General features: G+C 47.4%; 1 long non-coding RNA gene across 1 annotated transcript; it reads left to right on the top strand.

The window, feature by feature from the left end:
* Nucleotides 1-4,818: 4,818 nt before the first annotated feature.
* LOC139239103 (uncharacterized) lies at nucleotides 4,819-60,707 on the top strand. The gene is made up of 3 exons (XR_011588601.1): nucleotides 4,819-5,074; nucleotides 60,161-60,320; nucleotides 60,595-60,707. It is a non-coding gene; the product is annotated as an uncharacterized lncRNA (long non-coding RNA).
* Nucleotides 60,708-60,948: the final 241 nt, after the last annotated feature.

Raw genomic sequence — 60,948 nt, forward strand, 5'->3', positions numbered from 1 at the left:
TACCAATCTGGCAGAGCTTATGCAAGAAGAGGTTACATAAGAACATAAGAATTAGGAACAGGAGTAGGCCATCTAGCCCCTCAAGCCTGCTCCGCCATTCAACAAGATCATGGCTGATCTGGCCGTGGACTCAGCTCCACTTACCCGCCCGCTCCCCATAACCCTTAATTCCCTTATTGTTTAAAAATCTATCTATCTGTGATTTGAATACATTCAATGAGCCAGCCTCAACTGCTTCCTTGGGCAGAGAATTCCACAGATTCACAACCCTCTGGGAGAAGAAATTCCTTCTCAACTCGGTTTTAAATTGGCTCCCCCGTATTTTGAGGCTGTGCCCCCTAGTTCTAGTGGAAACAACCCCGACCAGTGGAAACAACCTCTCTGCCTCTATCATGTCTATCCCTTTCATTATTTTAAATGTTTCTATAAGATCACCCCTCATCCTTCTGAACTCCAATGAGTAAAGACCCAGTCTACTCAATCTATCATCATAAAGTAACCCCCTCATCTTCGGAATCAGCCTAGTGAATCGTCTCTGTACCCCCTCCAAAGCTAGTATATCCTTCCTTAAGAAAGGTGACCAAAACTGCACACAGTACTCCAGGTGCGGCCTTACCAATACCCTGTACAGTTGCAGCAGGACCTCCCTGCTTTTGTACTCCATCCCTCTCGCAATGAAGGCCAACATTCCATTCGCCTTCCTGATTACCTGCTGCACCTGCAAACTAACTTTTTGGGATTCATGCACAAGGACCCCCAGGTCCCTCTGCACCGCAGCATGTTGTAATTTCTCCCCATTCAAATAATATTCCCTTTTACTGTTTTTTTTTCCAAGGTGGATGACCTCACATTTTCCAACATTGTATTCCATCTGCCAAACCTTAGCCCATTTGCTTAACCTATCTAAATCTCTTGGCAGCCTCTCTGTGTCCTCTACACAACCCGCTTTCCCACAAATCTTTGTGTCTTTCCCTCTAATCTTTGTGTTAAAAAACTTAAGCAACCACAGCCTCCACGTTGTGGGACTGGTTCTCAGGGTGGTTAGGATCTATGGGAATGTCACTAATCCAAGGTCTGGTTACCTTTGTGGTGGTGGTAATGATGCTGTGTTGCCTATGTATGTTACTTAAATGTTGTATAAGCAAAGCACTGTCATCTTTACTATCGAGCAGACCTGTAACCCAACCGCCCTCAAACTACGAGAACCTAGCGATGTCTCAGAAGGTGGCGTACACATGCCCAAAACACCTATATGTTGAGGTTTTACAAGCAGCAGAATGAGGTGCGACAGGAGATGGGAACCTGGACCCCAGAGTGGAGACTCCGGGGCTCAGGAACCGGCACATCACATCACATCACATCACCAATTTCTGCATGAAGACTGGGTATACATTGGCCTAGAATTATGTATTTGAAAAATTTTGGCCAAATGAGGGACTGAAGGGTTAATAGCGTTAGTGCGGAATTGCTGTGCTTTAGAAAATGTACTATATGACAGAATGAGATAAGCAATTGTGAAAAGGTCACAAGACGCTGAGCAAGAAAGAAACCAATCACACCAGACGCTGGCCGAAAATAAGATAGTAAGCCGGCCAAAGACGAAAAAAAATTCATTGTGTAGACACTTTTTGCAATGCCAGATGTAGAAGCAGTGACATGTGACCTTTGCGGTTTACGACTTTAAATACTCATTTTTGTCAACCCAAATTGAGTTGCTGCCTGGTTGAGGGACCTACATACAACTCCCCTGGTACCTTGTATTAATAAACTGTGTATGTTTTCAACACTCTAACGTAGTCTCGGAGTAGATTTATTTCTATCTCGGGGTCTTCCCCTAACAGCGTTAAAAAATGATTAGAACCACTGCATGTCTTACTACGAAAAGGGGATGAATGGGTTTGGGGCAAAAGCCAAGAAAATGCCTTTGTAAAAGCGAGAAAATTGTTATGCTCAAACAAATTGCTTGTGTTGTATGATCCATGTAAGCGTTTGGTACCAGCATAGTGATGCGTCGTCATATGGCGTCAGGTGATATTGGAACAAGCTAATGATTTGGGGAAACTGCAACCGGTTGTTTATGCATCCAACAATCTGTCTAAGGCTGAGAGAGCCTACAGCATGATTGTGAAAGAAGCGTTAGCGTGTGTCAATGGGGTAAAGAAAATGTATCAATACCTGTTTGGGCTCAAATTCGATTTCGAAACTGACCATAAGCCACTTATATCCCTGTTCTCCGAGATTAAAGGGATAAGTACCAACGCATCGGCCCACATCCAGAAATGGGCGCTAACGTTGTCAGCATACAACTACTCCATCCGCCACAGGCCAGGCACAGAAAAATGCTCCGATGCTCTCAGGAGGCTGTCATTGCCCATCACGGGGGTGGAAATGGCGCAGCCCACAGATCTAGCAATGGTTATGGAAGCATTTGAGAGTGAGCAATCACCCGTCACTGCCCGGCAGATCAAAACCTGGACAAGCCAGGACACCATATTATCTCTAGTCAAAAGCTGTGTGCTTCATGGGAGCTGGTCCAGTGTCCCACTGGAAATGCAGGAAGAGATAAAGCCGTTACAGCGGCGCAAAGATGAAATGTCTATACAGGCAGACTGCCTTCTCTGGGGCAATCGAGTAGTAGTCCCCAAGAAGGGCAGAAACACCTTCATCAATGACCTCCACAGTACCCACCCAGGCATCGTAAAGGATAGTCAGATCCCACGTGTGGTGGCCCGGTATCGATTCGAACTTAGAGTCCTGCGTTCAAAGATGTAATATATGCTCACAGTTAAGCAATGTACCCAGGGAGGTGTCGCTAAGCTTATGGTCTTGGCCCTCCAAACCATGGTCAAGGGTACACGTCGACTATGCAGGCCCGTTCTTGGGTAAAATGTTCCTCGTGGTTGTCGAAGCGTACTCCAAGTGGATTGAATGTGAGATAATGTCGGCTAGCACGTCCGCTGCCACTACTGAAAGCCTGCGGGCCATGTTTGCCACACACGGCCTATCCGATGTCCTGGTGAGCGACAATGGGCCATGTTTTACCAGTGCTGAGTTCAAAGCATTCATGACCCATAACGGGATCAAACATGTCACATCTGCCCCATTTAAACCAGCGTCCAATGGTCAGGCAGCGAGAGCAGTGCAAACTGTCAAGCAAGGTTTGGACAGGGTAACTGAAGGCTCATTGCAGACTCGCCTATCCCGAGTCCTGCTTAGCTACCGCATGAGACCCCACTCACTCACTGGGATCCCACCTGTTGAACTGTTCATGAAAAGAGCACTTAAGACAAGGCTCTCGTTAGTTCACCCTGATCTACATGAACAGGTAGAGAGCAGATGGCTTCAATAAAGTGCACACCATGATAGCGCAAATGTGTCACGCGAGATTGAAATCAATGATGCTGTATTTGTATTAAATTATTGTCAAGGTCCCAAGTGACTTCTGGCACTGTCATGGCGAAAGAGGAGAGCAGGGTGTTTCGGGTCAAACTTTCAAATGGACTCATTCACCGGAAACACTTGGACCAAATCAAACTCAGATTCACGGACTATCCTGAGCAACCCACCATGGACCCTATCTTTTCCAACATACGCACCAGTGGCAACCGGCACCACGGATAACCACGAAGCAGAACCCATCATCCACAGCAACCCTGCAGGGCCCAACACACCAGGCAGCCCAGCAAGGCCAGCTGCACAGCAGCCCATTGAGGACCCAACATATGATTCAACAACACCAGCTTTCACACCGAGACGATCAACCAGGGCAAGAAGGGCCCCAGATCGACTCACATTGTAAATAGTTGCACTATTGACTTTGTAGGGGTAGTGTTTACTCTGTACAGCCACCAGAGGGCTCATCCCCTGGAGTCCTAAGGGATCCCATAATCCCTTGGGAGCACAGGTATTTAAGGAGGCTTCACAGGTTGGAGAGGTACTCTGGATACCTGCAATAAAAGACTAAGGTCACACTTTACTTTGAGCTCACAGTGTTCAGTCTGGCTCTTTCTCCATGCACAACAGTGGGGGAGGGAGGCTTGAGCCACAGGAGCACTTGTGGCAAGGGAGCTTTTGAGCACTTTCCATTGATGTTTATTTAATTCTCGGTCCTCTAATGCATAAAAAATCAATAGGAAGGCTCTGGGGAAACTGGAGAACCACATTATAAAATCCAATCGCGGTCGTATGGCACCATTTCATTTTTTTTCGGAAAAGTATCGCAGTGGCTTCCATACAATAAATACCTTTGAAGCGCAGTGACCATTATGTAGATAAATGCAGCAGCCATTTTGCAAGGAGTAAGGCTGGATTAAACCTGTTTCTGGTGGTATTTGGTTAAGAGAGGAATGTTGGCCAGGAAAACTCCCCTTTCTTCTTCAAACAGTGCCAGGGGATCTTTAACAGCCACAGCCAGATGAGGCATCAGATGAATCTCCAATCTGAAGGACCTTCAGCAATCCTTCAGTATTACATGGCAAAAAAGGAAAAAATATTGTGAAGTACACGGAAATGAATAAGTATCACTAGAAAGTTTTTCAGGACAATAGGGACTTAAATTAATATCAGTGGAAAGGCTCTGATAAGAATGGTGATTAAATAAATCACCTGAGTGGCTCCGTGTCGTGAAGTTAGATAAACATATTAATAGAAACACCCTGAGGACTTTGAGAGTGCATAAAAATAAATGTGAACTGTAAAAATCACTTACATTGTTGCAATTTTTGTGCTATGCTGGATATTATTCCGATAAAGTGTTTCGAGAAAGTGACAGATAGGCGGAAATCTTACCAACCCTGACAGTTCGGGTTTGGAGACCGGCCCGCTCGCAAAATGTCCGTGATTGACAGTGGGGCCGAGGTATAAGGGGATTGCACTAATCAACTGAGGAGCCATTAAGCGAGTTCAGTTGCAAAGCATTAATTTCATGTTAACCGATGGTGCTCAAAGGAATCATTCGAGCCGGCCAGCTTCTTTGGCTCCCGTCTGCCAGAAAACATCCATTTGTAGAGTCACTGCTGACAAATCCGTATCTTCTACGTAGCAGAATTTTCCATCTCAGCCTTCATGGCCGCAGGTGACCCATTTAAACTTTCAGCTAACAGAATATAAACTTCCTTCATACAATATCCCAAAAATATTGCTACATTTTCAGTGTTGGTTGATAAAGTAAAACCAAAAAAAAAATACCTAACAGTGTTTCCTCTTACAGGTTAGATTTGATACAGAAATATTGTTGCTGTGCTCCGTTAGATTAGGTAAAAAGTTGATTTTATTTAACCTCATTTTTATTTTATTTCAAAATTCATTCAAAACGGATTTATTAAGATCCGAGGCCATGTTTATTGAGGTCCATGGCCGTGTTTATTGAGGTTCAAGGCCATATTTGTTGAGGTCCATGGCCGTGTTTATTGAGGTCCATGGCTCATGTCGCTGCAAGGGACAGCGCGAGCTGGTTTAGGAGGGCGCGACTTGGAGGAGAACGCCTGGATGTACGTCACCTTAATCCAGGTTGCTGATTGGAGCGTGTGCAGATACATCAGGAGAGACAGCAAGCAGCAGAGGAGGTGCAAGGTTTGAAGGAGGAGCGACGTGCTCGGGGCCCAGGAGAGGCGAGAGCTCAGGGGCAGCATGGACCAGCCCGCACTGCAATATGTGTGCACACTAGGTCTGTGCTGCAGAGCTGGTCTCCAGTCATCTTGGTTAATCCTTGCCACTGGACCAAGACCTAGCTCTGTCAAGCCCGTGAGGTGGCTGGTGTGCAACAGCCACCACACGTTAAAAAAATCCACGCACAGGCATCATCCACCCTTCAATATGTAGTATATCAGGTCCTTCATTGAAACACCCATTAACTCATCCATTTTTAGTGTGGAAGCAAGTCATCCTCAATACGAGGGACCGCCTAAGAGAAGAGATTGACAGTGGGACAGAAGTCCACTGCGTTCGGTTCTCAGTGACTCTCCAATGCTTTGATTAGTTGACAGCTGCAGAAGTGGTATAAAAGCTGCCATTTCACAGCTGTTCACTTTACAATCCCCATGAGCCCCTCACATTTGTTGTTGGAGGTGAGAGTGGGAGAGACAGTGGAGAGGAGTTTAAGAAGACGGTTTACAGTTGAGAAAATAAACTGTAGAGAAAGCCATCCCTAATACATTCCAGGAAATCCTCCTCCACCGCATTGCTACCAACTTGGTTAACCCAATCTATATGTAGACTAAAGTCGCCCATGATAACTGCTGTACCTTTATTGCATGCATCCCTAATTTCCTGTTTGATGCCATCCCCAACCTCACTACTACTGTTTGGTGGTCTGTACACAACTCCCACTAGTATTTTCTGCCCTTTGGTATTCCGCAGCTCTACCCATACAGATTCCACATCATCCAAGCTAATGTCCTTTCTTACTATTGCGTCAATTTCCTCTTTAATCAGCAACGCTACCCCACCTCCTTTTCCTTTCTGTCTATCCTTCCTGAATGTTGAATAGCCTTGGTCACCCTGGAGCCATGTCTCCGTAATCCCAATTATATCATAATCGTTAATAGCTGCTTGCGCAGTTAATTCATCCACCTTATTATGAATACTCCTTGCATTGAGGCACAGAGCCTTCAGGCTTGTCTTTTTAATACTCTTTGTCCCTTTAAAATTTTGCTGTAATGTGGCCCTTTTTGAATTTTGCCTTGGGTTTCTCTGCCTTCCACTTTTACTATTTTCCTTTCTATCTTTTGCTTCTGCCCCCATTTTATTTCCCTCTGTCTCCCTGCATAGGTTCCCATTTCCCTGTCATATTAGGTTAACCCCTCCCCAAGCACTAGTAAACACTCCCCCTAGGACATTGGTTTCGGTCCTGCCCAAGTGCAGACCGTTCAGTTTGTACTGGTCCTATCTCCCCCAGAACCGGTTGCAATGTTCCAGGAATTTGAATCCATCCCTCTTGCACCACTCAAGCCACGTATTCATCTGATCTATCCTGTGATTCCTACTCTGACTAGTATGTGGCACTGGTAGCAATCCTGAGATTACTACTTTTGAGGTCCTACTTTTTTAATTTAACTTCTAGCTCCCTAAATTCAGCTTGTAGGACCTCATCCTACTTTTTACCTATATCGTTGGTACCTATATGCACCACGACAACTGGCTGTTTACGCTCCCCCTTCATAATGAATGGGGACCAAAGGCGAGACAGCTGGAATTTTGAAAGTGCAGTTGTAAGTGAATTGGGAGAGAGTTTTGACCCTAAACCCCAAATCGTGCTATGTCAACTGCACAATGCAGAGCCAGCTGCTGTATCAACAGATATTGTGACATCGTCGGAGCTCATGGTGACATCATCAGAGCTCGTTGTTGTTATGTATGCAACAGTAACTAGCATTCTACCAACACCAGAGGAAGCATCTGTTGGAGTCCCAAGGGATTCCAGCATCCCTTGGAAGCACTATATATAAGCAGGCCTCCCATGCTGTGCCAGCACTCTGGAGTCAGAATAAAGAGGCTAAAGTCACACTTAATCCAGTCTACAGTACTCAGTCACATTGCTTTATTTGAGACATAACAACTGGCGACGAGTAATAGGTAACGAACCATCACGCGAAAATGCAGAGAACTGTTGGTATCCTGGAGAAATTCTCAGAAGGGGATGATTGGGAAACCTTCGTGGAGCGACTCGACCAATACTTCGTGGCCAACGAGCTGGAAGGGAATGAGAACACTGCCAAACAAATCCTCCTCACTGTCTGTGGGCAACAACCTATGGCCTCATGAAGAATCTTCTTGCTCCGGTGAAACCAACAACCAAATTGTATGAAGAACTGTGTACTCTGGTCTGGGAGCACCTAAATCCAATCGAGAGCGTTTTAATGGCAAGGTATCGATTTTATACATGTCAACGGTCTGAAGGCCAGGAGGTGGCGAGCTACGTCGCCAAACTAAGGCGCCTTGCAGGACATTGCGAATTCGATGGATTCCTGGAGCAAATGCTGAGAGATTTTTTTGTGCTTGGCATTGACCATGAGGTTATCCTTTGCAAACTATTGACTGTTGAAACACCGAATCTGAGCAAAGCCATAAAGATAGCCCAGGCTTTTGTATCCACCAGCGATAACACCAAACAAATTTTGCAGTATAAAGATGCATTGGTAAGTACTGTACACAAAGTAACGTCGTTTTTCAGGCAGGATTCATATGGCAGAACCTGTAGCTGCACGACCTCAGATGACTCGGAGTCCGCCATCAAGTGTGAATGTAAGGCAATTAACACCTTGTTGGCGTTGTGGAGGTGATCATCGAGCCCATCAATGCCGCTTCAAACACTATGCATGCAAAGGCTGTGGAACAATGGGACACCTCCAGCGAATGCGCAGACGAGCTGCAAACCCTGCAAACCACCACGTTGCAGAGGAAAACCGATCCATGGCGGATCAAACTGAACTAGAGGCTCAAACCGAGGAGGCAGATGTGTATGGGGTACACACCTTCACCACAAAATGTCCACTGATCATGTTAAAAGTCGAACTGAACGGAATTCCAGTATCCATGGAATTGGACACGGCTGTGAGTCAGTCTATCATGAGCAAAAAGGCCTTCGAGAGGCTGTGGTACAACAAGGCACAAAGGCCCAAGCTGAGCCCTATTCATACCAAGCTGAGAACTTACACTAAAGAGCTGATCCCTGTAATTGGCAGTGCAGCAGTAAAAGTCTCCTATGATGGAGCAGTGCACGAGCTACCATTATGGATTGAAACAGGAAATGGACTCACACTGTTCGGCAGAAGCTGGCTGGAAAAAATCTGCTGGAACTGGGACAACATCCGAGCACTTTCAGCCGTCGATGACGCCTCATGTGCCCAGGTTTTGAGCAAGTTCCCGTCGTTGTTTCAGCCAGGCATCGGAAATTTCTCTGGGGCGAAGGTGCAGATCCACTTGGTTCCTGGTACACGACCCATCCACCACAACGCACGTGCGGTGCCATACATGATGCGAGAGAAAGTGAAGATCGAGCTGGACAGGTTGCAATGAGAGGGCATCATCGCGCCGGTTGAGTTCAACAAGTGGGCCAGTCCGATTGTTCCGGTTCTCAAGGGCAATGGCATGGTCAGAATTTGTGGGGACTATAAAGTAACGATTAACCATTTTTCGCTGCAGGACCAGTACCTGCTACCCAAGGCAGATGACCTATTTGCGACGCTGGCAGGAAGGAAGACGTTCACCAAGTTGGACCTGACCTCGGCCTACAAGACGCAGGAGCTGGCGGAGTCTTCGAAAGGCCTCACCTGCAGCAACACGCACAAAGGTCTGTTCATCTACAATAGATGCCCGTTTGGTATTCGATCGGCCGCGGCTATTTTCCAAAGGAACATGGACAGTCTGCTAAAGTTGGGTCCGTGCATTGTGGTTTTCCAGGACGACATATTGATCACAGGTCGGGACACCATCGAACACTTGCAGAACCTGGAAGAGATTCTAAGTCGGCTAGATCGCGTGGGATTCAGGCTGAAATGCTCAAAGTGTGTTTTCCTGGCGCCAGAGGTCAAGTTCTTAAGGAGAAGAATCGCGACAGACGGCATCAGACCCACCGACGCCAAGGCGGAGGCCATCAAGAATGCACCGAGACCACAGGACGTGACGGAGCTGCGGTTGTTCCTGGGACTCCAATTATTTTGCTAATTTCCTACCAGGTTAAGCACCTTGCTAGAGCCACTACATGTGTTGCTACGCAAGGGAGATGACTGGGCATGGGGGAAATCACAAGGGACTGCTTTTGGGAAAGCCAGAAATCTGTTATGTTCCAACAAACTGCTTGTTCCGTATGACCCATGTAAACATTTAGTGCGAATGAGAATGGATACAGAAGGATTGTAAATGTGGCAGAGGGATGGAAATAGGGAATCATGGGAAAATAGCTAAAGAAATGTCAAGATGCAGACAACTGCAGAATCGACAGAAGAAAAAGGGGTTACCAAGAGTTGAGGTTGAGGTTAAACACGGGTCATGAGAAAGACGCAAGGCGGCACAAAGAAAGAAAGCAATCCTAGATAGGAAGGGAAACTAATTGGGTTCTTTACTGATAAGGGAAGACAGTGTAGCGAAGCTATAACTAACCTGACCCTGACACCAGCCCTAATTGGGAGACTTTCTTGCCTGCCATTGGACGTACTCGGGGAGGAGGCAGAAAGGGATTGGATAGACCAAGTGCTAATCAAATGTGTTCTGTTTTGAAAATGTATAACTGTTGTTGTTTCATGCTGAAAAGGGGCTTGTCCAGAGGAAGGTAAACAGGCTCTGATTGAGAGTGTTCCTTTGTCTTGACAAGTCCCAGCCGGAGAATCTTCAATAAAGGTCTTTTACAGAAAAGGCAAGAAGGTGTTCGCGTCAGTGTATTCGCTGAAACAGATTGAGGGAAAAAGAATCCGTATTAACACTAGCTTGCGATGCGTCTTCGTACGGGGTCGGGTGTGTGTTACAACAAGCAAACGAATTGGGAACATTGCAACCGGTCGCTTATGCGCCCAGGAGTTTATCCAAGGCCGAAAGGGCTTACAGCATGATTGAAAAAGAAGCTCTGGTATGCGTTTACGGGGTGAAAAAAATGTACCAATATCTGTTTGGGCTTAAGTTCGAGTTAGAAACTGACCATAAACCGCTCTTATCATTATTCTCAGAGAGCAAAGGTATTAATACCAATGCCTCTGCTCACATCCAAAGATGGGCGCTCACGCTGTCTGCATAAAACTATGTAATTCGCCACAGGCCAGACACAGAGAACTGCACTGATGCTCTCAGTCAGCTACTATTGCTCACCACCGGGGTGGAAGTGGCACAGCCTGCAGACTTGCTCTTGGTGATGGATGCATTTGTAAAACAAAGAGTCACCCATTACGGCCTGCCAGATCAGGACCTGGACCAGCCAGGATCCTTTACTGTCCCTTGTAAAAAACTGTGTCCTCCATGGGAGCTGGTCCAGCATCCCAGCGGAGATGCAAGAAGAGATCAAGCCGTTCCAGCAGCACAAAGACGAAATGTCCATACAGGCGGACTGTCTTTTGTGGGGTAATCGCGTGGTTTTGCCTAAGAAAGGCAGGGAAACGTTCAAACGCGATCGACACAGTACCACCCAGGTATAGTAATGATGAAAGCTATAGCCATATCCCATGTGTGGTGGCCAGGCATCGATTCAGATTTGGAGTCTTACATGCGCCAATGCAACACACTTGCTCTCAACTGAGCAATGCACCAAAGGGGGCACCGCTAAGTTTCTGGTCATGGCCCTCCAAACCGTGGTCTAGGATCCACGTTGGCTTCGCTGGCCTGTTTCTAGGCAAAATGTTCTTGGTTGTTGTGGATGCTTATTCAAAATGGATTGAGTGTGTAATAATGTCTGTAGGCACATCCACTGCCACCATCGAAAGCCTACGAGCCATGTTTGCCCCGCACGGCCTGTCTGATGTCGTTGTCAGCGATAATGGGCCGTGCTTCACCAGCACTGAATTCAAGGAATTCATGACCCGCAATGGGATCAAGCACGTCACATCTGCCCCGTTCAAGCCCGCATCTAACGGCCAGGCAGAACGAGCAGGCCAAAACATCAAGCAAAGCTTGAACGTGTCGGAAGGCCCCCTGCAGACCCGCCTGTCTCGAGTCCTGCTCAGCTACAGCACAAGACCCTACTCACTCACCGGGGTTCCCCCTGCCGATCTGCTCATGAAAAGGGGACTCAAAACAAGGTTCTCTCTCGTCCACCCTGATCTCCATGATCATGTCGAGAGCAGGTGGCATCAACAAAGCATGTACCATGACGTGCAAATTTGTCATGCGATATTGAAGTCAATGACTCTGTATTTGTACTCAACGATGGATTTGGTCCCAAATGGCTTGCTGGCACTGTCATAGCCAAAAACGGGAGTAAGGTGTTTGAGGTCAATCTTGCAAATGGGCTAACTTGCAGAAAGCATTTGGACCAAACCAAACTGCGATTCACAGACAGCCACAAACAACCTGAAGAGGACACCACCAACTACGACCCTCCAATACACACACAAGTGGCAACTGACATCACAGTTGACCATGAAGCTGAACCCATCATCCCCAGCAGCCCAGCAAGGCCAGCTGCGCAGCAGCCCAGTGAAGGCCCAACCAACTCACCTGCACCTGTGTTTGCACCGAGACGATTGACTAGGGAGCGGAAAGCCCCAGATTGTCTCACGAAGCAGGGAGGTCTTACTGCAGTTGTACAGGGCCTTGGTGAGGCCTCACCTGGAATATTGTGTTCAGTTTTGGTCTCCGAGTCTGAGGAAGGACGTTCTTGCTGTTGAGGGAGTGCAGCGAAGGTTCACCAGACTGATTCCAGGGATGGCTGGGCTGTCATGTGATGAGAGACTGGATCAACTGGGCCTTTATTCACTGGAGTTTAGAAGGATGAGAGGGGATCTCATAGAAACATATAAGATTCTGATGGAACTGGACAGGTTCGATGCGGGAAGAATGTTCCCGATGTTGGGGATGTCTAGAACCAGGGGACATAGTCTTAGGATAAGGGGTAGGCCATTTAGGACTGAGATGAGGAGAAACTTCTTCACTCAGAGAGTTGTTAACCTGTGGAATTCACTGCCTTAGATGCCAGTTCACTGGATATATTCAAGCGGGAGTTAGATATGGCTCTTATGGTTAAGGGGATGAAGGGCTATGGAGAGAAAGCAGGAAAGGGGTACTGAAGGAATGATCAGCCATGATCTTATTGAATGGCGGTGCAGGCTCGAAGGGCCGAATCGCCTACTCCTGCAACTATTTTTCTATGTTTCTATGTTTCTATGTACTATTGACTTTGCCGGGGGTGGGGGGGAATGATGTTATGTATGCAACACCTTGTAACCAGCATTCTACCGCCACCAGAGGGCGCATCTGCTGGAGTCCCAAAGGACCCCAGCATACCTTGGGAGTACTGTATTTAAGCAGACCTCCCATGTTGTGCCAGCATTCTGGAATCAGAATAAAGAGATTAAGGTCACACTTACTCAAGCCTACAGCATTCAGTCACATTGCTTTATTTGAGACATAACAGATGTGGCATCATTAACAATCATTGAATGTCACCAGTTGTCCTGATGCCCAGGTAATGATGCTGTATAAGGGAGACTTTATGAACTCAGACTCCCAGAGCTGAGCTTCACCCATTGGGAGCATATCATGGGAATCTGAGTGCACCCTATCATACATCTGTATTATCATTAGCTTTCCAAAAATAATTTTACAAACAGCTTAACAATTAGCCCATAGATACACGACTCAATCAATTGTGAGGTCATCCTCACCAGTGAGGTCATCACCAGGCAGGTCATGTAACAGCTCGAGTCACAAGATGCAAGACGTCACAATGAATTTTGTGACTTCACAAAAGCAGGAAATAATGACAGCGCCTTTTTCACATAAAGCTGTTGGCTGCTTCGTCATCCATCAGTTAAACTTTGTGCTTGACCACGAGGAGGAGGGAGCGAGTTTTCCAAAGACATTTTTTAAAAGCAATCAATCAAACGCTTTAAAGCATTAAACTAGTTCACGACTATCGAATTAGGAATCTACAAAGAAAAGTCTGCATAGGACAGACATCTCTGTGTGTGTGAGAAGATCCATTCACAGGAGAGAAAGAGCCCGTGTTAGGGAGACAAATAAACGTCGAAATATCAAATCAACAACATAACATCAGCAATACTCTGATAATCCATGAGTAAAAGCAAAGCATTGTTACATGTGTGTTCATCACTAGGACACATTGCCTGAAACAACAGAATTGATTGAATGCCAGCAAAATGGTGATGAACAGAATAAAACGTTCGATGGCCATGATTATTAATTTGCTTTCTGATGAAGATGAATTTGTTCAAATTAGACTCAATCTCATAGAAGAGCAACTCCTTCTTCAGTTTAGCTGTTGGGTTCCCCTCTGTGTTGGACAGGTACATTAGAATGCTCTCGCTAAAAAGACTCCATGCAGTATAGAGAGTCCATTTCATTTCCCCATCGGTTATGCTATTAAACATGGGGAGCATGTAAGAACTAGGAAGGATCAATCATAAATACGTCCTTACATACTGTTGTAAGTATCTGAGCAAAAACAAGTTGCCAGCGGTACAACGTTCGACCTTACTAACAGCTATGACGTTGGTGATAAAGGTTAACCGTCAACACTTACACGTACAGCTGGCTAAAAAACTGACCAACTTGGCTTTGATGGACATGACCAAATCAGAGAATGTTGAACATCAGGAAGCGGCAAGTTGCCACCTGGTTAGTCTGGGTGCCGGGTTTCCCATTGAAATTTTCAAGCACATAGAATCAGTGTGCATTGGGTCATGGACCCAAGAATATTTATACGTGGTGCTGACACTGGCAAGGCTGTGTAGAGCAAACGTGCATTGCACAGTAACTCGGCTCAAGCCTGTCTTGAAAAACATGCTCCCCATGTTTAATAGCATAACCGATGGGGAAATGAAATGGACTCTCTATACTCCATGGAGTCTTTTTAGCGAGAGCATTCTAATGTACCTGTCCAACACAGAGGTGAACCCAACAGCTAAACTGAAGAAGGAGTTGCTCTTCTATGAGATTTCTGCGGCTTATGATCTGCTTTTGAATTTATTGCTGCCCATGAAAGAGCCCAAGGTGAGCACAGCAGTAATAAAAGCAGTAGCCCGGATAATCCACCTACTACCTGATAACAAAATGCACAAGAATCTCCCCAACTTAATTCCAACCATTCTCTCCATGTACAAGGAAACCTCTCCCGATCTTTGTGTCACTCAGTGTCTGCACAGTGCACTGTGCGCTGCCATAGAGAGGGATAGTGACATACTAGTGACACAACTGCAGAGTCTGCTGATCAGTTTACAGAAGCAGATCTGTATTGTGATGGAACAACCAGCAACCCTCTTTCTGAGAAACTGCTAAAGTTAATCCTTTGCTGCTTCAGAGTTCTAGCTCCAGCTTTGAGAAGCCAGATACTAAAGTTCCTTCAGATGCAACTGGCAGTTGATAATGACCAAGTTCAACTTGGGGCACTGGCCGTGCTGAAGTACCTTCTCGATACTGTCCCTTCAAACATGGAGAGTCAGAAAAATCAGATTCTGACTAGCGTACAACCAGCATTTTCATCTGAGAGTAACAGAGTGAAGGGAATAGTTGCCCAAGTGATATACACTATGGCCATTCACAATTATTTGGATCTAGAGGGAGGAAAGTAACTTGTGGAATTTAGCATCCAACAGTGTGCTCTGCCCACTGAGGAGAACGGGGAATACTGAAAGTGAAGAGGAGCTCTGCAACGTAATGGCGGCCGTGGTTACGGATAAGGATTTAAGAAGATTGTGCGAAGGATTGCTGAAATTGATGGTGAGAACTTTACCGATTGGTCCTACCTATTGGAGTTTGTGATCACAGAAAAGTACATTGACGCCTTTGCAATAATCTGCGGTTCCTCATACTGCGTTGGAATAAAGAGACTGATGGCCAGCGATACACAATTTATTCTTAATTACGAGAAGTATCCAAATCTTCCTGAGCCTCGTAAACTGCGGATGGGGCTACTGATTGTGTCTTCTTCTCTGTGTCATGGAACAGGCAGAGATATTCCTGCTCTGGGCTTACTATATCTCCTGGCAATGGACATCCACCCAGCAACAGTGAGAGCATGGAACAAGGAATTCCCAATTTTATGTAACTTCCTTGAGCAGAATTCACAGAAGTCCAATCTCTAGAATGAGTGGGAAGAGAAACTGTTGGGGGTTTTGTCCCAAACTCTGGAGGCAATCGCAGATAAGGTGTGGATCGCCCAGCTCATTGAAGAAATGGCCAACAGCATTCACACCTATCACCTGTATCCAACAGAGAGGGGTTTTCTGTACAAGTGTTTAGGGAGAATGCTCCGACTGACCCAAGACAAAGACATTGTCAGAAAAATCTTCATCAGATGCTTCAGAGTGTTCACCACAATGAAGATTTAGAGCAAGACAGGGTAGCTGCTGGAATTGGTGACTGTGCTGTAACCCACTTAGACACCACGCTCACTACACTGAAGGGTTTCATGGAGTTCAATAGCTCATGGATATCAAGTTTCTTCCACCTTATTAAATACCAGGGTGCCAATCACATAATGAAAGTGAAAAGTACGCTCATTTTATGCTATGGGCAGATTATGTCACGCTGTCCTCGGGACCTCATTCTGCCCAGAATCGAGACCGACATTCTGCACAACGTGCTGTGCCTTTTCAACACAAAGATTTTTGGGCTGAAATCTAAGGTGAAGGACTTGACACTCAAGCTGAGTTTGGCCAAAACTGTGACACTCTTGGCCAAAGCTATTGAACCAAGTGAAGAACACGCCCCCTACACTTTGACCAGAAAGGCAGAATTATTGACCTGCATGCAGGAGCTGATCACGGCCAAGCCAACAGAGCCAATGAAAACTTTGGTTCAAAAGTCTGCCATGGTTACCTGTGCAGCCCTCATAAAACTGGTGCCTTCATTGAACAGTGAGAGTGAGCTGATTAGCATCTGCTTAAATAGTGTCTTCAGTTTGCCAGATTGGGAGACCAGCACTGCCGACCAAAGTATAAGCATGGATATAGCTGAGAGACAGAAGCTTCACACCGAGACAATGGCCTCTCTGCAGCATCTTCTGAAGCAATATTTGCTTTTGGATCTGTCCTCTGATGGGCTTCATTCTGTATTTAAAACCATGGAGACTGGGATCCAAGCCACAAAGGTCCATGAGCAAGAAAAGACAATGGAGACCACTTTACAGCTGGTGACGTTCTACCTGGAGAAACTGGAAGTTAGTAATAAGGTGCCATCACATAACTTGGCAACTATTATTGGATGTGTAAGGCTTCAATGTGCAGATCCATCGCATGTTGTAAGGGAGGCGGCCATTAAAAGCTTGTATGGATTGCTTTATATCCAGTTACACCTTGAAGGGTTTCCTGTGGGTCATCACGATAAGGAAGTGGAGCATCTGCAAGCTATCAAAGGCGGATTAAACCAATTTACCAGTCAGGCCATCTTTCAAACATGCACCGTTGTGGGTACAGTTCTATCTAAGTATATCGTTCATAACCAGTTGAACACTCTACTCTTCACCATCTTTAAAGGGCTGACAGACAAGCAACAGAACATTTCCTGCACAGCTTCTCTTGTGACAAATGTCCCCATTACAAAACATGGAGCCACCCTTGCAGATGTTCGGGGAACAACCAAAGTATCGTGCAGTCACTTGCATTCAATTACTGAGCCGCAGGTGATAAATGCAGTCACGCATTCGATCTCCATTCTGGCATCACACCATATGCCAACAGTTTTGTCCACTCTCCTCACTTACCCCATTCCATTTGACAGGTATATTCGTGACATATGGTGATCCCTACTGACAAATAATGCAGCAGCCACAGCCGCAGACAAATACCTACTGAACAACTTAAGATCATTGTATGACGCCGGTAGGAATTCCAATGTCACGGATACAAAAGATGCAGCAACTCAGCAGCCTTTAGCTGTCCTCTGTTCTCTTCATGAAGTCGTATGCGAGCCTGACTCAGGGGACGTGATAAACATTCTATACCCCCAGTTAGTCTGATTCATCTCAGCTTCAGTGTCTGGGTACAGTTTCCTACCAACTTTCTGACAATTCCAAAGGGTGGGAACACCTTGGGCCGTACTCTAAAACCTAATGAGGCTGACTCTTGCCATTATTCAGCTGAGATACTTTGAGCTGTCCTGACACAGGGAAAGGGAGATGATATCATCATGAGAGAAATGGAGGCTGGGATCTCCTTGTGAGTTCAACAAAGCACCATGAGGGGGTTACACTACTGGCAAGCACATTGACCATGTGTGCTGTCCCTCATCTGATCAGCATTGTGGAGCAACTCACTCCTTTCCTCGTCAACGTAGGAGTCAGAGCATCACAATAGCTGCCTTCATTGGGGAGCTTTCAAATCACTCCGTGGTGTGGGACCTGTTGCTGATGGATACCCTTCTGGAGAGTTTGTTTCAATGTTTGGTTGATGAGTCCCCTATTGTCCAATGGCTCGCTGTACAAGGTTGGGAAATGCTGCAACCGGAGCTTCTCAACAGATAGACATATACTGTGTCAACCTGTTGGCCACAATGATATCTGTGATTGACGAGAAGTCCAAGCCCAAGAATCTTATTGCTGTTGAGGCAATGTCGAGCATTTACAAAGTTCTAAATCAGCTCCAGAAGGATTATACAAACCCCATTCTTGGCGATGTCGCACGGGCAGTTCAGCCTTACTTTGAACATCAGCATGAGAAAGTAATAGCTGCAGCGTTTAATGTATTTGGGAAGCTAATAAGATTTAGGACTGTGGAAATGAACCTTCCACATATTGAGTACATCAAGTCCACCTTGATCATCTTGCTGCTGCATCTCAAAGATGACAGCAATGAAGTTATCAAAGTCTGCAAATCCGTGCTGAATTCCTATGGTCCAGTAATGGAGTCAGAAAACACATCCAAGATGTTTCAAGAGCTTACCTTGGAGGAATCCACCCTGGATTATGAGAACTATTTAAGCAACATCTCCAGGCACATTGACAAAGACTTTCCCAACCAGATCACTTTGTACACAAGGAGCTGTGCCACCTTCTTCAGGAATGTGCTGCCGAAGGTAGAGGGAACGCACTGACATTCCTAGGTTTTCTCATGTACAATGCACCACCGGATTACTACAGATCACAGATTACTGCAGCTCAGATTTGTGACCAGATTATTGCCTTGCTGACAGATCATGGACAAGATGTCAGAACAAAAGCAGCCAAGGCAATGCGATACCTCGACATGTATTAGGGACCATCAGAAGGAAATTATTGGGAGGGATTTGTTCGTATTGTGTTGGGAAATGATTCTGAGTCGAGGAATTTACATCAAAAACGGCCAAAAGGAGGAGGATGTGGAAGGATCGGGGCCTGGGCATCGGGCTGGGGCGGGGGGAAGGATTGGGGCCGGAGCACTGGGGCGTGGGTGGGGAATGGGGAAAGATTGGGGCCAGAGCACTGGGGCATGTGGGCGGGGGGAAGGATTGTGGCCTGGGCATCGGGCTGGGGGGTGGGGGGAGTGGTTGGGGTGGAAGGATCGGAGGACCATCGAGGCTGGAGTGAGGAGTCCGGGAAGGCGATCGGCGCCCTCGGGGGGATCGGAGTCCTTGTGGGAGGATCTGAAGCTTTACGGGTGGGGGATCAGCAGTCTCGTGGGGGGAATTCGAGGCCTCAGGGGAGGATCTGAGGCCTTGCAGGCAAGGGATCATATGTCTTGCGGGGGGGGGGGGAAATTGGAGGTCACGGGGGTGGTCTCCCATCATGGCGGCGGGGGGGGGGGGGGGGATGCGGTCGGAGGTGAGAAAGAGACACTGGAACGGCACTTACCTCCTGAATCCAGCAGTCCTCGCCTTTTTTTAGCTGGTTGGGTCCCCGAGGCCTGAGAAACCCGACCAGCCAGAGTTAAATTTGAAATGATGGTTAAATCGGAGGCACAGCAGACTCTTTATCATATTTAAATGAGCCACCCAGCTCTTGGGAACGGATTGGCCGCAATCCCTCCTGGTCCCACCTCCTTTAAAGCTGGAAGTGGGCGGGATAGAGGCGTGTTGGGGTCGGGATTCAGTTTTTTAACCCTTTAACCTCCCGACCGACCCCAACCCAGCCATTTCTTGCGGTTTATTTATTTAGGAAATCCATTTAAGTTTCCATTCGTTCCTTACTTTGCGTTTTTCCCTTTCGATTCATGTACACACACAGCCCATCCCATTCCCTAACCCAGATGAAATGTGGACAATCTGCTCGCTGGTCTCGGGCAGTGTCATTCTACAGTAACCTGCGCTGTCTCACCCTCCCATTTTACTCCCTGTGGGGAAGGGTCTATCTCCTGTCTGATCCTCTCCCTCCCCCGACAGCCTAGTGGAGATTGAGAACTTGCTGTGGGCACAAACCCACTGCCCACCACTCCTTGGTACAGTTTGTTAAACCACAAACATGTTCACCCACCTGTCTCAGTGAATTCTTTCTTATCTTCAGTTTGGTGAAACAAAAAGCAGAGTCCACAAAGAACCACATGTACTTCAAAACCTAATATACATCTGCAAGGAGCTGGTGGGCTGTGTGGGGAGAACTGTCCTGTTTATTCCCAGTCAGTATCCAAAATGGCTACAAGCCCTCCCTTGCCAGATTTCTGCTTTTCTCAGTTTTTGTAGTGTAATCTAACTTTCCACCAATACCCTTCATAGATAAGCTGACTGTATGTGTTCCTGATCATCAACTGTTGATTCTCACTCAATCAATTTAGAATTGTTCATCCTTCAGTCTGGGTGTCAGTCTGCCGGCATCAGTGGCACCCATTTGTCTATTGGTGTCCACCATGACAGCGGCTAAAGAATCGAGACAAAACTAACTGACATCATCGCTCAGAGTTCCCCAGTGTGTTTCTAGCCCCGACATTGTGGCTCTCCCATCATGGCTCTGTGTTTTGGCGAGTCAGGGGCACTGGTCCTCTGCAATGAATGTAATGACTCACAAGACTTCTTACTGTAAACTGCCTCAGGTGCAAACCTGATCCAACTTTATTCGCGCCCAAAGTAACCCACGTGATATGGTACCCGCGCTTATATACCAGTGACCGTGCACGCACGCGTACAGCCCGATGACCTCGGACAGTGGCGCCCCCTGTTGTCTGGTGACCCCAAGCATGAATACATAACAACATCCCCTTTCACGATCTTAACATCAGTCTTTTTTTACTAATTAAGACGGTCTGGGACATTCCGCTCACAAGTTGATCGTCTCATTCTAGGTGAGCGTTTTGAGTCAGTTATGACTGAAGGCTAAGTAACTGATCTGATGGGAGTGGTAATGACCACATCAGACACTGGAGGTCCAGTTTCAATAATGACAGTAAAGTCCTCTGATAAATGAACATTGGTTGGTTGGTCACTGACGGAATTTTCCTCAAGCCTTTCCAGTTCATCCGTGTGCCGCCGTTTTATCTTACAACGTGTTCCCTGCATTTTTGCCCATTCTTGAGCACGACAATAAACACTCTGTGTCCCTCCTTGGCTGTAACAGTACTGGCAATCCACTTTGGACCTTGACTATAGTTCAGTACATAAACCGGATTGTTGACAGAGATGTCACGTGACACAGAAGCACGATCATGATACCCTTGCTGACTTTGACGTCTGTTTTCAACACGATCATTCAAATCGGGATGAACAAGAGAGAGCTTGGTCTTGAAACATAGAAAATAGGTGCAGGAGTAAGCCATTCGGCCCTTCGAGCCTGCACTACCATTCAATAAGATCATGACTAATCATTCACCTCAGTACCCCTTTCCTGCTTTCTCTCCATACCCCTTGATCCCTTTAGCCGTAAGGGCCATATCTAACTCCCTCTTGAATATATCCAATGAACTGGCATCAACAACTCTCTGCGGTAGAGAATTCCACAGGTTAACAACTCTTTGAGTGAAGAATTTTCTCCTCATCTCAGTCTTAGATGGCTTACCCATTATCCTTAGACTGTGTCCCCTGGTTCTAGACTTCCCCAACATCGGGAACATTCTTCCTGCATCTAACCTTCCAGTCTCGTCAGAATTTTATATGTTTCTATGAGATCCCGTCTCATCCTTCTAAACTCCAGTGAATACAGGCCCAGGCAATCCAGTCTCTCCTCATATGTCAGTCCTGCCATCCCGGGAATCAATCTGGTGAACCTTTGCTGCACTCCCTCAATAGCAAGAATGTCCTTCCTCAGATTAGGAGATCAAAACTAACACAATATCCCAGGTGTGGCCTCACCATGGCCCTGTACAACTGCAGTGAGACCTCCCTGCTCCTATACTCAAATCCCCTAGCTATGAAGGCCAACATATCATTTACCTTCTTCACCGCCTGCTGTACCTGCATGCCAACTTTCAATGACTGATGTACCATGACACCCAGGTCTCGTTGCACCTTCCCTTTTCCTAATCTGCCGCCATTCAGATAATATTCTACTTTCATGTCAACCGCTGTGTCGGTTGCCACTGGTGTGTCAGTTGGGGGGTCAAAGAAGGTAGGGTCCAAATTGGGTTGCTCAGGATGGTCCGTGAATCTGAGTTTGATTTGGCCTAAGTCTTTCCGGTGAATGAGTCCATTTGAAAATTTGACCCGAAAAAACCCTGCTCCCCTCTTTGGCCGGGAAGCCACTTGGAACCTTGCCCATAATTCAATATAAATACAAGATCATTGGTTTCAACCTTGCGTGACACATTTGCGGTATCATGGTATGTACTTTGTTGAAGCCGCCTGCTCTCTACCTGTTCATGTAGATCAGGGTGAACTAACGAGAGCCTTGTCTTAAGTGCCGTTTTCATGAGCAGTTCAGCAGGTGGGATCCCAGTGAGTGAGTGGGGTCCCATGCGGTAGCTAAGCAGGACTCAGGATAGGCGAGTCTGCAGTAAGCCTTCCGTTACCCTCTTCAAGTCCTGCTTAATGGTTTGCACTGCTCTCTCCGCCTGACCATTGGATGCTGGTTTAAATGGGGCAGATGTGACACGTTTGATCCCATTGCGGGTCATGAATTCTTTGAACTCGGCACTGGTAAAACATGGCCCATTGTCGCTCACTAAGACATCGGGTAGCCCGTGCATGGCAAACATGGCCAGCAGACTTTCAGTGGAGGCAGCGGACGTGCTTGCCGACATTATTTCACATTCAAACCATTTGGAGTACAACCACAAGGAACGGGCATGCACAGTTGACATGGACCCTAGACCATGGTTTCGAGGGCCAGGACCATAAACTTGGTGGCGTCTCCCTGGGTGCATTACTTAACTGCGAGCATGTGTTACATCTGTGCACGTAGGACTCTAAGTCCGCATTGCTACCGGGCCACCATTCGTGGGATCGGGCTGTCGCTTTCATCATTACGATGCCTGGATGGGTGCTGTGGAGGTCACTGATGAAGGTGTCTCTGCCCTTCTTGGGAACCACTATCCGATTTCCCCACAGACGGCAGTCTGCCTGTATAGACATTTCATCTTTGCGCCGCTCGAACCGCTTTATCTCTTCCTGCATTTCCACTGGGACACTCGACCAGCTCCCATGAAGCACACAGTTTTTGACTAGAGACAGTAAGGGGTCTTGGCTCGTCCAAGTTCTAATCTGTTGGGCATGACGAGTGATTGCTCACTCTCAAATGATTCCATAATCATGACTAAATCTGCGGGCTCCACCATTTCCACCCCCGTGGTGGGCAATGGCAGCCTGCTGAGAGCATTGGCACAGTTTTCTGTGCCTGACCTGTGGTGGATGGCGGAGTTGTATGCAGACAATGTGAGCGCACATCTCTGGAAGCAGGCCGATGCATTAGTATTTATCCCCTTACTCTTGGAAAACAGGGATATCAGTGGCTTATGGTCAGGTTCCAATTTAAATTTTAGCCCGAACATGTAAAGTCCTGTCCCCTCAGTATAGATTCACACGAGGCATGTAGTGAAGTCAAGGTCACTCTGGACCTGCACCTTTATTTCACAGCTCTGGAATGCTGCACTTGCCTGAGACCTGTCCTTATATACCTGTCTCTTCAAGTGCACCCCTGGTGGTATGCTGGTGGTTACAGGTCATATCTTATTACAGTCATGTATAGCATGTTAGGATACAGTTATATATAATAATGTAAGATACATGACATCACCCTCCCCCAAGGTCTTATTGTCTTTATAGGTTCAGTCTCTCAGGTGGTCTACGCTCTCGCGTGGAGCGTCTGAGTTGTGGTTCAGTTGTTTGCCTTGGTGTCTGTTTTTCTTTGGGTGTGGTTACTGGTATCTCGCCTGGGCTGTCTGTTTCAATTGGTGTGATTGTTGTTGACTCGCCTGGGCTGTCTGTTGGGATTGCCCTTTCCTCAGGTTGTTCCCTCTGTCTGTCCACCAGGTGTGGTGCGAGTTCCACATTGTAGTCTGCCTCTGATTCCGCAGTGTTGTTGGTAAATCTGCTTTTGACTTGGTCTTCATGCCTCCGGCAGGTTTTGCCATTGTCCATTTGTACTACCAGTAGCCTGTTTCCTTCCTTGCCCGTTACTGTCCCTGCAAGCCATTTGGGACCCCTGCCATAGTTTAGTACAAACACTTTGTCCCCTATCTCATTCCATCTCCCCCTCGAATTTCTGTCATGGTACTCAGTCAGCTTACGGCGCTTTGCCTCAACGATTTCGTGCATGTCTGGGAGGATTAACGAGAGCCTTGTTTTTAAAGTCCTTTTCATCAACAGTTGCACGGGGGGATCCCAGTCAGTGAGTGTGGACGAGATCTGTATGCCAGCAGCAGTTGCGACAGGCGACCCTGCAGCGTGGGACCTTGGATTTTAAGCATGCCTTGTTTAATGATTTGCACTGCTCTCTCCGCCTGGCCGTTGGAGGCCGGCTTCAACGGTGCCATATTGACGTGATTTATGCCGTGGTCAATTATAAAGTCTTGGAATTCTGCGCTGGTGAAGCACGGGCCATTGTCACTGACCAATATGTCAGGGATTCCGTGCGTTGCAAACATGGTTGCGAGGCTCTCCACAGTGGTGGAGGTTGTGCTCGAGTTTAAAATGGTGCATTCGGTCCACTTTGAAAATGCATCTACAACTACGAGGAACATTTTGCCATGAATGGGCCCGCAGAGTCTACGTGCACTCGCGACCACGGTTTGGTAGGCCAGGGGCTCAGTGGAGCCTCCCTGGGGGCATTGCTTAGTTGGGCATAAATGGTGCACCTTGGGACGCAGCGCTCCAAGTCCGCGTCAATACCAGGCCACCAGACGTGGGATCTGGCTATGGCCTTCATGAGAACGATCCCCGGGTGCTCGCGGTGGAGCTCCCGGACAAATGCCTCTCTGCCTCGCAGAGGCATGACTACTCGGCTGCCCCACATCAGGCAGTCTGCTTGTAGAGATAGCTCATGCATGCGCCTGTGAAAGGGTTTTAATTCCTCGGGGCAGGCATCGCGAGCCTCTGCCCAGTCACCGGTTAGGACACATCTTTTTACTAAGGATAACGTGGGGTCGCTGGCCGTCCAGGCTCTGATTTGGCGAGCCGTCATGGGCGAACCTGTGGACTCAAAGGCTTTGATTGCCATGACCATCTCACAGTCCTGTTCGTCAGACTCTTCCGTGGTCGCCAGGGGTAGCCTGCTGAGCGTGACGTTACAGTTGTCTGTGCCTGGTCTGTGCCTTATGGTATAGTCGTAGGACGCCAGTATGAGTGCCCACCGTTGAATTTGTGCCGAGGTGTTGGTGTTTATTGCCTTGCTCTCGGATAGGAGGGACGTGAGGGGCTTGTGGTCAGTTTCTAATGCGAACTTGGCCCCGAAAAGGTATTGGTGCATCTTTTTGACACCGTACACGCACGGGAGCGCCTCCTTCTCTACCATTCCGCCCGCGAAAGTGACCTGGAGGCATGAGCTATGGGTTGTAATTTGCCCGCACTATTGACATGTTGCAAAATGCACCCGACCCCACACGCTGATGCATCACATGTGAGAACTAGCTTTTTACCTGAGTCAAAGAAAGTCAAAACACTGTTGGAACACAGAAGGTTGCGTGCAAAGTTAAAGCACATGGGATTGGGGGTAGTGTGCTGACGTGGATTGAGAACTGGTTGTCAGACAGGAAGCAAAGAGTAGGAGTAAACGGGTACTTTTCAGAATGGCAGGCAGTGACTAGTGGGGTGCCGCAAGGTTCTGTGCTGGGGCCCCAGCTGTTTACATTGTACATTAATGATTTAGACGAGGGGATTAAATGCAGTATCTCCAAATTTGCGGATGACACTAAGTTGGGTGGCAGTGTGAGCTGCGAGGAGGATGCTATTAGGCTGCAGAGTGACTTGGATAGGTTAGGTGAGTGGGCAAATGCATGGCAGATGAAGTATAATGTGGATAAATGTGAGGTTATCCACTTTGGTGGTAAAAACAGAGAGACAGACTATTATCTGAATGGTGACAGATTAGGAAAAGGGAAGGTGCAACGAGACCTGGGTGTCATGGTACATCAGTCATTGAAGGTTAGCATGCAGGTACAGCAGGCGGTTAAGAAAGCAAATGGCATGTTGGCCTTCATAGCGAGGGGATTTGAATACAGGGGCAGGGAGGTGTTGTTACAGTTGTACAGGGCCTTGGTGAGGCCACACCTGGAGTATTGTGTACAGTTTTGGTCTCCTAACTTGAGGAAGGACATTCTTGCTATTGAGGGAGTGCAGCGAAGATTCACCAGGCTGATTCCCGGGATGGCGGGACTGACCTATCAAGAAAGACTGGATCAACTGGGCTTGTATTCACTGGAGTTCAGAAGAATGAGAGGGGACCTCATAGAAACGTTTAAAATTCTGACGGGTTTAGACAGGTTAGATGCAGGAAGAATGTTCCCAATGTTGGGGAAGTCCAGAACCAGGGGTCACAGTCTGAGGATAAGGGGTAAGCCATTTAGGACCGAGATGAGGAGAAACTTCTTCACCCAGAGAGTGGTGAACCTGTGGAATTCTCTACCACAGAAAGTAGTTGAGGCCAATTCACTAAATATATTCAAAAGGGAGTTAGATGAAGTCCTTACTACTCGGGGGATCAAGGGTTATGGCGAGAAAGCAGGAAGTCACTCTGCAGCCTAATAGCATCCTCCTCGCAGCTCACACTGCCACCCAACTTAGTGTCATCCGCAAATTTGGAGATACTGCATTTAATCCCCTGCTATCGAGAGCCTGTTCTCCCAGTTTTGTCTGTGTGTGGGGGTAGCAGCTTGTTTAGTGCTGTGAACTTCTTCTTCCAATATTTCAATAGTTGTCGTACCTGCATTGTAAATCAACCTCATTTCTTCTTCCCCTACCAAGAATGTCTGTGCAACCAGTGCTGCTGCCTCTAAGGTCAGGTTCTTGGTCTCTATGAGCTTTCGGAATATGCCTGCGTGGCCTATTCCTTCAATGAAAAAGTCTCTCAGCATTTCTCTCCTCAGTTCATCAGAGAACTCACATAAACTAACCAACCTCCGAAGTTCCGCCACGAAGTCGGGTATGCTCTGGTCCACACAGCGTTTGTAGTTGTGGAGCCTGTGTCTGGCCATGTGTAGGCTGCTCGCTGGCTTCAGGTGGTCTCTTACCAGTGTGCTCAATTCTTCAAACGACTTGCTTGCTGGTTTCTCGGGTGCCAACAGATCCTTCATTAAAGCGTATGTTTTCGAGCCACAGCTGGTCAAGAGATGGGCTCTTCTCTTGTCTGCCTTATCGTCGCCTAACCAGTCTTTGGTTACAAAGCTTTGCTGGAGCCTTTCTATAAAGTCCTCCCAATTGTCTCCCGCATTGTACTTTTCATCTGATCCGTTGTTTGCCATTCTGTGGATTCTGTAATCCTGTAACTCATCGCCACTGTAAAGTCCTGTCCCCTCAGTACAGATTCACACGAGGCATGTAGTGAAGTCAAGGTCACTCTGGACCTGCACCTTTATTTCACAGCTCTGGAATGCTGCACTTGCCTGAGACCTGTCCTTATATACCTGTCTCTTGCAAGTGCACCCCTGGTGGTAAGGTATGCTGGTGGTTACAGGTCATATCTTATTTCAGTCATGTATAGCATGTTAGGATACAGTTATATATAATAATGTAAGATACATGACAGAACAGGTATTGATGCATTTTCTGTACCCTATAGACACACGCTAACGCTTCTTTTTCAAACTCTCTCTCAGCTTTAGACAGACTTCTGGATACATAAGCAACCGGGTGCAATTTCCCAAAATCATTAGCTTGTTGCAATACACACCCGACGCCATATGACGACGCATCACATGCTAGTACCAAACATTTACGTGGATTTACAACACAAGCAATTGTTTGAGCATAACAATTTTCTAGCTTTTACAAAGGCATTTTTTTGGCTTTTGCCCATACCCATTCGTCCCCTTTATATAGTAAGACATGCAGTGGTTCTAACAATGTGCTGAGACCCGGTAAGAAGTTACCAAAGTAGTTCAGGAGTCTCAGAAACAGCCGCAGCTCCGTCACGTTCTGTGGCCTCGGTGCGTTCTCGATTGCCTCAGACTTTGAATCAGTGGGCCTGATGCCATCTGCCGCGATCCTCCTCCCCAGGAACTCCACTTCAGGCACCAGGAAAACACACTTCGAGCGTTTTAACCTGAGCCCTACGCGGTTGAGTTGACTAAGAACCTCTTCCAGGTTCTGCAGATGCTCGACTGTGTCCCGACCTGTAACCAAGGTGTCATCCTGGAAGACCACGGTGCGTGGGACCGACTTCAGTAAGCTTTCCATGTTTCTCTGGAATATCACCACCGCAGATCGAATTCCAAACGGGCATCTGTTATAAATGAAGAGACCTTTGTGCGTGTTGATGCAGGTGAGGCCCTTCGATGATTCCTCCAGCTCCTGCGTCATGTAAGCTGAAGTCAAATCCAGCTTGGTGAACGTCTTTCCTCCTGCCAGCGTTGCAAAGAGGTCGTCGGACTTTGGTAGCGGGTATTGATCCTGCAGGGAGAAACGATTGATAGTTACTTTGTAATCGCCACAGATTCTTACGGTGCAATTTCCCTTGAGGACAATCGGACTGGCCCACTCGTTGAATTCGATCGGTCAAATGATGCCCTCTCTTTGCAGCCGGTCTAGCTCGATCTCTACCCTTTCTCTCATAATGTACGGTACTGCTCTTGCCTTGTGATGAATGGGTCGTGCCCCTGGAAATTAGGTGGATCTGCACTTTTGCTCCTTGGAATATCCCAATGCCTGGTTCGAACAGCGAAGGGAATTTGTTTAAGACCTGGTCACAAGAAGTGTCATCAGCGGGCGATAGGGCTCGGACATCGTCCTAGTTCCAGCGTATCTTTCCCAGCCAGCTGCTGCCGAGCAGCGTGGGACCATCACCCGGTCCCACCCAGAGTGGTAGCTTGTGCACCGCTCCATCGTAGGAGACCTTTACGATAGCACTGCCGATTGCGGGAATCAATTCTTTGAATAAGTTCTTAGTTTCGTGTGAATTGGAGTTAAGACTGGCCTTAAGGCCTTGCTGCACCACAATTTTTCGAAAGTCTTTTTGCTCAGGATGGACTGGCTCGCACCCGTGTCCAGCTCCATTGACACCGGGAGACCATTTAGTTCCACATTCAGCATTATTGGTGGACACTTTGTGGTAAATGTGTGCACCCCAATTAACTCTGCCTCCTCGGTCTGAGGCTCTGGTTCGTTGTGATCCGCTGTGGATTTGTCCTCCTCTGCAACATGGTGGTTTGCACGATTAACAGGCTTTGCAGCTCCCCTGCACATACATTGGAGATGTCCCATTGTTCCACAGCCCTTGCAAACGTACCCTTTGAAGTGGCATGAATGGAAATGATGATCACCCCCACAGCGCCAAGAAGGTGTTAATGGCCTTGTATTCATCACCCTTGATGGTAGACTCTGAGACATCTGTGGATGCGCAGCTGCAGGCATGTGTGACCTGCCCTGTACGTTGCGATTTGAAAACAACATCACTTTGTTCACAGTACTTGTAGCAGCACTTGTGTGCTGAGAGATTTGCTTTGTATTGTCATTGGTGGCAATGAACGCCTGGTCTATCGCTATGGCCTTACTCAAGGTTGGGATCTCTAAAGTCAAAAGCTTGCGAAGTATCACTTCATGGCCAATGCCAATTACGAAAAAGTCTCTGAGCATGTGCTCGAAATGTCCTTCAAATTTGCAATGTCCTGCAAGGCGTCTTAGCTCGGCGACATAACTCGCCACTTCCTGGCCTTCAGACCTTTTGTAGGTGTAAAACCGGTACCTCGGCATCAGAACACTTTCCTTCGGGTTGAAATGCTCCTGGACTAGTATGCACAAATCATCGTACGATTTCTCCGTGGGTTTCGCTGGAGTGAGCAGATTTTTCATGAGGCCATATGTTGGTGCCCCGCAGATGGTGAGGAGAATCGCCCTTCATTTGGCAGCGTTCTCTTCTCCATCCAGCACGTTGGCTACGAAGTATTGGTCCAGTCGCTCCACAAAGGTTTCCCAATCATCTCCCTCAGAGAATTTCTCCAGGATGCCCACTGTCCGCTGGGTTCACTTTCTGTATCTCGTCGCTAGTTGTTCTGTATAAAAAAAGAGGCAGACTGAATACTGTGAGCTCAAAGTAAATTGTTACCTTAGTCTTTTATTGCAGGTCTCCAGTCTGTGAGGCCTCCTTAAATACCTGTGCTCCCAAGGGATTACGGGATCCTTTGGGACTCCAGTGGATGAGCCCTCTGGTGACTGGAGAGAATATATACAAGTTTACATATATAAAAAACTTGTTGAGCAGTGACAGGTGTTCCTTCACTCTCAAATGCATCCATTACTAACAGTAGATCTGCAGGTTGAGGCATCTCCACCTCAGGTGTGGGCAACAGCAGACGACTCAGTCTATGATGAATAACATAATCATAGGCAGACAATGTCAACGCCCACCTTTGGATACGGGACGGTGCATTGGTATTAATACTTTTGTTTTCCGAAAACAATGAAATGAGTGGCTCGTGATCCGTTTCGAGTTCAAAACGAAGACCAAAGCTTCTTTTTCTACCATGCTGTCGCTCGTTCCGCCTTTGACAAACTTCTCGAAGCATACGCAACAGGTTGTTGCTTATTGGACTACGCAGCCAACCCCATATGATGAAGCATCACAGGCCAATACCAGACGCTTACACGGATCATAATGAACAAGCAACTTCTTTGAACAGAGCAGATTCTTAGCTTTCTCAAAGGTTCTATCTTGAGACACACCCCAGACACAGTTGTCGCCTTTTCTGAGTAGCACGTGCAGTGGCTCTAACAAAGTGCTCAATCTGGGTAAGAAATTACCAAAGTAGTTGAGTAGCCCAAGGAATGAACGCAGCTCCGTCACATTCTGAGGCTTGGGTGCATTTTTGATGGCCTTGGTTTTCGAATCAGTAGGCCTGATGCCATCAGCAGCAATCTTCCTCCCCAGGAATGCAACTTCAAGTGCCATGAAGACACATTTCGAACGTTTAAGCCTGAGCCCCACTTTGTCCAGATGTTCAGTAGTGTCGCGATCTGTGAGCAGAATGACATCTTGAAATATGACGGTTCTAGGAACGGACTTCAGTAGACTCTCCATATTCCTCTGAAATATGGCTGCAGCCAAACGAATTCTAAAAGGACACCTGTTGTAGACAAACAGTCCTTTATGGGTGTTGGTGCAGGTGAGTTTCTTTGAAGTGTTGACAAGCTCCTGTGTCATATAGGCCGACGTCGGATCTAGTTTAGTGAATGACTTTCCACCAGCTAGCATGGCGAACAGGACATCAGCCTTATTGACTGGCTCTTTCCCAAGAACGAATACAGACCATACACTTCCTCCTCGGGTTGTGTATCCGGGCCAGCACTGGATTCGTCATCATCAGCAATGTGATGAGTGGCAGCACACTTGCTCTGTTGTAGGCACATTCTCTGAAGATGCCCCACTTTCGAACAGCCATTGCAGGAGTACTGTTTAAACCGACACTGATGAGGCCAATGATTGCCCCCACAACGCCAACAGGGTGAAATCGGATTCGTATCAGTTGGCAGACTTTGAGCAGCTACAGGTTTTACATAAGCAGTGCCATAAGCATATCTGCCAGACGATGACACAATCTTGTTTACAGTACTTGCCGTGGAGCTCTGACTCTTCGATGATATCTGCCTCAAATTATCATCAGTCGTCATGCATGCCTGGGCAGTTGCTACTTGCTCAAATCCAGCTTCTCTTCGGCCAATAACTTCTGAAGAATCACATCATGGTTGATGCCTATCACAAAGAAATCTCGCAGCATGTCTTCCAACACGTTCCCAAACTTACACAGTTCAGCAAGACGTCGCAGGTCGGCGACGAATCCTGACACATCCTGGCCCTCAGCACAAACATGCGTGTAGAAGCGACAGCGTGAGATGATGATCCCCTCTTTTGGCTTAAGATGGTCACGCACCAAAGCACACAAATCCCCATATTCTTTGTCCGTTGGACGTAAATGCAAGAGAAGATTCTTCATGAGGCCATTAAATTTTTGGACCACAAACGGTGAGGAAACCCGCACTGCGCCGAACTGCATCAGTGTCTCCCTCCATTTTGTTGGCCAAAAAATACTGATCCAGGCGGTCGATAAAATACGCCCAATCCTCGCCATCCGTGAATCGCTCCAGAATTCCAATAGTGCCCATTGTACATGCGAAGGTTCTTAAGTTACCTCGTCGCCAAATGTAATGAATGTAATGACACACAAGACTTGTTACTGTAAACTGCCTCAGGTGCAAACCTGATCCAACTTTATTCGTGCCCAAAGTAACCCGTGTGAGATTATACCAGTGACCGCGCATGCGCGCGTACAGCCCGATGACCTCCAACAGTGGCGCCCCCTGGTGTCTGGTGACCCCAAGCATAAATACATAATATCCTCAGTGCCTGATTCACCAATCTGTGCTCGTCAAGTGAGACCCTGCCCCGGGTGCAAAGTCCTTGGCAAAGAAATTGTCCTTCTTGACTCCTCCAAATTCACCTCCAGGGGATGATATCGGGACGCTAGCGAAAAAAATGGCTCCTGTTAAATTCCCTGTGAGGTGACATTATCGTCCTGCGCATTGCCGCAGTAGCGCCCTGGACCCAAACTTCAGTTCCACACCCTGCAGCATCGCCTGCCGGCAATACCGACAGCTGCAGCAGGCGTCGTTCGGGAGGCTGGGAGCTTGGTGGGCGCAAGTTAAAGGGGATGTCAGTGCGGGAAAGAAAAACATTTTGCAAATGCAAAATGGCCAATTTTTCCAAATTTTCTTCGGCCGCGATCGATCAGCCCAGCACTCTGCTAGACTGCTTGGGCTGGATCGCGTTTGCTGTCGGCAACGATCTAATTTGTTCCAATGCAGAGAGTGCAGCACTAGCCCTTCCCTTTAAGGGAGGGAAAGAGCCTCTGATCCCGGCAGTGCTGCACCAGACACTGTGCAGCGCTGAACCACTACCGCCCCGCCTGCATGGTTCAGCGCTCCAAGGGAAGTGGTAGCGCTTGATTTAGTGCTCCACTTCCTTCCTGGAGCGCTAACACCCAATTTAGAGAAAGCTGAAAATCATTAGCACCTGGCGCTAAAGTTTCCAGATTTGAAAAGTTAGTGCTTCGTTCCAAATTTCTCCCCCCTTGTATTTTCGGCCCTCAGCTAGATAAGCAGGTGAGTGAGTGCTGGGCATAGCTCGGCAGAAGGTGGTGACATTACATGTGTGCCCTGATTGCCATAATTATAATATTAAAACCTGACCCGCGCTGACCTCTCGCTGTGGAATTTCCTTGCCCCAGAATTGGACGCTGAAGGCTACCCCACCAAATCACCCAGCTCAATGCTACCAGAGGCACCTCACAACATCAGGACTAGGACCCTATGGGATCCAGGGGAAGGACGGGGAAGGGACTGGAGTAGGTAGATGCAGTTGAAGAGCTAGCAGCAGGCATGATGGGCTGAATGGCCTGCTGTCGGCTTTATCATTCAGCTCGATAAGTTGATCTTTTGTGTATTCCTCTCCTGAAGACAGACTCACTCACTGATTCCATTAACATTCACTGACTCCATCAACACTTATCCCTCAACCAACATCACTGAAAATCAAAGATAATCTGGTCATTATCGTATTGCTCTTAGTGGGATATTGCTGTGTGCAATTGGCTGCCGAGTTTCCTACATTACAACAGTGACTACACTGCAACACATACTTTGTTAGCTGTAAGGTGCTTTAGGATGTCCAGAGACCATGAAAGGCGCGATATATTCAAGTCCTTTCTTTCACTGTATAAAGAGGGAGAATATGGAGACTGTCACACAGACCTAATTGTGATCATTCCCAGACATTTACTTTCACGATTTACTTTCACCATGGGGCACTACAGGACCCTCGGGTTCTCCTTAATGGCCCAGTCTTTCCCAAACCTTCAGTCCCAGATTAACATGGTAGAGCCCAATTTTAGTTCAGGATTTCCCTCCACAAACCTCTTCACCTTTCCTCCTCTCTCTCCTCCTTTAGGGCTCGGCTTAAAACCTACCTCTTTGACCAAGCATTTAGTCACCTGTCCTAATGTCTCAGTGGTGAATGGGATTTAGTGCTGGGAATGACAATTAGACCTAAGTGCCAGCATCTCTTTTTCTCTGTGCTCCTTTCATGACCTCTGGACGTCCCAAAAGCTTTACAGCCCACAAATGATTATATTCTCATCTGGATAGTCAGGCATTAGATAGGCAGACACTGCCAGAAACTGTAGGACTATTAGATCAAAACCTCTTTATCTCTAGCTTAACACTACTTCATCGATCTTGTTACAAATGAAGATGAAGAGCCTTTAATTATAACTTTTTACTATTATTCCATTTTCACCTTACTCACTGATACACTATTACTGTTGAACTTTCTGTCCTTTCCTGTCACACTCTGCTTATCTTTACCCAAATTGCTACACTGCTCCATTTTCCCTCACCTGACCCCCTCCCTCTGCCCTTTATAGTTTAAAGCCCTATCGATAGCCCTAGTTATTCGATTTGACAGGTCATCGGAGAGATGGGAGTCAGAGCGGCAGCGCCCTGTAAAAGGCCCAGAAGTTCGGGGACAAGTGAGGTGTGTCAGAGAGGTGGGAGTCGGAGCGGCAGCGGCCTATGAAAGGCCCAGCAGTTCGGGGACCAGCGAGGTGTGTGAAAGAGGCGGGAGTCGGAGCGGCAGCGGCCTATAAAAGGCCCAACAGTTCGGGGACCAATGTGGTGAGTCGGAGAGGTGGGAGTCGGAGTGGCAGCGGCCTATAAAAGGCCCAGCAATTGAGGCACAAGGGAGGTGCATCAGAGAGGCCAGCCGGTGCAGCTGCAGCAGGGAGGCAAAAAAGTAGAAAGAAATCGAAAGGTGACATCACAGGTGACATCACAGCCAAGGGGGTATGTGATTGGCTGGTGAATGGTAAATAGTTTTTCTTTTTCTTTTCTTTATCAGTAAGTAACCTTTAGCATTATTGTTGCCAAATTAAGTTTCTAAAGTTTAAGTCATGGTGGGAGAGCTCGGACACGTGCTATGCTCCTCCTGCACTATGTGGGAAGTCAGGGACGCTTCCGGTGTCCCTGACGACTACGTGTGCGGGAAGTGTATCCGCATACAGATCCTAACAGACCGCATTGCGGCACTGGAGCTGCGGGTGAATTCACTCTGGAGCATCCACGATGCTGAGAATGACGTGAATAGTACGTTTAATGAGTTGGTCTTACCGCAGCAAAAGGGTACACAGCCAGATAGGGAATGGAAGACCAAAAGGAAGGGCAGTGCAAGGAAGGTAGTGCAGGCATCCCCTGCGGTCATCCCCCTGAAAAACAGATACACCGCGTTGGGTACTGTTGAGGGCGATGACTCATCAGAGGAGGGCAGCAGCAGCCAAGTTCATGGCACCGTGGGTGGCTCTGCTGCACAGGAGGGCAGGAAAAAGAGTGGGAGAGCGATAGTGATAGGGGATTCAATTACAAGGGGAATAGATAGACGTTTCTGCGGCCGCAACCAAGACTACAGGATGGTATGTTGCCTCCCTGGTGCAAGGGTCAAGGATGTCTCGGAGCGGGTGCAGGCCATTCTAAAAAGGGAGGGTGAACAGCCAGTTGTTGCGGTACATATAGGTACCAACGATATAGGTAAAAAACGGGATGAGGTCCTACGAGACGAATTTAAGGAGCTAGGAGCTAAATAAAAAGTAGGACCTCAAAAGTAGTAATCTCAGGATTGCTACCAGTGCCACGTGCTCATCAGAGTAGGTATCACAGAATAGCTCAGATGAATATGTGGCTTGAGCAGTGGTGCAGCAGAGAGGGATTCAAATTCCTGGGGCATTGGTTCTGGGGGAGGTGGGGCCAGTCTGCACCTGGGCAGGACCGGAACCAATGTCCGAGGGAGAGTGTTTGCTAGTGCTGTTTGGGAGGAGTTAAAACTAATATGGCAGGGGGACGGGAACCTATACAGGGAGACAGAGGAAAATAAAATGGAAACAGAAGCAAAAGATAGAAAGGAGAATAGTAAAAGTGGAGGGCAGAGAAATCCAAGGCAAAAAACAAAAAGGGACACTTTACAGCAAAATTTTAAAGGGTCAAAGTGTGTTAAAAAGACAAGCCTGAAGGCTCTGTGCCTCAATGCGAGGAGTATTCGGAATAAAGTGGACGAATTAACTGCGCAGATAGCAGTTAACGGATACGATGTGATTGGCATCACGGAGACATGGCTCCAGGGTGACCAAGGCTGAGAACTCAATATCCAGGGGTATTCAGCGTTTAGGAAGGATAGACAGAAAGGAAAAGGAGGCGGGGTGGCGTTGCTGGTTAAAGAGGAAATTAATGCAATTGTAAGGAAGGACATTAGTTTGGATGATGTGGATTCGGTATGGGTGGAGCTACGGAATACCAAAGGGCAGAAAACGCTAGTGGGAGTTGTGTACAGGCCAACAAATAGTAGTTGTGAGGTTGAGGACAGCATCAAACAAGAAATAAGGGATGTGTACAATAAAGGTACAGCAGTAATCATGGCGACTTTAATCTACATATTGATTGGGCTAACCTAACTGGTAGCAATGCGGTGGAGGAGGATTTCCTGGAGTGTATTAGGGATGGTTTTCTAGACCAATATGTCGAGAAACCAACCAGAGAGCTGGCCATCCCAGACTGGGTGATATGTAATGAGAAGGGACTAATTAGCAATCTTATTGTACAAGGCCCCTTGGGGAAGAGTGACCATAATATGGTAGAATTCTTTATTAAGATGGAGAGTGACAAAGTTAATTCAGAAACTAGGGTCCTGAACTTAAGGAAAGGTAATTTTGACGGTATGAGGCGCGAATTGGCTAGATTAGACTGGCAAATGATACTTAAAGGGTTGACGGTGGATAGGCAATGGTAAACCTTTGAAGATCATATAGACGAACTTCAACAATTGTACATCCCTGTCTGGAGTAAAAATAAAATGGGGAAGGTGGCTCAAACGTGGCTAACAAGGGAAATTAAGGATAGTGTTAAATCCAAGGAAGAGGCATACAAATTAGCCAGAAAAAGCAGCAAACCGAAGGACTGGGAGAAATTTAGAATTCAGCAGAGGAGGACAAAGGCTTTAATTAAGAGGGGGATAACAGAGTATGAGAGGAAGCTTGCCAGAAACATAAAAACTGACTGCAAAAGCTTCTATAGATATGTGAAGAGAAAAAGATTAGTGAAGACAAACATAGGTCCCTTGCAGTCGGATTCGGGTGAATCTATAATGGGGAACAAAGAAATGGCAGACTAATTGAACAAGTACTTTGGTTCTGTCTTCGCAAAGGAAGACACAAATAACCTTCCGGATGTACTAGGGGACCGAGGGTCTAGTGAGAAGGAGGAACTGAAGGATATCCTTATTAGGCGGGAAATTGTGTTCGGGAAATTGACGGGATTGAAGGCCGATAAATACTCAGGGCCTGATAGTCTGCATCCCAGAGAACTTAAGCAAGTGGCCCTAGAAATAGTGGATGCATTGGTGATCATTTTCCAACAGTCAATCGACTCTGGATCAGTTCCTGTGGACTGGAGGGTTGCTAAAGTAACACCACTTTTTAAAAAAGGAGCGAGAGAGAAAACGGGTAATTATAGACCAGTTAGCCTGACATCAGTAGTGGGGAAAATGTTGGAATCAATCATTAAGGATGAAATAGCAGCACATTTGGAAAGCAGTGATAGGAGTGGTCCAAGTCAGCATGAATGTATGAAAGGGAAATCATGCTTGACAAATCTTCTGGAATTTTTTTGAGGATGTAACTAGTAGAGTGGACAAGGGAGAACCAGTGGATGTGATGTATTTGGACTTTCAAAGGGTTTTTGACAAGGTCCCACAAGAGATTCGTGTGCAAAATCAAAGCACATGGTATTAGGGGTAATGTACTGACGTGGATATAGAACTGGTTGGCAGACAGGAAGCAAAGAGTCGGGAAAAACGGGCCCTTTTCAAAATGGCAGGCAGTGACTAGTGGAGTGCTACAGGGCTCAGTGCTGGAACCCCAGCTCTTTACAATATATATTAATGATTTAGATGATGGAATTGAGTGTAATATCTCCAAGTTTGCAGATGACACTAAACTGGGTGGCGGTGTGAGCTGTGCAGAGGATGCTAAGAGGCTGCAGGGTGAATTGGACAGGTTAGGCGAGTGGGCAAATGCATGGCAGATGCAGTATAATTTGCATAAATGTGAGATTATCCACTTTGGGGGCAAAGACACGAATGCAGATTATCTGAATGGCAGCAAATTAGGAAAAGGGGAGCTGCAGCAAGACCTGGATGTCATGATTCATCAGTCATTGAAAGTTGGCATGCAGGTACTTCAGGCGGTGAAGAAGACAAATGGGCAAATGGTATATTGGCCTTCATAGCAAGGGGATTTGTGTATAGGAGCAGGGAAGTCTTACTGCAGTTGTACAGGGCCTTGGTGAGGCCTCACCTGGAATATTGTGTTCAGTTTTGGTCTCCTAATCTGAGGAAGGACATTCTTGCTATTGAGGGAGTGCAGCAAAGGTTCAGCAGACTGATTCCAGGGATGGCTGGACTGACATATGAGGAGAGAATGGATCTACTGGGCCTTTATACACTGGAGTTTAGAAGGATGAGAGGGGATCTCATAGAAACAAATAAGATTCTGACAGTACTGGACAGGTTAGATGCGGGAAGAATGTTCCCGTTGTTGGGGAAGTCCAGAAGCAGGGGACACAGTCTTAGGATAAGGGGTAGGCCATTTAGGACTGAGATGAGGAGAACTTTCTTCACTCGGAGAGTTGTTAACCTGTGGAATTCCCTACCGCAGAGAGTTGTTGATGCCAGTTCATTGGATATATTTAAGAGGGAGTTAGATATGGCCCTTACGTCTAAAGGGATCAAGGGGTATGGAGAGAAAGCAGGAAAGGGGTACAGAAGGAATGATCAGCCATGATCTTATTGAATGGTGGTGCAGGCTCGAAGGGCCGAATGGCCTACTCCTGCACCTATTTTCAATGTTTCTATGTCACTGGTGCCAGCCTGGTTTAATTGGAGCCCGTCCCAACAGAAGAGCCCCAGTACTGGTGCCAGTGCCTCATTAATCAAACTCCCTTCCACCCTCACCACTCTTTCAGCCATGCATTTAACTCTCTGATTTGCTTGTCTCTATGCCAATTTGTGCGTGGTTCAGGTAACAATCCAAAGATTATTACCTTTGAGGTTCTGCATTTTAATTTTGATCCTAACTCCTCAAACTCTCTCAGGAGAACCTCATTCCTAGTTTTACCGATGTTGTTGGTTTCTACATGGACCACGACAACTAGCTTCTCCTCCTTCCACTCCAAGTTCTTCTCCAGCCTTGAGGGGATAGCCTTAACCCTGGCAGCGGGCAGCAAACGAAGGCGTCAGAACTCCTGGTCGGGGCTGCAGAGAGCAGTTTCTATCCCCCTGACTATACTGTCCCCTATTAGGACACGTGACCAAATGCCCACTACAACATTCATTCTCACTTCCCCCACTTGAATGGTCTCCTGTACCATGGTGCTGTGGTCAGTTTGCTCATTCACCCTGCACACTTTGCCCTCATCCACACAGGCAGCAAGCACCTCGTACCTGTTGGAGAAGGGCATAGGCCGAGGCTCATCCAGCACTGCACCTGGGAACCTTAACTTGTCTTGAGTCGCTGTCACAGCCTCCTGTCCCTCACCACTAACCAGACCTGCATCACTACCTAATCTAAAGGATGTGACTGCCTTGTGTCATGTATCTCACATTACTGCATAGAACTGTATCTTACCATGCTATACATGGCTGTAACTGGATATGACCTGTAACAATAAGCATACCTTACCACCAGGGGTGCACTTGCAGGAGACACTCCATACCTGTTCCACTGAGGTATATAAAGGGAGGTATCAGGCAAGTGCAGGACTGGAGAGCTGAAATTAAAGGTGCAGGTCCTGAGTAACCTTGACTTCAGCATGTGTCTCGTGTAAGTCAGTCATTAGAGTCAGGACTGAACAGTGGCGACGAGTTACGGGATCACAGAATCCACAGAATGGCTACCAACAGCTCAGATGAGAAATACAATGCTGGAGACAATTGGGATGACTTTATAGAAAGGTTCCAGCAAAGCTTTGTGACCAAAGACTGCCTGGGCAACGATAAGGCAGACTAGACAAGAGCCCATCTCTTGACCAGCTGTGGCTCGAAAACATACGCTTTAATGAAAGACCTGTTGGCACCCGAGAAACCAGCAAGCAAGTTGTTTGAGGAGTTGAGCACACTGGTGAGAGACCATCTGAAGCCAGCGAGCAGCCGACACATGGCCAGACACAAGTTCTACAACTACAGATGCTGTGTGGCCCAAAGCATCCCTGCCTTCGTGGCGGAACTTCGGAGGCTGGCTAGTTCATGTGAGTTCCCCGATGAACTAAGGAGAGAAGTACTGAGAGACTTTTTTATTGAAGGAATAGGCCACGCAGGCATATTCTGAAAGCTTATCGAGACTAAGAACTTGACTCTAGAGGCAGCAGCACTGGTCGCACAGACGTTCTTGGCAGGCGAAGAAGAAACGAGGCTGATCTATACTTCGGGTACGACAACCAATGAGGCATCGGAACAAGGGGTTCACATTGTGAAACAAACCGCTACCCCCACACACAGACAAAGGCAGGAGAGCAGGCCTTCAACAGCAGACAGTGGCGCCAGAAGCCATCAAAATCAAGGGCCACATGAACGGCCGCTCACACCTCATCAACCCACAATGCGAGCAATCAACAACAGATTGAGAGAAGCTCAAGGGAGATCAGCCAGACGCAGCTCATCCTTCGGAAACAATGGAAACGGTCTATGTTGGAGATGTGGGGGAAGGCACTCAACCAGGGTGTGTCGATTTCAGCATGCCGTTTGCAGAAACTGCAACTACACAGGGCATCTGGCTCGCATGTGCAGAAAAACAGCAGCTCGGCTGGTATACGAATTGGAATGGTCGGAAAGCGGACCAGAAGACGGTTGGAACAATGCACGGGACGCCGAGGTACAGCGGGTTAACACGATCAATGTCCACTGTTCTTACACCAAGACACCTCCAATTATGATGAGGGTTCTACTCAACGGGATACCCGTCAACATGGAACTGGACACGGGGGCCAGCGTTCAACAATTTGAACAGCTGTGGCCGCACAAAACCAAAACTCACAAAGATCGACACCAAACTAAGGACCTATACTAAAGAAATCGTCCCGGTCCTTGGCAGCGCCATGCTCTCAGTCACACACAAAGGGATGGGCCACCGACTTTCCCTGTGGATTGTCCCCAGGGATCTCTCAGCCCTGTTGGGGAGAAGCTGGCTAGCAGAACTTAAATGGAAATGGGATGATATTCACGCCATGTCGTCAGAGGAACGGACCTCCTGATCAATAGTTCTAAGCCGTTTTGAACATCTCTTTCAGCCAGGTGTGGGCACCTTCAAAGGGGCTAAAGTTAGTTTCTACATCACACAGAATGCCAGACCGGTCCATCACAAGGCTAGAGCTGTGCCTTATGTGATGAGGGAAAAGATTGAAAACGAACTGGACCGGCTTCTGCGGGAAATCATAATTTCTCCCATGGAATTCAGCGACTGGGCAAGCCCCATCGTCCCCGTTATGAAGCCTGATGGATCCGTGCGAATCTGTGGGGATTACAAGTCTACCATAAACAGAATCTCCCTACAGGACCAATACCAGCTGCCCAGAGCGGAGGACCTATTTGCCACATTGGCTGGAGGAAAACTTTTCTCGAAACTTGACCTCACATCTGCGTATGTGACGCAAGAACTGACAGAAGAGTCTAAGCTACTAACCACCATCAACACACATCGAGGCCTTTTTGTGTACAATCGATGCCCATTCGGCATTAGGTCAGCAGCTGCTATATTCCAGCACAACATGGAGAGTCTGCTCAAGTCCATCCCGGGGACGGTTGTGCTTCAAGATGACATACTCATCACGGCAGGGACACAGACTCTCATCTCCGCAATCTTCAGGAAGTACTAAGTCGATTGGATCGGGTAGGCCTAAGAGTTAAGAAATCCAAGTGTCTGTTTCTCATGCCTGAGGTTGAATTTTTGGGCAGAAGGATTGCCGCTGATGGAATCCGCCCAACCGAATCCAAAACCGAAGCGATTCGCCTGGCACCCAAGCCCCGGAATGTCTCGGAACTGCGCGCCTTTCTCGGGCTACTCAATTACTTTGGGAACTTTATGCAGAACTTGAGCACACTGCTGGAGCCTCTCCACGTGCTACTCAGAAAGGGTTGCGATTGGTTTTGGGGGGACGCCCAAGAACGCGCCTTCAGTAAGGCACGCAACCTTCTATGTTCCAAGAGTGTTTTAGCCTTTTTTGACCCAGGTAAAAAGTTAGTCCTTACGTGTGATGCGTCAGCATACGGGGTCGGGTGCGTTTTACAGCACGTCAATGATGCGAGTAAATTGCAGCCCGTTGCTTATGTCTCCAGGTCACTTTCGCGGGCGGAGCGCGGGTACGGTATGGTTGAGAAGGAGGCGCTCGCGTGCGTGTACGGTGTCAAAAAGATACACCAATGCCTTTTCGGAGCCAAGTTTGCGTTAGAATCCGATCACAAACCCCTCACGTCCCTACTATCCAATTGCAAGGCAATCAATGCCAACGCCTCGGCGCGCATTCAGCGGTGGGCACTCATGCTGGCGGCTTACGACTACACGATAAGACACAGACCAGGCACAGACAACTGTGCTGACGCGCTTAGCAGGCCACCCCTGGCGACCACAGAAGGGTGCGACAAACAGGACTGTGAGATGGTCATGGCAATCAATGCCTTTGAATCCACATGATGGCTCGCCAAATCAGAGCCTGAACAACCAGCGTCCCCACGTTATCGCTAGTTAAAAGATGAGTTTTAACCGGTGACTGGGCAGAGGCTCGCGATGCCTGCCCCGAGGAGGTCAAACTCTTCCATAGGTGCATGCATGAACTCTCACTACAGGCAGACTGCCTGATGTGGGGCAGCCGAGTAGTTATGCCCTTATGAGGCAGGGAGGCGTTTGTCCGGGAGCTCCATCGCAAGCACTCGGGGATCGTCCTTATGAAGGCCATAGCCAGATCTCATGTCTGGTGGCCTGGCATTGACGCGGACTTGGAGCTCTGTGTCCATCGGTGCACCATTTGTGCCCAACTCAGTAATGCCCCCAGGGAGGCCCCCCTAAGCCCCTGGCCCGTGGTCGCGGGTGCATGTAGACTATGTGGGCCCATTCATGGGCAAAATGTTCCTCGTAGTCGTTGATGCATTTTCAAAATGGATCGAGTGCACCATTTTAAACTCGAGCACCATCTCCACCACTGTGGAGAGCCTTCGAACCATGTTTGCAACACACGGCATTCCTGACGTATTGGTCAGTGATAATGGTCCGTGCTTCACCAGTGCAGAATTTCACGATTTTATAGTTGACCACGGTATAAATCACGTTAAGACGGCACCTTTCAAGCCGGCCTCAATTGGCCAGGTGGAGCGAGCAGTGCAGATCATTAAACAAGGCATGCTCAGAATCCAAGGTCCCATGCTGCAGAGCTGCCTGTCGCGACTGCTGTTGGCATACAGATTCGTCCGCATGGGTTCCCCCTGTGCAACTATTGATGAAACGAACCTTAAAGACCAGGCTCTCGTTAATCCTCCCAGACATGCATGAAATTGTTGAGACTAAGCGTCAAAAGCTAACTGAGTACCATGACCGAAATTCGAGGGGGAGGTGGAATGAGATAGGGGACAAAGTGTTTGTGCTAAACTATGGCCGGCGTCCCAAATGGCTTGCAGGGACAGTAACAGACAAAGAGGGGAGCAGGCTACTGGTTGTACAAATGGACAATGGCCAAACCTGCCGGAGGCATGTAGACCAAGTAAAAAGTAGATTCATTGATAACACTGAAGAACCAGAGGCAGACTACAATGTGGAATTCACACCACACCTGGTGGACAGACAGATGGAACAACCTGAGGACAGGGCAGTCTCAACAGACAGCCCAGGCGAGATACCAGCAATCACACCGAACGAAAAACAGGCACCAAGGCAAACAATTGAACCACAACTAAGATGCTCCACGCGAGAGCGCAGACCACCTGAGAGACTGAATCTATAAAGGCAATAAGACCTTGGGGGAAGGTGATGTCATGTATCTCACATTACTGTATATAACTGTATCTTACCATGCTATACATGACTGTAACTGGATATGACCTGCAACAATAAGCATACCTTACCACCAGGGGTGCACTTGCAGGAGACACTCCATACCTGTCCCACTGAGGTGTATAAAGGGAGGTCTCAGGCAAGTGCAGCACTGGAGAGCTGGAATTAAAGGTGCAGGTCCTGAGTGACCTTGACTTCAGCATGTGTCTCGTGTAAGTCAGTACATTCGAGTCAGGACTAAACACCTTGGATCAAAGTTTCTAGGTAACTCCCACCCTCCCTGATGCCATGCAATGTCTACACCTCAGACTCCAGCTCAATAACTCTGAGCTGAAGTTCCTCGTTATGCAGACACTTACTGTGGTGTATGAACAGATACTGTGAGCTCAAAGTAAAGTGTGACCTTAGTCTTTTATTGCAGGTCTCCAGGATTGTGGGATCTCTTGGGACTCCAGGGGATGAGTCCTCTGGTGGTTAAACAAGGTATTTACAGGTTTACATATATAACACTCGACCACCCCAAAGTCAACAGTGTAACTATTTACAAGGTGAGTCGATCTGGGGCCTTTCTTTCCCTGGTTGATTGTCTTGGTGCAAATGCTGGTTTTGGTGAGTCATTTGTTGGGCCCTCGCTGGGCTGCTGGGTGAGTCCTGCTGGGCTACTGCGATTGATGGGTTCTGCTTCATGGTCAACCGCTGTGTCGGTTGCCCCTGGTGTGTGTGTTGGTGAGTCAAAAAAAGTAGGGTCTAATGTGGGTTGCTCTGGATAGTCCGTGACTCTAAGTTTGGTTTGGTCCAAGTGTTTCCTGTAGATGAGCCCATTTGAAAGTTTGACTCGAAACACCCTACTCCCCTCTTTGGCCCCGACAATGCCAGGAAGGCACTTGGGGCCTTGTCCAGAGTTCAACACAAATACAGGATCATTAATCTCAATTTCGCGTGACACATTTGCGCTATCATGATATGTACTTTGTTGAAGCCGCCTGCTCGCTACCTGTTCCTGTAGATCAGGGTTGTCTTAAGTGCCCTTTTCATGAGCAGTTCAGCAGGTGGAATCCCAGTGAGCAGGTGGGGTCTCATGCGATAACTAAGCAGGACTCGGGATAGGTGAGCCTGCAGTGAGCCTTCAGTTACCCTCTTTAAGCTCTGCTTGATTGTTTGCACTGCTCTCTCTTCCTGACCATTGGAGACTGGTTTGAACGGGGCAGATGTGACGTGTTTGATCCCATTGTGGGTTATGAACTCTTTGAACTCGGCACTGGTGAAATGGCCCGTTGTCACTCACAAGGACATCAGGCAGGCCATGCGTGGCAAACATGGCCCACAGGCTTTCAGTGGTGGCAGCGGACGTGCTTACCGACATTATCTCACATTCAATCCATTTGGAGTACGCGTTTACAACCACTAGGAACATTTTTCCCAAGAACGCGCTGCATCGTCGACATGCACCCTAGACCATGGTTTTGAGGGCCAAGACCATAAACTTAGTGGCGCCTCCCTGGGTGCATTGCTTAACTGTGAACATGTGTTACATTTGTGCACGCAGGACTCTAAGTCTGCATCGATACCGTGCCACCACACGTAGGATCTGGCTATCGCTTTCACCATTACAATGCCTGGGTGGGTACCGTGAAGATCACTAATGAAAGTGTCCCTGCCCTTTTTAGGTACCACTACCCGATTACACCATAGGAGGCAATCTGCCTGTATGGACAGTTCACCTTTGCGCTGCTGGTACTGTCATGTATTCAACTATCATTGTAACCCATGTATAAGCTGACCTAAGTTGTACACCTTGAGAATATTGACCACAAGGGGCGAACTTGTGGGGGACACTCCTAACCTGGACTTTCAGGTATAAAAGGGGAAGCTCCACCCACCTTCATCACTTGAGGTCTTGGTAATAAAGTAAACTGGTCACAGAGTGACCTTCTCTCAAGTATGGGCCTCGTGTGCATTTGTACTGTATAGTAAGGATATATCATTGGCGACGAGAAACTGGGACTTAAATCACGCGAGCATGGCCACGACAGCACAGAAGAGAGGTACTGTGTTGGTGATGATTAGGACGACTTTATTGAGAGACATTGCAAAGTTTTGTCACTAAGAAATGGTTGGGATAGGATTCAGCCGACAAACGCAGGGCTCATCTCCTGACGGTTTGTTGATCCAGGACGTACTCCCTGATGAAGGACCTTCTAGCGCCAAAGAAGCCGGCGGATAAGACTTTCCAAGAGCTCAGTAAGTTGATCGGGGAACACTTTCAGTCAGCGAGCAGCATGCACATGGCGAGACACCGGTTTTACACACACCGGCGGAGAGAAGGGCAAAGCGTTCCAGACTTCGTGGCAGACCTCCGGCGACTGGCGAGCCTATGTAAGTTCCCAGATGCATGCAGAGCGGAGATGCTGCGAGACTTTTTTATTGAGGGCATCGGGCACGCTGAGGTTTTCAGGAAACTGATTGAGACCAAAGACTTGACCTTGGAAGCGGCGGCTCTGATAGCCCAGACATTTATCTCAGGGGAGGAAGAGACCAGAATGATGGATGACAAAAATCTTGGCTCAAATGCGGCAAACGACCAGGTAGTCAACAGTCAACATGGTTAACGCGGCAGTTCGTTAGGCAGACAAGGGCAATCGGACATGCCCCAGCATGTAGTCGAACCCAAAGGGGAATTCAACAGAGACAATGGCTAGCTGAACAGCGATTCATGCCATCACAATGGACAATACGGCCAGTAATGGGGCCATCAACACCTGTTAATGGTGCGCTTAAGGACAGTTACAGAGACAGTCAGAGACGATCGACTGGTAATGGACCTTTTGTTTCCAACAACAGGGCCTCCAGCTCATGCTGGAGATGTGGAGGCAAACACCCAGCCAGAGCTTGCAGGTATCAGCAATATACCTGCAGAAACTGCAATGTCAGCGGTCACTTGGCGCGTATGTGCAGGAAGCCTGCAGCCAGGTTGATGTACGCGGATGACGGGCCCGATGTAAGCCCTACAAGGCCAAATGAATTCTGGGGGAAATCGCAGGAAGCTGAAGTTCAGCGAGTTCATGTGGAGCACATATACAGTTCATATACCAAGACACCACTGGTAATGATGAAAGTGCTCCTCAATGGCATCCCAGTATTAATGGAGCTAGACACGGGGGCCAGCCAGGCCCTGATGAGTATCAAACAGTTCGAAAGGTTGTGGTGTCCAAGGCCAGGAGGCCAAAATTATTGCCGATTGATGCACAGCTAAAGAGATATACAAAGGGAATCATTCCATGCTGGGCAGCGCCATGGTAGTCGTCACCCACAAAGACTCGGAGAACAGGTTGCCACTCTGGATTGTCCCGGGGGACGGTCTCGCACTACTGGGGAGGAGTTGGCTTGCTGTCATGAACTGGAAATGGGGCGATGTCAATGCAATTTCTTCTGTGGAACAAGTATCATGCTCACAGGCCCTGGACAAATTAGACTCATTATTTCAACCTGGCATCGGCACTTTCATGGGGGCCAAAGTAGTGATTCACATAAACCCGGACGCCAGGCCAGTACATCACAAGGCCAGAGCGGTGCAGGAAAAGATAGAATGCGAATTGGACCGCCTGCTGAGGGAAGGCATCATCTCGCCAGTCGAATTCAGTGACTGGGCGAGCCCAATCATGCCGGTGCTCAAGGCGGATGGGTCGGTCAGGATATGTGGCGATTACAAGGCCACCATCAATCAGCTGTCATTCCAAGACCAGCACCCACTACCAAGAGCGAGGACCTCTTTGCGACGCAATCTGATGGCAAACTTTTTTCAAAATTGGACCTGACCTCAGCTTACGTGACCCAGGAGCTGGCGAGTGAGTCGAAGAAGCTGACCACCATCACGACATACAAGGGGTTGCTTGAGTATAACAGATGTCCGTTTGGGATTCGTTCAGCCGCCACGATCTTTCAGCGAAATATGGAAAGCCTCCTCAAGTCGATTACAAGGACGGCGCTTTTTCAAGACGACATCCTCATCACGGATCGCGATACTGAAGAACACCTCCACAATCTGGAGGAAGTGCTACGCAGACTGGACCGGGTAGGGCTGTGACTGAAAAAGCCGAAGTGCGTCTTCCTAGTTCCAGAGGTAGAATTCCTGGGGAGGAGGGTAGCAGCAGATGGGATCAGACCTACTGCGTCCAAAACGGAAGCGATCCAGAGAGCACCCAGACCCCGTAACACGATGGAGCTGCATTTGTTCCTGGGGCTCCTGAACTATTTTGCGAACTTACTTCCCAAATTGAGCATGCTGTTAGAGCCGTTACATGTGCTCCTACGTAAAGGTCGCGATTGGGTCTGGGGGGACAGCCAGGAAAGGGCTTTTGATAGAGCACGCAATTTGTTATGCTCCAACAATCTGTTAACGTTGTATGACCCGTGTAAAAACTTATTTTAACGTGCGATGCGTCGTCCTATGGGGTCGGGTGTGTATTGCAGCATGTGAATGCCAATGGTCAGTTACAGCCGGTAGCTTATGCCTTCAAAAGTCTGTCCCAGGCAGAAAGGGGCTGCAGGATAGTAGAAAAGGAAGCGCTAGCATGTGTATATGCAGTAAAAAAAATGCACCAGTACCTGTTTGGCAGGAAATTTGAGCTGGAGACAGATTACAAACCTGTAACATCCCTTTCGGCCGGCAACAAGACCATAAATGCGAATGCATCGGCCCGCATACAGAGGTGGGCACTCAAGTTAGCTGCCTATGACTGCACAATTCGGCACAGACCGGGCACTGAAAACTGCGCCGATGCACTCAGCAGGCTCCCACTAGCCACCACTGAGGGGGGCAACTGAGCATGATGCTAAGGTGGTCATGGTTGTTGAAGCTTTCGAAAGCGAAGGCTCACCTGTGACAGCCCGTCAGATCAAAGTCTGGACAAATAAAGACCCGCTACTGTCTTTAGTTAAGAAATATGTCCTGAATGGGGACTGGGCAGCCATGTACGGGGCATGCCCTGAGGAATTTAAACCATTTCACAGGCGCAAGGATGAACTCTCGATTCAGGCCGATTGCCTACTGTGGGGAAACCGAGTAGTCATGCCCCAGATGGGCAGAGAGGTGTTTATCAGAGAACTTCACAATGAGCAGCCGGGCATTGTCATGATGAAGGCAATTGCCAGGTCACACGTTTGGTGGCCAGGGATAGATGCAGACCTGGAACTTTGTGTTCGCAGGTGCAACACGTGTGCTCAGCTGGGCAACGCACACAGGGAAGCCCCCCTTAGCCCCTGGTCCTGGTCCGCCAAGCCATGGTCACGCATCCATGTGGACTACGCAGGTCCTTTTATGGGAAAAATGTTTTTGGTTGTAGTAGACGCCTACTCCAAATGGATTGAGTGTGCAATATTAAATTCAAGCACATCCTCTGTCATGGTAAAAAGCCTACGGGCAATGTTCGCCGCCCATGGTCTACCGGATGTCTTGGTCAGCGACAATGGCCCGTGCTTCACAAGCACTGAATTCCAGGACTTCATGGCAGGAAATGTTATCAACCATGTCAGAATGGCACCGTTCAAGCCGGCCTCAAACGGCCAGGCAGAACAAGCAGTGCAGATAATCAACAAATGCTCAGAATACAAGGGGGTTCCCTACAAAGCTGCTTATCACGCCTCCTGTTGGCCAATAGATCCCGACCACACTCGCTCACAGGGGTTCCGCAGAGCTGCTAATGAAAAGGACACTTAAAACCAGGTTATCCCTTATACACCCTACTATGAAAGAAATTGTTGAGAGCAGGCGTCAGTCACAATGTGACTGCCATGATAGAAATGCGAGGGCGCGATGTATTGATGTCAATGATCCTGTTTTTGTCCTTAATTATGCTGCAAGGCCCAAATGGCTTGCAGGCACTGTGATTACCAAAGAGGGGAATAGGGTTTTGGTAGTTAAACTTACCAATGGACAAATCTGCCGCAAACACGTGGATCAAACAAAAAGGAGGTTCAGCAACCCCATAAAAGCAGAGAAAGAACACGATGAAGAGTTTACTCCACCACAGGCGACCAAACACCGGAACCAAGTGGAGGAGAGCCCAGTCACTGTGGGCAGTCCAGACAGGCCTGAGGCACCGCAAACAGCAGACACTCAGGCCAGCGCCCAACAACCGGAGCCCCAACTCAGGCACTCTACAAGGGAGCGTAAACCACCAGAGAGACTTAATCTGTGATCCCAATAAGACTTTGGGGGGGAGGTGATGTCATGTATTCAACTATCATTGTAACCCATGTATAAGCTGACCTAAGTTGTACATCTTGAGAACATTGACCACAAGGGGCGAACTTGCGGGAGACACTCATAACCTGAACTTTCAGGTATAAAAGGGGAAGCTCCACCCACCTTCATCACTTGAGGTCTTGGTAATAAAGGCAACTGATCACAAAGTGACCTTCTCTCAAGTATGGGCCTTGTGTGCATTTATACTGTATAATCAGGAAATATCAGGTATGTCTTTATTTCTTCCTGCATTTCTAATGGGACACTGGACTAGCTCCCGGGAAGCTCACAGTTTTTTTAACTAAGGACAGTAAGGGGTCCTGGCTCATCCAGGTTCTAATCTGTCGGGCGGTAGCAGGTGATTGCTCACTCTCGAATGCTTCCATTACCATAATGAAATCTGTGGGCTGTGCCATTTCCAACCCAGTGATGGGCAATGGCAGCCTACTGAGAACATCGGCACAGTTTTGGCAGATGGCGTAGTTGTATGCGGACAACGTGAGCGCTCATCTCTGGATGCGGGCCAATGCATTCTTATTTATCCCCTTACTTTCAGGAAAGAGGGATATCAGTGGCTTATGGTCAGTTTCCAATTCAAATTTGAGCCCAAACAGATATTGATGCATTTTCTTTACCCCATAAGCAGACGCTAATGCTTCTTTTTCAATCATGCTGTAGGCCGTCTCAGCCTTAGACAGACTTTTGGATGCATAAGCAACCGGTTGCAATTTCCCAAATTCATTAGCTTGTTGCAATACACACCCGTCACCGTATGATGGCACATCACATTCTAGTACCAAACGCTTACATGCATCATAGAACACAAGCAATTGTTTGAGCATAACAGTTTTCTAGCTTTTACAAAGGCATTTTCGTGGCTTTTACCCCATACCCATTCGTCTCCTTTTCCCCACTAAGGCGTGCAGTGGTTATTACAGTGTGCTGAGACCCGGTGAGAAGTTACCAAAGTAGTTCAGGAGTCCTAGAAATGACCGCAGCTCCATTACGTTCTGTGGCCTCGGTGCGTTCTCGATTGCCTCCGTCTTCGCATCGGTGGGCCTGATGCCGTCCGTCGCGATTCTTCTCCCCGGAACTCCATTTCAGGCACCAGGAAAATGCACTTCGAGCATTTTAACCTGAGCCCCACGCGATTAAGCCGACTAAGAACCTCCTCCAGGTTCTGCAGATACTCACGGTGTCCCGACCTGTAACCAAGATGTCGTCCTGGAAGACCACGGTGCGCGGGAAGAGCTTTAGTAAGCTTTCCATGTTTCTCTGGAATATCGCTGCGGTTGATCGAATCCCAAATGGGCATCTGTTGTAAATGAAGAGACCTTTGTGCGTCTTGATGCAGGTGAGGCCTTTCGATGATTCCTCCAGCTCCTGCGTCATGTAGGCCGAGGTCAAGTCCAGCTTCGTGAACGTCCTTCCTCCCGCCAACATCGCAAAAAGGTCATCTGCATTTGGTAGTGGATATTGATCCTGCAATGAGAAACAATTGATAGTTACTTTGTAATCACCACAGATTCTGACGGTGCCGTCTCCCTTGAGGACTGGAACAATCGGATAGGCCAACTCATTGAATTCAATCGGCGAAATGATGCCCTCTCGTTGCAGCCGGTCCAGCTCGATCTCCACCCTCTCTCTCATCATGTATGCTACTGTTCTCGCCTTGTGATGGTGGGTCGTGCCCCCGGAATTAGGTGGATCTGCACTTTTGCTCCTTGGAACATCCCGATGCCTGGTTCAAACAGCGAGGGGAACTTGTTTAGGATCTGGGCACACGAAGTGTTGTCAACGGGCGAGAGTGCTCGGACGTCGTCCCAGTTCCAACGTATCTTCCCCAGCCAGCATGGGGTCATTGCCCGGTACCACCCAGTGTGGTAACTTGTGCACCGCTCCATCGTAGGAGATCTTTACGGTAGCACTGCCGATTAGGGCAATCAGTTCCTTTGTGTAAGTTCTCAGTTTAGTGCGAATGGGAGTCAGGACTGGCCTTAAGGCCTTGCTGCACCACAATTTATCGAAAGCCTTTGGGCTCATAATGGACTGGCTCGTGCCCGTGTCCAGCTCCATTGAACCGGGCGTCCATTTAATTCAACCTTCAGCATTATCGGGGGACACTTTGTGGTAAATGTGTGCACCCCATATACCTCTGCTTCCTCGGTCTGAGGCTCTGGTTCGTTGTGATCCACCGTGGATCTGTCCTCCTCTGGTGGTTTGCAGGATAAGCAGGGTTTGCAGCTCGCCTGCACATACGTTGGAGATGTCCCATTGGTCCACAGCCCTTGCAAACATATCCTTTGAAGCGGCATGAATGGAAACGATAATCACCCCCGCAGCGCCAATAAAGTGTTAATGGCCTAGCATTCATCACTCTTGATGGTGGATTCTGAGGCATCTGCGGATGTGCAGCTGCAGGCATGTGAGGCCTGCCCCGCACGTTATGATTCGAAAACATTATTTTGTTCACAGTACTTGTAGCAGCACTCATGTACTGAGAGATTTGCTTGGTATTGTCACTGGTGGCGATGAACGCCTGGGCTATCGCCATTGGCTTTATTCAAGGTTGGGGTCTCTACAGTCAAAAATTTGCGAAGTATCACTTCATGGCCAATGCCAAGTACAAAGAAGTCCCTGGACATGTGCTCCAAATGTCCTTCAAATTCGCAATGTCCTGCAAGGCGTCTTAGCTCGGCAACATTGCTCGCCACTTCCCGGCCTTCAGACCTCTTGCACGTGTAGAACAGGTACATCGCCATCAGAATGATTTCCTTCGGGTTAAGATGCTCTTGGACCAGTGAGCACAAATCATCATATGATTTCTCTGTGGGTTTCGCTGGAGCAAGCAGATTTTTCATGAGGCCATACGTTGGTGCCCCGCAAACGGTGAGGAAAATCGTCCTTCGTTTGGCAGCGTTCGCTTCTCCTTCCAGCTCGCTGGCCACAAAGTATTGGTCGAGTCACTCCACAAAGATTTCCCAATAATCTCCCTCCGTAAATTTCTGCAGGATGCCCACTTTTCTCTGCATCGTTGCGATGAGATTCAATATTTGTATCTCATTGCCAGTTGTAGTGAATGAATAAAGAGTCTGACCAGATACTGTGAGCTCAAAGTAAAGTGTGACCGTAGTCTTTTATTGCAAGTCTGCAGAGTGCCTCTCCAGCCTGTGAGGCCTCCTTAAGTACAGGTGCTCCCAAGGGATTGTGGGATCCATTTGGAATCCAGGAGATGAGCTCTCTGGTGGTTAAACAAGGTATTTGCACTTGCTGCATCTCGAGGAACTCATGGTAGCAAGGTGACATATTCCAGGGTACTTGGCATTTTGAAGAGAGAGGCAGAATGGAAAAGGAAGGGTGTGCACTGATAAGAAAGGATGACATAATGACAGTAGTGAGAAAGGATCTTGGCTCAGAAGATCAGGAAGTAGCATCAGTATAAGTGGAAATAAGAAATAACAAGGGGCAGAAAACACTGGTGGGAGTAGTTTATAGGCCCCCTAACAATAGCTGCACTGTTGGACAGAGTATTAATCAAGACATAATAGGAGCTTGTAACAAAGGTAATACTGTAATCGTGAGGAAGTTCAACTTCATATAGACAGGGCAAATCAAATTGTCAAGATAGTCTAGAGGACGAGTTCATGGAATGCATTTGAGATAGTTCTCTTGGAACAATACGTTGTGGAACCAACCAGGGAACAGGCTATTTTAGAGCTTGTATTGTGTAATGAGACAGGGTTAATTAGTAATCTCACAGTAAAGGATCCTCAGGGGAAGAGTGATCGTAATATGATAGAATTGCACGTTGAGTTTGAGAGGGACATACTTGAGTCCGAATCTTAAACTTAAATAATGTAAACTTAAATTACATTGGTATGAGGGGTGAGTTGGCTAAGGTAGATTGGGAAATTAGATTAAAAGGTATGACGGTAGATGAGCAGTGGTACGCATAGGAGCAGGGAGGTCTTACTGCAGTTGTACACGGCCTTAGTGAGGCCTCACCTGGAATATTGTGTTCAGTTTTGGTCTCCTAATCTGAGGAAGGACGTTCTTGCTATTGAGGGAGTTCAGCGAATGTTCACCAGACTAATTCCAGGGATGGCTGGACTGTCATATGAGGAGAGACCGGATCAACTGGGCCTTTATTCACTGGAGTTTAGAAGAATGAGAGGGGATCTCATAGAAACATATAAGATTCTGACGGGACTGGACAGGTTAGATGCAGGAAGAGTGTTCCCGATATTGGGGAAGTCCAGAACCAAGGGACATAGTCTTAGGATAAGGGGTAGGCTATTTAGGACTGAGATGAGGAGAAACTTCTTCACTCAGAGAGTTGTTAACCTGTGGAATTCCCTGCCGCAGAGAGTTGTTAATGCCAGTTCATTGGATATATTCAAGAGGGAGTTAGATATGGCCCTTACAGCTAAGGGGATCAAGCAGTATGGAGAGAAAGCCGGAAAGGGGTACTGAGGGAATGATCCGCCATAATCTTATTGGATGGCGGTGCAGGCTCGAAGGGCCAAATATCCTACTCCTGCACCTATTTTCTATGTTTCTATATTCCATTGAGAAATAAAAACTCCACAGGAAAAACTATCCATCTGTGGCTAACTAAAGAGGTTAAGGATAGTATTAGATTAAAAGAAGAGGCGTATAATGTCGCCCATTTAAAACTGAGATGAGGAGGAATTTCTTCTCTCAGAGGGTTGTAAATCTGTGGGATTCTCTGCCCCAGACAGTTGTGGAGGCTGGGTCATTGAATATATTTAAGGCGGAGATAGACAGATTTTTGAGCGATAAGAGAGTAAAGGGTTATGGGGAGTGGGCAGGGAAGTGAAGCTGAGCCCATGATCAGATCAGCCATGATCTTTCTGAGTGGTGGAGCAGGCTCGAGGGGCCAAATGGCCTACTCCAGCTCCTATTTCTTATGTTCTTAATGTTGTGAAGGATAGTAGTAAGCCTAAGGTTCGGGAGAGCTTTAGAAACCAGCAAAGGATGTTCAAAAAATGACATAAAAAGGGAGGAAATAGAATGACAATAAACTAGCAAGAAATATAAAAAGCTTGTAAGAGCTTCGATAAGTATGTAAAAAGGAAGAGAGTAGAAAACGTAAGCGTTGGCCCGTTAGCGGTGAGACAGGAGAAATTCTAATGGAGAATAAGGAAATAGCAGAGGCTTTAAAAAAACATTGTGTATCTGCCTTCACAGTAGAAGACACAAAAAGCCAACCAAAAATAGTGGGGAACCAAAGGGCTAATGAGAGTAAGGAAAGGAAAGTAATTAATATCAGTAGAGAAAAAATATCTGAGAAATTAATGGGACTAAAAGCCGACAAATCCCCTGGACCTGATGGCCTACATCCTAGGGTTCTAAAAGATGTGGCTGCAGAGATAGTGGATGCACTGGTTGTGATTTTCCAAAATTCCCTATATTCTGAACATTTCCAGTGGATTGGAAGGTAGTAAATGTAATACCGCTATCAAGAAAGGAGGAGAGAGAAAACAGTGGACTACAGGCTGGTTAGCCTGATATCAGTCGTCGGGAAAATGCTGGAATCTATTATTAAGGAAGTGGTATCAGAGCACATATCATAATATGATTAGGCAGAGTCAGCATAGTTTTATCAAAGGGAAATTGTGTTTGACAAATTTATGAGAGTTTATTGAGGATGCAACTAGTAGGGTAAAGGAGAAACCTGTGGATGCAGTATATTTGGATTTCCAAAAGTCATTCTATAAGGTGCCACATAGCAGGTTGTTATGCAAGATAAGGGCTCATGCGGTTGGGGGTAATATATTAGCATGGATAGAGGATTGGTTAACGGACAGAAAACAGAGTAGGAATAAACGGGTCTTTTTCAGGTTGGCAGGCTGTAACTAGTGGGGTGCCGGAAGGATCAGTGTTTGGGCCTCAGCCATTAACAATCCATATTACTGATTTAGATGAAGGGACCGAGTGTAATGTATCCAAATATGCTGATGATACAAAGCTAGGTGGGAAAGTAAGCTGTGACATCAAGAGCCTGCAACAGGTTAAGTGAGTGGGCAATCAGGTGGCAGATGGAGTATAATGTGGGAAAATGTGAGGTTGGTTGGAAGAGTAGAAAAACAGAAGAAAATATTAATGGTGAGAAACTATTAAATGTTGGTGTTCAGAGAGATTTAGGTGTCCTCGTACAGGAATTACAGAGAGTTAGCATGGAGGTGCTGCAAGCAATTAGGAAGACAAATGGATGTTGGCCTTTATTGCAAGGAGTACAAGAATAAGGAAGTATTGCTACAAGTGTACAAGGTTTTGGTGAGATCACATCTGGAGTACTGTGCACAGTTTTGGTCTCATTTTCTGAGGAAGGACATATTTGTCTTAGAGGCGGTGCAATGACAGTTCACTGGCTTGATTCCTGGGATGAGAGGATTGTCCTGTGAGGAGTGATTGTATACGTTGGGCCTATACTCTCTGAAGTTTAGAAGAATGACAGGTAATGTCATTGAAACATGTAAAATTCTGAAGAGGGTTGACAGGGCAGATACTGAGAGGTTGTTTGCCCTGGCTGGGAAGTCTAGAACTAGGGAGCATAATCTCACGATAAGGGGTCAGCCATTTATGACTGAGATTGAGGAGGAATTTCTTCATTCAGAGGGATGTGAATCTTTCAAATTCTCTGCCCCAAAGGGCTGTGGATGCTGAATCGTGGGGAATCAAGGGATATGGAGATAATGCGGGAAAAATGATTTGAGTTCGACGATCAGCCATAATCTTATTGAATGGCAGAGCAGGCTCGAGGAGCCATAAGGTCTACTGCTGCTCCTAGTTTTTTTGTTCTTAAGTTAGGACTTTAGCATGGGTTACCACAAGAGGGAGTTCCAAAAGAAAGCATGGACAGGCAAGAGAATGAATCCAGGAGAAGAAAAGGCAGAAAATCCATTGAGCAAAGGTCATTCGGCTGCAGTGGAACTGAATCCAGGGCAGGATGGGGACCAGCAGAAATCAATGGATCGCAGCTAACCCAGCAGAGAATGAACAATTCCCAGCAGAGGAGCAGAAATCTGAAATCGCAGCAGCAGGCAAGACACTACAACAACTTTTCTTTATAAAGCGCCTTTAATGTAGTAAACCGTCCCAGGCGTTTCACAGCAGTGTTGTAAGACAAAACAAATAAATCTGACACCGAGCCACATGAGAACAAATTACAGCAGATGAGCAGAAGCTTGGTTAAAGAGGTAGGTTTTAAGGAGTGTCTTAAAGGAGGAAAGAGAGGCAGAGGGGCAGTGAGGTTCAGGGAGGGAGTTCCAGAGCTTAGGGCCCAGGTAACTGAAGGCATAGTCACCAATGGTTGAGCAGTTATAGTCAGGGATGCTCAAGAGGGCACAATTTGAGGTACGCAGACATCTCGGGGGTTTGTGAGGCTGAAAGAGATTATGGAGATAGGGAGGGCGAGGCCGTGGAGGAGAATTTTCAAATTGAGGTGTTGCTTAACCGGGAGCCAATGTAGGTCAGTAAGCCCAGAGTTGATGGGTGATCGGGACTTGGTGCGAGTTATGATACAGGCTGCTGAATTTTGGATCACCTCAAGTTTACGTAGGGTATGTTATATATGTGAACTTGTATTTACTCTGTACAGCCACCAGAAGGCTCATCCCCTGAAGTCCCAAGGGATCCCATAATCCCTTGAGAGCACAGATATTTAAGGAGGCCTCAAAGGTTGGAGAGGCATTCTGTAGACCGGCAATAAAAGATTACGGTCACACTTTACTTTGAGCTCAGTGTTCACTCTGACTCTTTCTCCATACATAACAGGGTAGAATGTGGGAGGCCAGCCAGGAGTGCGTTGGAGTAGTCAAGTCCAGAGGTTACAAAACATGAGGGTGTCAGCAGCAGATGAGCTAAGGCAGCGGTGGAGACAGGCAATGTTACGGAGGTGGAAATAGACGGTTTTAGTTATGCCGCGGATATGTGGCTGGAAGCTCATTTCAGGGTCAAATATGACGCCTAGGTTGTGAACAGTTTGGTTCACCTCAGATAGATGCTAGGGAGAGGGATGGAGTCAGTGTCTCGGGAATGCAGTTTGTGGCGGGGACCAAAGACATTGGCTTCAGTTTTCCCAATATTAAATTGGAGAAAATTTCTACTCATCCAGTACTGGATGTCGGACAAGCAATCTGACAATTTAGAGGCCATGGAGGGGTCAAGAGAAGTGGTGAAGAGGTAGAGCTGGATGTCGTCAGCGTACATGTGGAAACTAACTCTGTGTTTTCGTATGATATTGCCAAGCGGCAACATGTAGATGAGAAATAGGAGGGGACCAAAGATAGATCCTTGGGTACACCAGAGGTAACGATGTGGGAGTGGGAAGAGAAGCCATTGCAGGAAATTTTCTGGCTACTATTAGATAGATAGGAATGGATCCAGGCGAGTGCAGTCCCTCTCTGCTAGATGATGGTGGAGAGGCATTGGAGGAGGATGGAATGGTCAACTGTGTCAAAGGCTGCAGACGGGTCAAGAAGGACAAGGAGGTTAGTTTACCTTTGTCACAGTCACAAAGGATGAAACATAGAAACAAAGAAACATAGAGCTAGACTTTCCACTGGTGGCTAAGGCCCCAAAAAATGGACCATGTTGCAGCGATGTGGGACGTATCGCCCGTGCTGATCGCCGGCACAAGGCCCATTTTTTTTTTGCGATTTTCACTTGGCCTTACCTCGGCGATATCAAATGGGCGATCTGATTTTTCGGCGATCTCATGATCGCCCAAGAAAACAGAAGTCAATTAAGAAAAAAAAGCTTCCTTAGCAATGCTATACTGCGCATGTGTAGTTTGATTTTTTTTTTAAGGTTGATTTTCTTTGCCGCGTTTTGGGAGGTCAGGGGTCATCACATATGCTCAGAAGCTCTGTGAGGGTCGGGGAGAGAGAGAGAGAGAGAGAGAGGAGAAAGGATTTTCTGGTGGTGCGGTTGGATTGTTTGAATTTATCTGCTAATATTAGACATAGTTCAAATTTTTTTTGCATTTAAAAAAATGTTAAATACTGTTAAGTACAGTGATAATCTTTTTTGAAGTTTAAATATTTGGAAATACTGCTGAGAATTCAAGTTAAAAATTTATCAGCAGCGTTTTATTCTTTGAAAATGGAGGGATCAATTGAAAGGCGAAGGGCTAAGCCCTTCAGCGAGGAGGCCAATGAGGCCCTCGTAAATATAGTCAGCACGAGGTGGGAGGATCTGACACGGGGCGGGCATGGGAAACCTCCACCCCGTGCATATATGAGGATTTGGGCAGAGATTGCCGCCGTGGTCACGTCGGTATCGAATGAAGCGTGCACACCGGACCAGTGCCGCAAAAGATGGAACAGCCTACTGGCAGCTGCCAGAGTAAGTTGAAATTTATATTTGAAATCATCCATATGTATTATTTAATGATGTATGGAAATTGTAACTAGAATCTGCAATGTTATTTCGTTACATTTAAAAATAACTAAATTATGAATAAATGTATGCACCCCAGCATAAAGTTGAATGTTATAGTATGAAATATTTTATTCCTATGCAATGTAATGCAAATTTTTAATTGAACATTTAAATCTGTCAGTCTTAAATATTTATTGCCAAATTCATTTGCTTATGCCGTGCAATGTTATCTTATCATTTACAGAAGAAGATATCTATCAATCACCGAGAGCAATGCAGGACGGGCGGGGGCTCTGCCATGCTCCATTCTTTAAGTGCATACGAGGAACTTGCGGTGGCATTGGTGGGGCCTGAAAGCCGCTCGGTCACAACCCGTGATGTGGCCAAACCCACCCTTGAGTCACGTGAGTAATGAGAACTGTGCATTGTGCAATGTGTGAATCATTAGTAAATACTACATATATCTTAGTTACGCATGTAATGTTATGCAATTATAATGTAATATGATATATAATTGTGATGTACTATTGATCTTCGAATGAGGTCATGTTAGGCCTGATGATCCCTTGTGCATATGGGGTAATGGAAAGCATTGTAATGTTTTGAGTTCTTGAAAAATTGAGATGTATTGATTTGAATTGTTAAACATTGTTTGTAAATTTCATTGATCTTTCAAAGGTCAAGTGTCCGTGGAGTCAGTGGACACATCCACTATCACTGAACCTTCACGAATTTCGCAAGAGGAGGAGGCAGAAGAGGAGCCACTGCCGACTCCTGCTGGTGTGGATGAACAGGAGGGGGAGGAGGAGGAGGAAGAAGAAGATTTTTTTTTGTTGCGGGGGGGGGAACAACCTGCGGCCATCTCTTTTGAGATGGATGAGGCACCAGGACCAAGCGGTGTGGTGACGCCAAGGCGCATGACATTGCAAACGCCGACCCACGGAGGTCCGGTCAGTGCGCTATGCAATCGCCTACCACGGAGGACCAGACGGAGAGCTTACTATCCCTGTGCAGGGAGACGGTCGCGATCGG

Source organism: Pristiophorus japonicus, chromosome 26 (genome assembly GCF_044704955.1).
Source record: "Pristiophorus japonicus isolate sPriJap1 chromosome 26, sPriJap1.hap1, whole genome shotgun sequence".
In the NCBI taxonomy this organism is placed as follows: Eukaryota; Metazoa; Chordata; class Chondrichthyes; family Pristiophoridae; genus Pristiophorus; species Pristiophorus japonicus.